We start from the raw sequence: 72,089 nt of genomic DNA on the forward strand, positions 1-72,089 counted from the left end.
TTGTAATATAATTTTATTATAAATATTTTTAAAAGATCAACATAAATACAATATGTTTAAATATAAAATAGACATATAACAGAATTACTCCAAATGTTTGTACAAATATTTATTTTACATATTTTTTTAGAGTATTTTATCTCATAACGTTTCAACTTTTGGTCAAAACAACAATTATTTAATTAACAGTAAATTCATATTGTTGACATGATATTTTTATATGTGTCAAATTGTTAATGTAATATATATCATGTCATTAATTTTGATGATGTAGTACATGTCAAATCATCACTTTAGATGACATGATATATAACACATCATTATTTTAATTGATGTAATACATTATATACCACGTCAACAACATGAATTGACAATTAATCGATTAATAACTTCCATTTAATAAGGTTTGTTTTGATTAAAAATTAAAATATTGAAGGATAAAATACTTTAAAAAAATAAAAAATAAAGTAATTATTTGTACCAACGTCGAATATATTTTTATCATTATATATATATAATATTCAAAATCTTAAAAAGTGTTATTCTAATTTCTCACTAATATTGGCACAATGAAGATGATGCAAGGGGCGTGAAGAATAAAGGTAAAATACGACAACATACAATAGCAATATAAAAACCATACAAAGTGACTCATCTCGTAAAGTTTTATAATCCCCTTTGTCTTTGCCCAAAATAAAAAAGATTTCCTTTTTCTTTCTTTAAAAAAGTGAATGGCTCTCCTCTTTCCTTGAAAATGAAAACATATTGAAGTTATTTTTATTTTTAATTTTTTTTTCAATATTCTTCTATTCATCGCCTTGTTTAGATGGTCATGAGAGAGCTTTGCCCACAGCCACCTAACAAAATGCCCTTTTGTTTATGGTACTCGATTATTATTCGAACAAACTTTAGGTACATGGCCTATAGTTTTAGGGTTGGAATGGACTTAATCCACATGAAAAGTTTTATATTTTATTATTTTGGCTTGGATTAGATGCTTCCATTCATCAAAGCTGGCTCCAATCTATATCTGCAATGCAAGAGTTAGACCTAGTCCTACATAGACAGGTTATAATTTTTATATTTAAAAATTCATATTTTCATATCCATATCCATATATATAATTTAAATTTAAATTTAAATTTAAATGATTAGGATTTGATAGTTATTATAAACCAATTAGGTTGAAGAGTTGATGAAAAAAGTCTGAGATGGAATTCAATAATGTTGGATTCGTATTTTTTAAAATTTTAAATTTTTAAAAATATTTTTTATATTTCTTATTGATAATTTAATTTTTTATCTTTTTAAACGTTGTAATTTTTATCCTCTAATTTTAAATATAACTTTTTTTTGAGGAAAATAATCACGTGTCAGTTTTAATATACGGTTAAAAAAGGCGTTACCGGTTTTGTTATTATTTAAATAACAAAATCGGTAAAAAATATTGTAAACATTATTATTTCTATCGATTTTGTTATTATTGGACGTTTTACCGGATTTGGTAATATAGCTGGTAAAAAATAATGTTTTATGTAGCGCTTTACCGGATATATTATCAAGCTCGGTAAAGCGCCCAATATTAACAAAACTGATAAAAATAATAATTTTTTATGTAAATTTTATCAATTTTTTTATTTAAATAATAACAAACTGATAACATCTTTTTTTAATCATAGTACCACACATTAAAACTCCGCTTTTTATGTCTGTATCCTCTTATATAAAATTATATATATATCCCTAAATGGGGATTGTCTCAGGAAAGACGGGTTAATATACGGCTAATATACGGCGTTACCGGATACATTAAAAGATATTTAACAAATTCGGTTTAGCGCTACCGGAAATGTTGACTAATAATAATTTAGTAGGTCTAAGTCATGAAGAAATATTAAAAAATTGTGCAACCGGCAAACTTAACTTGTCGGTTCGTGTCGATCCAAATTAAAAATGTGTCGATCCAAAACGATATAACATGTAAAACTATAACAAAACCGGTATTGAAATGATAAAACCGGTAAAGCGCTACCGGATACATTTAAAGTGTCGGTACTTTAATATAAGGATCGACACTTCGTGAATTTAAAAGAGAAGCAGTTTTAAATCCTATAAAGTGTCGATACTTTTAAAAATGTATCGATCCAAAACGATATACCAGGTAAAAATATGATAAAACCGGTAAAACATTACCGGATATATTGAAAGTGTCGATACTTTATACAAGGATCGACACTTTGTGAATTTAAAAGAGAAGCAGTTTTAGCGCCTATAATGTGTCGATACTTTAAAAAAAATATCGATCCACAACGATATAACAGGTAAAAATATGATAAAACCGGTATCAAAATGATAAAACCAGTAAAACGATACCGGATATATTGAAAGTGTCGATACTTTCGTAAGTACGTGTAATAAATTATCGACACTTTCAAAGAAATAGGTAATTATCCTTTCGAAAGTATCGACACCTGACATAAAAGTATCGACACTTTTGTATTTGTATCAATTAAATATAAATAACATATCCGATGAAAATATAAAGGTCATATCTAAATATCCTCTGAAAATCGATAGAACGGACGAGTTTTTGAAATCGAAGCGTAATTGTTGCTGCATTTCAGAAGGCGTTTCTAAAGCGATGTTTGTTTGTTTGTTGATGCAGTCGAATCGAAAAGTATGTGTTGAAACCCTAGTTTTTTATTATTACAGTAATCGCGAATAGGGTTTTTATGTGTTGTTTGGGGTTTTGGAGTAAAGAAGCATTTGGGACCGATTGCAGTAGAAAGTGATATTGAAGGTAAAATATAAATGTCGATACTTTTATTAAATATTATAGGTAGAAAATGATATTATAGGTTGTATAAATGTGCCGACACATTTTGTAGTGGCCATTCAAATTCTTTTGAAGAAAACCGTTTTACCACAAGAGTAGTTATCTATATTTGTATATTGAATAAAGTGTATGTAATAAAATAATTTGATTTGCGTAAACTGATATATGAAGAAAAAATGGAGTCAATGGGTTGGAAAATTGTTGGTGGCGCAGATGACTTTGAAATTGAGGCCGAGACTCGAAAGCAACCAAAGGGTAGATATATGTACTTCTAGTAAGTATTAATGTCTTTCTGTTATTATTGTTGAAATGGTAATTGGATTAAAGTATCGATAAACTTTAAATTGATTACAAATTTTAAATGTTGACAGTATGGCCGAATGCAAAAGGATGAAGGAAGATGGCACACAGAGCGGTTTGGTATGTAAAATGAAATTGACATTGAGTAGTATTTAGTGTTAATGTATTGATTAAGAAACGTTTATGTTTAATATTAGGTGACAAAAGATGTGAGGTCCAAATGGAATTCAATGAGTGATGCTGAAAAGGAACCTTACATCACACAGTCAAGGGACGATAGTAAAGAATACAAAGAACGGAGGAAAGCACATGAAAATAAGGTATTCATTAAACTTGTAAATACGTTGATACAAATATATAAGAACTATAACATTATATATTGTTAAAAAAATGTAGGAAGTGTCGACAAGATGCAGCATTAAAAGGGTGAATTCATTAATTAAACACCTTAAGGAGAAGGGTCAGTTGAATGTGCTGGGAGAAATAGGTTTTGGATCGTTGGTAGGAGTAAGGGATCGACCTATTTGGAGGGAATTGTGTCGATCCTTGATGGCGCAATTTGATGTCAGACAATGTATTGCTAAGTATGGTGATTTTTCATTTCCTCTCGGGATCCCATGTGCTGCAGCCGTATTGGGGGTAGAAAATGAAGGCAAAAGTGTTGTAGAAGTCTGTAAGAGTAAGGACTGGAAAGCACTTGCCTCCAAATATAGTTTGAAGCAGAAGGTGACATATGCTGAAATTGAAGAGGAAATAAAAGTGGATCTTACGTTGGGGATGAGCTGAAGGCCAGAGTTCTATTATACCTTGTCGGTATCTTTCTTTGTCCAACGGGTCATACGTCAACGAACAAGGAACATATGAAGCTCATTTACGATGAAGCCTTGAAGGGTGAATTCAATTGAGCTAAATATATCCATTCGAGATTGATTGAATCAATAATCACCTTTAAAAAGGGCAGTCAGAGATACCTCAAAGGGTGCATAGCAATCTTAAAGGTAAATGAGTTGAAGAACTTTTTTGTGTTTTTATATAAAAATATAAATTTTATTATAAATGCAGGTTGCACTGTTCGATTTTTGGTCGGGCTGTGAGGCAATGCCGGCTTATGAAAGAACCGGAGTGGCACTAACCCGTGCATGGGGGAAGGAAGATGTGGTTAGAGTGATGGTGAAGTTGAAGTTGGATAGAGCGAAGAAGCAAGAAAGGGTAATAAATTTAATTAAATAATATTAAGAATATAATCAATGTCTTAATATTGTAATTTAATTTTGAAGGTTATTGGCAAGGATGTAGAGGAGGCAGTGGAGGCAGAGGAGAAGAAAGGAGAGATGGTTGTATTGGGGATGACGGTGAGTGGGACGACGGTGAGGGAAAACATAGTAACTTTGACATTTTGATGTCTGAATTGGTTGATATAAAAAAAATCCAATTTGATATCATGCAAAGACAATCAAGAGTCGAAGAGAAACTTGATAGAGTCGAAGAGAAACTTGAGAGAGTCGAAGATACACTTGATAGGCATAAGGGGGTAGTGGAAGGAAAAATAGATGGAGTGGTGAAAGAAGTAGAGGTGTTGAGGGGTGAAGTGGTGAAAGAAGTTGGGGTGTTAAGGGTGATATTAAGATGGTGACGGGTGAAAAATTTGAGGGAGTGGTGAAGGAGGTTGTGGAATTGAGGAGTGAACTTACGGGGGTGAAGGGGGTGGTTGATAAATACTTGGATGAAGGAGATTAATTGAAGGGTGAAATAAAAGAGATGAAGAGCTATGTAGAAAAAAAATACGATGAACTGAAAAAATATGAAGAAGAAAATAGGGAGGAGGAAGAAGAAGAGATGAAAGAAATGAGGAGGAAGGAAGTCGATGTCATTTATACACCGGAGAGTGTTATAGCAGCAGATTTGGATTCGGAATATCCTGCACCCCAGAAGAAGAAGCAGAAGGTAAGTTGAATAAAAGAAAACTTAACTTGATTTTTATTATGTTGTTGTGACAAAAATTTGTATGCAAAATTGTAGGTTGAAAAAGCGGATATTCCAAGCGGAATTGATGACATCGAAGCTGCAATTTGATTATTTATGGAATAGTGAGTTAGAATCGGAGTAAGTGAAATATATTGCTTTGTGAGTTATATTTAAATATTTCATGACAACATATTAATCCTAATGATTCATACATATTCTGTAATCTCAATGGGAAATCAATTCGCTAGTGTATACGACGTTGCAACGTTGAAGCCTACGGAATGGGTTGGCGGTGTGGTAAGTAGAAAGTAGAAAATGTTAAAACTTATTGAATATGTTCTGATTGTGTAATTAATTTTGTTAGGTTATTGATTTGCTCGCCTGGACGTATGCTACGATTCTCAGAAGTCACTCCGGAGGATTGGCTACCTTCCATACCACTTAGCGGTGAGTTAAATTAATAAATGGAGATAAGTAGTTTATAGACGGTAAATTAATAATGTTTGTTGCGTAATTGCAGCAGCAGGCGTTAGATGCCAACAACAAAGAAAGTGTTGAGAGTATTGCTACCTTCTGGGTCCCATATTGAATAACTATGTGAAATTCACCGACTGTGAGAAGGTAAGACACCATACCAATTGCAAATGATGTTTTCGGATATAGAATGTAATTTTGTCAAATTGGGTGTGAAATTTGTTGCAGATCATGATCACAATAAACTACCATAATTCACATTGGTATCTGTTGGTGTTGGATATGGTAGATCGTGTTGCAACAATATATGATAGTATGTTTACAACTGAAGCAGCTAAACAGAGAGTGAAGGATGCTAAAGATTAGTATGTATGTATGTATGAAAGGACATTATGTAAATTATAATGCATAATTTTTTTGGATCATAACTTATTCTATTTTAATGCAGATTAAAATATTAGATTTTTATAATAAGAAACGCATTTGGGTTGAATCCTGTGGATCTCTAGGAAAGTATCCCTTGAAAAATTTCAAATTTGTGGAGCATAAGAAGAATAAGCAATTGAATGGGTATGAGATGTTATCACAAATAGAAAGCTTAATTTATGCAGTATTCATCATAATTGACATGTGTGGTTTTCAAATTTTGTAACAGACATGATTGCGGCATGTATGTGATGATGTGGATGGAATCGATCGGTTCTACAGGGGCAACTGGTGATTTTGTAAGTGGAAAGAAAAATTTGTTTGTGGTAAAATTGTTAAAAGTCGTAGATTGAATGCTGTAGTTTACAATACTTAATGTTCTGACAATTTGAATATAGGTTGTTGGAGAGTGGGATCGATCGCGAATATTAAACGATCTCGTAAGCCACAATCAAAATCAACGAAGACAGAAGATAACAAAAGCTGCCATGATACATAAGAATAACAAAATGATGCAATGATGTAAATGTAGGGTTAATTTTGTATAAGATTTATAATTTTGTATACGATTTATAATTTTGTATGTGAATATAATTATGAATGAGATGAGAAAAGTTAGCAGTATGTTGTTGTACATGTTTCTTATACACATTAAGGGTCATGTTGATACTTACGATATATGGAGATTGTTGTCTGTATTATACCAAATGTCATCATAATTGTCATCATGTGCGAGAATGAATGGCCATTCCATATATATTGAGGGTATGTACAATAACTACAAAATTCACTTTAAAGTAAAAGGCAAATTTACAATATGGCAAATAGTGTGCAACCATAAAGTGTCGATCCATATATAAAAGTGTCGATCCCATAAACATCGAAACCCAAAAGTATAATGTAATAGGTAATTTTTCAATCTAATCGAAACAAGTATATCGGTTTTATGAGAGAATAGGTCTAAATAATGTATCGACAATTTTGTAGTTTGTGTCGATATTTTTGGTCCAGAATGAATGGAAAACAGGGTGCAACCATAAAGTGTTGATCCATATATAAAAAGTGTCGATCTCATAAACATCGAAACCCATAAGTATAATGTAATAGGTAATTTTTCAATCTAACCGGTACAAGTATACCAGTTTTATGAGAGAATAGGTCTAAATAATGTATCGACACTTTTGTAGTTTGTGTCGATATTTTTGGTCCAGAATGAATGGCAAACAGGGTGCAACAATAAAGTGTCGATCCATATATAAAAAGTGTCGATCCCATAAACATCGAAACCCATAAGTATAATGTAATAGGTAATTTTTCAATCTAACCGGTACAAGTATACCGGTTTTATGAGAGAATAGGTCTAAATAATGTGTCGACACTTTTGTAGTTTGTGTCGATATTTTTGGTCCAGAATGAATGGCAAACAGGGTGCAACAATAAAGTGTCGATCTATATATAAAAAGTGTCGATCCCATAAACATCAAACCCATAAGTATAATGTAATAGGTAATTTTTCAATCTAACCGGTACAAGTATACCGGTTTTATGAGAGAATAGGTCTAAATAATGTATCGACACTTTTGTAGTTTGTGTCGATATTTTTGGTCCAGAATGAATGGCAAACAGGGTGCAACAGTAAAGTGTCGATCCATATATAAAAAGTGTCGATCCCATAAACATCGAAACCCATAAGTATAATGTAATAGGTAATTTTTCAATCTAACCGGTACAAGTATACCGGTTTTATGAGAGAATAGGTCTAAATAATGTATCGACACTTTTGTAGTTTGTGTCGATATTTTTGGTCCAGAATGAATGGCAAACAGGGTGCAACAATAAAGTGTCGATCCATATATAAAAGTGTCGATCCGATAAACATCGAAACCCATAAGTATAATGTAATAGGTAATTTTTCAATCTAACCGGTACAAGTATACCGGTTTTATGAGATATAGGTCTAAATAATGTGTCGACACTTTTGTAGTTTGTGTCGATATTTTTGGTCTAGAATGAATGGCAAACAGGGTGCAACAATAAAGTGTCTATCCATATATAAAAAGTGTCGATCCGATAAACATCGAAACCCATAAGTATAATGTAATAGGTAATTTTTCAATCTAACCGGTACAATTATACCGGTTTTATAAGAGAATAGGTCTAAATAATGTATCGACACTTTTGTAGTTTGTGTCGATATTTTTGGTCAAGAATGAATGGCAAACAGGGTGCAACAATAAAGTGTCGATCCATATATAAAAAGTGTCGATCCCATAAACATCGAAACCCATAAGTATAATGTAATAGGTAATTTTTCAATCTAACCTGTACAAGTATATCGGTTTTATGAGAGAATAGGTCTAAATAATGTGTCGACACTTTTGTAGTTTGTGTCGATATTTTTGGTCCATAATGAATGGCAAACAGGGTGCAACAATAAAGTGTCGATCCATATATAAAAAGTGTCGATCCCATAAACATCGAAACCCAAAAGTATAATGTATTAGGTAATTTTTCAATCTAACCGGTATAAGTATACCGGTTTTATGGGAGAATTGGTATATATGTATCGACACTGTTTAATGTTTTGTCGATACTAATTTAAATATCAAGTGTTTTTCCACCGTTCATTATATAGTACTCTAAATCGAAAAACCCTAAACATAAAGGCAAGCAGGCAGAAGATAACTCTTCAGGTAAATTTATCGATATTTTATGGGTTTGATTGATTTCTATATTGGAGTTTTTTTCCTGAATGTGTTTGTGTTCCATTGTAATAGCATCCAACCAAAATGGCTCCAAAACGTCAGCGTCAGAAGCGCGGTCTTTCTCAAAGCTCTTCTCAACCCAGTTCTTCTCAACCACAACCTCCTTCTGAAACAAACAATTATTCTGAGGAAATCAGGTCCTTCGAAACTCTTAACTTTAGATCCGATATGGAGAAACAATTATGGCAGACGAGTTTTAATATTGTAGGTGGAAAACATGAAACACTATTAAAAAAATTGAAACATAAATTACATAACTTTAAAAAAAGTATCGATCCTTTTTATAAAAAGTATGGACACTTTCAATATAATAAGTAAAAATATGATGTAATAGGTAGCGTTTATATAATGTAATAGGTAGCGTTTATATAATGTAATAAGTAGTGCTTATATTGTAAAGTATATATCCTTTTTATAAAAGTGTCCATACTTTTTTCACTGTGGAAAACATTAATTTAAGGTTATCTTTTGAGTGAGTTTTAAGATATTAATTTAGTAATTATAGGCGTCTAATGATTTATTTTTTACGTTACGGTATATATTATTATTAAATTAAAAAAATAAACATATATATTACATATTTTTTATTATCTTTGGTTAATATTGTTAAATTTAAATTCTAAATAATATTTTATAAAATATCAAAACAATCAAATAATTTTTTGTGTAAATGAAATTATTAAATTAATATTATAGGTGGAAAACATGAAACACTGTTAAAAAAATTGAAACATAAATTACATAACTTTAAAAAAAGTATCGATCATTTTTTATAAAAAGTATGGACACTTTCAATATAATAGGTAAAAATATGATGTAATAGGTAGCGTTTATATAATGTAATAGGTAGTTTTATATAATGTAATAGGTAGTGCTTATATTGTAAAGTATCTATCCTTTTTATAAAAGTGTCCATACTTTTTTCACTGTGGAAAACATTAATTTAAGGTTATCTTTTAAGTGAGTTTTAAGATATTAATTTAGTAATTATAGGCGTCTAATGATTTATTTTTTACGTTACGGTATATATTATTATTAAATTAAAAAAATAAACATATATATTACATATTTTTTTATTATCTTTGGTTAATATTGTTAAATTTAAATTCTAAATAATTTTTATAAAATATCAAAACAATCAATAATTTTTTGTGTAAATGAAATTATTAAATTAATATTATAGGTGGAAAACATGAAACACTGTTAAAAAAAATTGAAACATAAATTACATAACTTTAAAAAAAGTATCGATCATTTTTTATAAAAAGTATGGACACTTTCAATATAATAGGTAAAAATATGATGTAATAGGTAGCGTTTATATAATGTAATAGGTAGCGTTTATATAATGTAATAGGTAGTGTTTATATTGTAAATTATCTATCCTTTTTATAAAAGTGTCCATACTTTTTTCATTGTGAAAAACATTAATTTAAGGTTATCTTTTGAGTGAGTTTTAATATATTAATTTAGTAATTATAGGCGTCTAATGATTTATTTTTTACGTTACGATATATTATTATTAAATTAAAAACAAAAACATATATATTACATATTTATTATTATCTTTGGTTAATATTGTTAAATTTAAATTCTAAATATTATTTTATAAAATATCAAAACAATCAAATAATTGTTTGTGCAAATGAAATTATTAAATTAATATTGTAGGTGGAAAATATGAAACACTATTAAAAAATTGAAACATAAATTACATAACTTTAAAAAAGTATCGATTCTTTTTATAAAAAAGTATGGACACTTTCAACATATTATAATGTAATAGGTAAATTTGTAATGTTATCGGTATAATATACCGATTTACTTATAAAATAGGTCAATATAAGCGCTACCTATTACATTATATAAGTTACCTAATATGTTATTGTACTTTATAATATTTTCGGTTAAATAATATAACATAACCGGTCTAAATTTTAACCGGTCACTTATTTAACCGGTCACACCGTATATTAACCGTTTTTTAGACGCCGCACCGCAGAACTACTCCTAAATGATGATAAAATAAAGGATAAAGTACAGTGGACCACTTTCCCTAAAAAAGTAATGAATTTGTTCGGTTAGTATCAATTATTTTATCTTTATAACAGTGTTGACGTTAGTTATTTTGTCCTTTTATACAAAAATTTTAAAAATTAAAAAAAATAATTAAAATACTGTAACATATATATATATATATTATTAAAAGTATTTACATTACAAAACTATAAAAAAATAGATGAAATTTTTTAAAAGTTCGTTATAATTTCTGTCACAGAAAAATAAAAACTAAAGATTTAAAAGATAGAAAAAATTTTAGGGCTAGAATGACCTTTTAAAAATTATGAGGGCCAAAAGTAAATGTAACCCCCTCAGACCGATGTGGGTAGCCCGACCCGATCTGGAATTTCACATTAGGATCACCGGAGCGACCCACTGTAAAAATAGCAAAAATTTTAAAACTTTTATTAAAACATGTAACTCATAATAGTTTTATCAACATTCAGAAATAAAACATATTTTCAGACTCGTATATAAAACAAAATACAATTACATGCCCCATAATCACATGTATCATACTCTGCAACCACGCCGGAAGAACTCCCTTACTGATGTTGATAATGGTAATGGTATAATTCTTTTAACCTACAATTGTGAGTAATAGGGTGAGCTTCTGAAAGCTCAGTAATACAGAACTACCAAATGATGCTACAAGACATGCAGATAAATGAGAAGCCATAATTTCCTTATTGAATCAAACGTATACCAATTGCGGAATAATTTGGGGTTCCATTAGTAGTTCATCGAGTAGAAGCCATGAATCTCAGTTCATAAGAAACCTTTCATAGTATCACGTTTTCATGAGGTCGATTAGGATATCTAGTGTGTTCCATCAATACTATAAAATCATAATAGGTACACTAATCAAATGATAGTTCAATAAAATCCCATAAATCATACTGTAGTGGAGCTTTTTAAACTCGTATTTTAAAACCATCTTACAAAGAGTTAACCTAAGGGAACATCTTGGGGCCTGAGAGCCTACCAAGAAAGTTAGGGGCCACGGGGCCTACTTAAGAACACATTTTAGGGTCACGGGGCCTACCCGAGAATGATCTCAGGGCCGCAGAGCCTACCTAAGAGTCATATTAGGTCAATAAAAATTTTTCAGCTTGATCAGAGATGTACTTTACAAATCTATATCTCCAAGATACAATTTATATCGTGATACAAATCCATAAGCCATCACCATTCAGTCGGTGCATCCATAAAACAGTAACCATAAATTTCAGTGTACCTCATGTTAAAATAATAAAACAATTTATTAAAATATAAGGAACACACTAGAGAAATCTCAATATTTATCAGAGGCATTTTGTAGTCATCAGTATGGATAACAGAAAACGTATGCAATTTGATCATATTCCAGGAACGAGATCCTATTGAAGAGAAACGATTTCTAACAGATCTAATTAGACATTTTAGATTTATACTTTATAATTCCACTACGTTTCCATGTGCATCAGGAAAACATTCAGGAACCTTTATACATAATAATTCTAAATTCAGATTTACTACGAGTGATTCCATTACCCAAACAATCAGGGGTATTCAGGAATATACTTTGAATTCATAGGATTTTAGCCTAATTGAACCAAATGAGGTATTCAGAATCTTTTAATTCTGCGTTACTTGCGTTTTCAAACATGACCGAAGTGATTTTAGATGAAAATATAGAATCGAAGATTCAAGTCATTTACAATCTATGACTATCAATCGTATTATCAAACAACTCGAGTTACACAACTCCCAAACTGATGCATGTCAACAAGTCAATTCATTATCCTTCAATGTATTCACTCTTTAATACCATAATGCAGATCCATAGATCATCCCCATAATCATCACTGAATAGATCTTCCAACGGTCTTTATTTCATTTCCATGTTTCAACAATATCAAGAAATATAGACGTACTTGATTCATGGTTCATAACCCATAAGGACAATTTATCATGTAAGTTCAACAATGTTTCCAAACTCATCCAATCACCTATTTAATCCTCAGTCATTGAGGTTACTTAGTTCGTTTAGTAAGCAAATCTATCCCAATTACTTTAGAGTTTTCTAGAATAATTCAAACGTTTCTGAATTTCAAATACATGTTGTACTTCCTTTCAGTTCAATTTATTCATATAATAAAGTCATTCTGGTATTCGTGGTTGATTTGACTCACGAATACCCACTTATTAGTACTGTATGCGCTCTAGAGTTTAGCTGAGCCAAGTACTTCCAGAATTATCATCGATCCAAATTTGAGAAGATGAACAAACATTCAAGTGGAACTTATATCATTCAGGTAATTATATAGCACTAGTGTTGGTTGATCACTTAAGTTGCGTTCCATAACTTTTACTAGTAGCACAACATCCATGTTTATTTGGATTTCTTTATTAACCCAAGACATTTACTTATTCTAGGTTATAAAGGCATTTTGGTCATTTTGGTGCTCAACGTTTTTTCTATTCATTTCAAAGATTGAGTATATCCATTTATTCCTGAGCTTGGTGACATTATTGAGTCATTTCCATTCCAGGGGTATTTGGTCATTTTATAGATCCAATGTAATTCCATCATTTCCTTATGTCCGATCTTATTATTTAATTTAATCTTATCACTTACTTCAGTCATTTCAAATAATTCTGACTAAAGAGCACCTTCGATAACTCATTCTTCAGATATTTACTCAATTCAGTAATTTCCAGGTTAAATGTCTTTTCAAATGTTACTAACGAATTTTCAGAAATTTTCCATACAAATGTAGGATCCCAACAATCAAATCAGTAATTTATCGATTTAAAAACAAATTCTCAGGTTACTCTCTCATTCAGAGTCAACTTGGACTATTTTCAACTCTTAAGGGTATTTTCATAATTTTGCACCCATATACTTTTGGTATTAACTCTTAACGAAAATAAATATAGTTCATAGATTCTATGCTTAATTGCTTACCAGAACATTCTCGGATCTTGAAATGATTGATTAACAGACTTCTAGTATCTTGCATAAACCCTATTGGGTTAAAAACCAGTTATCCAACTTTTCTAAGCAAACTAGCATTTCTTATGCACATATATAGTTTTATCATATCAATATATCCTTTCAGAGTTATTAATCAACTTCCAGGGACAATTCTTGTCATCTTACAATATAAGGGTATTTCCGTAATTTTACCCTACCATAATATTCTCATAATTTCTCATCCAAGTACCTTTGATGAAATAAATTATATGTTACAGATCCAAGTTGATTCCTTTATCACTATACACAGAACTTGTAATTTTAATTCTAACAATCATCAATTTCTTATAAAAGTCATCTGAACCATAATCAGTTACCGAATTTTTATTGTATTCAGATCGAGTGTAGAAATTAATTAACTACACATATGAGACCAATATTATCTTATTCATGCATTTACCAATATTCACATATTTCATAAAGCATAAAGAGGTAGTAAAGTATTACCTCGATTTTCGTGACATACCGATCGACCATAAAAATTCCATTTGAACGCGCTTGATCTTGAAATCTTCTTCCAATATTTCCTCATATGCATATCAATAGAAATTACATCAAAAACTAAGCTTAATTTCGAAAAACGGATCGAATCGGATGATAAATCAGTCAAAAACATCTTACCGGGTTCGAATTTGGCGAAACGGACTTCGGATTTAGGACGTCGAAAGAATAAAATATGACTTTTCAAAAATTTGGAATTTTCGGTCAAAATCAGAGTCAACGGGTTTGACTGGAAATTTCGAGGTCTTCGGGTTCGAATTTCGAAAAACGGAATACGAAATCATATTTGAAACGTCGAAAAACGTCAGGATAGGTATACTCGGTCAAAGTCAAAGGTCGTTTAAAGACCGGTCAAAGTTGTGGTCAACTATGGTCAACGGTCAACGATCGATCATTTTACACAAATATCACCCTAACATAAATTAATTACCAAATTAGTCACATTCTGCAAATATTTATCAAACTAACACCTGAGTTTTACACAAATAGCACCCAAACAGAAATTAATTACAAAAATATTACCCAGACGATGCTCACTCTCGAGGGTGGCGCGTGCGGCGCGTGAACAGTAATCTGGTGTCGATAAATTCCCAGAAAAATTCCTAAAAATTATTTTAAGATATTTTGAGGCACTTACAAAGCTTGGTTCACAATTTTGAACGGTGGAGAGCTCGATTCCGAAACGTCGGAAACTTTGACGGTCTCACCCCTCCACGCGCCGGTGACGACGGAGAAACGGAGAACACCGGTGGACTCGGAACGATGCAAGGAGCACGATGGTGCGGGAGGTGTCGTAAACAAATGATCGTATCGTCTTGAATCGACGAAAAACCAACTGAAATCGAGTTATTACCGACGATACTTCCGATTGAAATTAACGACGAACGACGAAGATTCACGATGAAAGGTTTCAGGGGTTTTGTTCCTCGGTCGACAACGAACACGATAGTGGTTTCGATTTGTCGATTGGAGGTCGGACGACGAGTAGATCGGAGTTGAAAGTTATTGACCGGGAGAGGAAAAATAAGAGTTTTTTTTCTGCATAATACACGGGAAATGGGTGTTGTATTTCATTCCAAAAGAAAAATGGTCAAATCATGAGTTTAGTCACTGAATTTCTTACACTTTATAAAACGGCCTGCTAACTTTGAAATTTTTCAATTTAATCCTCAATTTTCCTCCCAAAATCCAATTAAATCCAATACTTTATAATTCCTAAAATTTAACCCCCAAATTGGGGTGTTACAGAAATTATTCCTATAAAATTTGACAATGTATAACAGTTTGTTAAATGTGTTATTCTTGTGCTATGCATATATCGATCTAAAATTATCGAAATTGTAAATCAAAGAAGAGGAAGAAGCTGGTATACATCTCAAATTGTCTAAATACTTGAATGGCCTTGCCGTAGTTGTGTCTAGAACCACACGAATGGTTTATTTAATGTTTCCAATCGGCTTCATCGTTCAAGGCTCGAGCTAAAAACACAAACTTAACCAATATAAAATCTTACGTCCATCCAAACTAAGAAAAAAAAACTCAAAAAGGGAAAAATTCGAAGAAATGCCTAATCAAATCACTGTCCTAACTGGTTATAGTTCTCACGGGAAAATTCTTTACAAGAACTGCACGCATATAATCAAAGGCCTATACCATTTGCTGCCCGGAAAATCCCGGGAATCGTTGGAAAACCGATCCTCAAAAACGCGGTTGAGAACTCATCGAATCAGTTCAAGCATATGTTGATAGGATGTTCTTCTTGAGAGTGAATTCATCAGCTTTTGCTGGGCTTATTGACTGCCACCAAAGATCGAAAACACATGGTTAGAGTGAATATGTGCGCAAGCCACGGATTTCTAACATGGATACTTCAAGAAAAATGAAGATTCGTAACAACATTACGTAAAATATCGTATCCATGGAAGACTATGATGTCAAGTTGTGACGGCCAAACCACCAAGACTAAAATTTATTCGGATTTCAAGCATAAGCCTTACCTTGCCAAGCATGCGTTGCAGCCGTTCAATTTCCTTCTTTGGATAATCAGCATCTTTCTCCATACAGTTTTTAGCAGCTTTCAAGTATATCTTTCCATACCTGATAATCGCCAAAACAGAATAGTTAGAATTGGCAAGAAGTTTTCCTTTAGAGCTGAATATTGAGAAACCAGTCGAATACCTCGGCGCGGAACCATTAAGCTTCTCACTTCCCCTTCGATCTTCGAAAAGACTGATTTCTTCTCATCACCACTAGCAGCCACAAACTCTTTAACCAATGGATCCAAACTTGGCAAAATACCAGCCTGTGCAAAGATAAGGGGAGAATAACCAATCTCATACAGAAGAATTGGTGATGACAAACATGATGCAACTATGAATACTACGAGATACCAACCTTTGAAGTTAGCTGCCCTTTTGCATCACGATTGGTGCCACATTTTTCATTGATGAAGGCAACGAAAGCATCCAAATCTGTGTCACCGGTGTATTCCTCACCTGCTTTGTTGCCCTTTGGAAAGAATTTCAATGTTGGAAATCCGCTTACACCATACCTGTACTCGTAATGCATAGGTCTTAACATGCATCAACAGAATCCCACCCTTCATAAAGGAAACCCAAACTTATTGGCTAAATTTACGCTTACTTTTCGGCTAAATCCCCGTATTTATCAGCATCTAGATTAGCTATTATTACATCTTCTTCCCTTTTAAATGCCGTTGCTACCTTTTCGTAGGTCTACATAGACAAAAAAAAAGCAGAGGGTTAGGATGGAGATCACTACTTGTACCCGAGTAATCACGCCTACTTTATTAAGCGAAGATATAGATGCTTACAGGAGCAAGTTTTTTACAATGGCCACACCTAGAGAAAAAGGGAAAACACATTTAAGTAGAAAAAATCGAAGCAAAAGAACACCAACAGAAAATTTGTTACATACATGAGGTTCTTAAACATGTAAGATGCAGAAAAAGGCCATAAACTCGGTTATGTTGCAAAAGATTACTATTACCAACAGAAAATAAACCAAATGCTTACCAAGGGGCATAAAACTCAATCAACACGTCTTTGGTCTCATCAAGGACAACCTCATCAAAATTATCAGTATTTAGCACTACAACACTGGATGGAGCGGCGGTTATTTTCACATTGGTCCCTGTAAAATGATACACGAGCTTAGCAGAATCCTTCCGGGTTTTTGCCTTTGTGCATTAATGTACATACAGCTAGTCACCACGGAAACACACAGAAGAAAGAAATCAAGACAGAATTCCATAGACTAAGCAACCACATAACAATTTTTTTGTACCTCCTTCAGTATTCACAAACTCAGTAAGGGACTCAGCAGTGCGTTGTCCTTCATACCTAGAGAAAATAATTTTGATGTGCTGAGAGCAATGTTTTAAACAAAATTTAGACAACAATTACAGAACACAAAATAAGATCAAAACATTCCAATTTCTGCTTCCACGAGTTAAAGTTGACTCACTTTTTAGGTTTCAAAGAACCTTTGGGAAACCATTGAATAGTTGGGTAGCCTTGCACACCATATTTGCTGCAAATACTCTTATGCTCATCACAGTCCACCTATACCACATCAACAAAAAAAAGAAAAGGAACTCAATAAGACCAATAGAAATACCAAGACAATGTTTCAGAACAGTATAATTTTGACAGTTCATATTCGAAACAGAATACACTGATCAATAATAATTCATATGCAAACAAGAAAACCTGTTTAATTATTAATTGGCAATTGCTAACCTTTCCAATCAATAAAATAGCAAGAAAAACATCATCATAGTAAAATCCTCAGAATTCATAAAGAACCGGCATACAAATAACAACCACAGTCGTATAAGTGTAATCGTTAACCTTTCCGATCAAGACGGATTTAGCCTTCTTGAAACTCTCCGCAAGCTTCTCGTACTCGGGAGCTACCTTCTGACAGTGTCCACACCTGTGATTTGAGGGTAAAAAACGATTACGTCTTTCAAAATCCATATAGCCTGAAGTGAGATCACATACATTTATGACTAAAAATGACTTATGGAAGATTCAAATTCAGAAAACAAACATTTCATTTCAATTACTGGAAATAAGATCTAACGATCGATTAAAGGGGATCTAGCAGAAAAAAACAACGAGATGGAAAAATCAATACCAAGGAGCATAGAACTCGACGAGAGCTCCTCTGTCTTGACCAACTTCCTCGTTGAAGTTTTCTTCGGTTAGTACGACGACGTCGGCCGCTGTTGATGATGCCGATAACAGGAACAACAATGCTCCAAAGGCTAACCATATCTGAGATTTCTCCATTTTTCCTCCTCTCTTTTTGTATCTATGAGGCTTCCTCTTCGATATTTATTCCTAGTTCATGGCTTGCCTAACGAGAATTACTATTTATAACCCGTGGATTTTGAAGGGATTTCTTATATTTAAATAAAGGTTTTATTTACGATTTAACCACTGAACTTCACATTCTTTTATTATGGTATCTAACTTTATTTTTTAATCTAATTTGATACTTAAAGGATCATTTTATTTCGATTTTCCCATAAATTATATTGAAAACAAATCCACCACGTGTCTGTCTGTTCATGTATATAATATTTATCACATTTCACATTATCATACGTGGATATTATTTTGAATAAAATTTATTCATGCATATAATATTAATCACATGTCATGTTATTATTTATGGATATTATTTTATATAAAATAAAAGATTGGAGTGTACAAATTAGTTCCTCAATTATAGGACGTTGATTTGTTAAGTCATTTGATTATTAAAAGTTATAAAATGATCCTTGAACTATAGGACGCTCCTTTGTTGAGTCTTTCGACTATTAAAAGTTACAAAATGGTCACTCAACTATTCATATAGTCCAAACACATCATTTTCTGTTAAAAATTAGCGATCGTCCGAGCTGTATATTAACCTGTGGACTAAGATATGATAAAATATGATCCCTGAATTATTTGAGCTATATTTTATGTATCTACTGTCCGTTTATATTATGTTGTCGAGCTAGTGCTTAAAACATTATGTTGTCAAGCTAATCCTTAAAAGGAATGGCGGTGCCAATAAATATCATTAAAAATATGATTTTATCATATCTCAATCAGCATGTTAACGTCCAACTTAGACGACCGTTAATTTTTTAACGCAGAAAGACAAGTTTGCAACATATGAATAGTCAGATGATTATTTTATAACTTTTAACAGTCGAAGGACTAAAAAACCAACATCCTATAGTGAGGATTATTTTATAACTTCTAATAGTATAGGGACTCAACAAAGCAACGCTCTATAGTTTAAGACTATTTGTGTACTTTACCCTAAATAAAATTAAGATATTATGATAGTTTAAGACTTTAAGTATTAAAATAGATAAAAATAAATAAATATCGAAATCAAAATTAGATATATTTAACGGTGAATAGTTAAATTATTTTTTTTGTTAGATGGTTAAATTTAATATCTAAACCCTTATATAATTTTTTTTTCATTTTATACTCTATAATATAAAGATAATCTTTTATGAACTAAGACGGTCGAAGTTCTCACCGGAGAATTTTAACGGTGAGAGGCTTTATTTCTGTAGACATAGTCTAAAATGACAACGATCAGAGAAAAATGAATTAAAAAATATATATTGAATCGATCAATTGAAATGAATATCAATAATTTATTCAATAAAATAATTAAAATTTAAACAATGAAAACTTTTTTGAGCCATTAAAATATAAAAAATCGGGTACATAAAACCAATAATCTAACGGGTTGAACCAGTTTTTTTTTTTAATTGCTTCTTTATTTTTTATTTTTTTAAACAATTATTATCAAATGAATAGATTCACCAGTTAAATAAAAAATAGTTGATTTATTGACAATTATTATTCTGATTTATTGTTGAACTCGTCTCATTTACACTAAGACGACGAGCAAAGGAGACTGACTGGTTTAAGATATGGATTATGCAAAGCTAATTGACAAAAGTTCAGTATCATATATTTGCACCCACAAGTAGAATTTACAGATCCAAAACCAAAATACATCAAACCTAAAAAAAGAAACCCACCGAGGGACTGGTTCAAACAGTTCGAATAGTCGAGAAAGATGGGATGGAATCGGAGTTTTGGAGTCTGTAACCTCATCCTACCACGATTCTCCGATCTGTTACCTTACTTAATATACTGAGACATCCATTTGAAGCCTTCGCCATACCCCATTTTGCGGACAATGCTGCACATGAATACCTCTAGTGGACGGACATTTGAGTCCTCTAGGTTTACTTTGCCCTTTCCAGTGGTAAAGTTTGTGAGCCCGAGATGGTAACGTAACTCATCCTCTGAGGCAGCGTACGGTATATCAATCTTGTTTCCTAGGATAAGAAACGGGACATTGGCGAGGGAGCCGTCTGAAAGAAGTGAATCGAGTTCCTTCTTTGATTCTGCAAACCTCTCTTTATCAAAGGCATCTACTAGGTACACAACAGCATCCACCTGGAACCCGGAAAATACACAATTCAAAGTATTCAATCAAAAGACCAGACACCCCATTGCATTATCGCATATAACAAGAAGCGATAACGACAAACACGCACATCAGATAACAAATCAAAAGGGAGATAAAGGCAACATCCGCAGCATGTAGTAAGATCGTCATGTGAACTCAGTTGTATACGGAAAATGTTGCTTGAAAGACTCGACTTTATGATACAACCTTCGCATTGCAACCGGCAATTATAGACCACATCATTCAAAAACCAGGCAGGCCTTCCCCAAAGCAGTTTTGGAAATAAGGAATGAAAACCACCCGTTGTGACACTGTGCTTTTCATATTATTATCTGCTTTCGAAAAATCTTCACAAAATCAACTGACAGCACGCAACAAAGTCGAAGAATGCTACAGCGGCACAAAGAACACTTGGGCATCTTTCCAAAATGAAACATACTTGAATATTTAATTTAAAGGGGAACAAAAAAAGAGCAACTATGTGCAACAGATTGGTACAATAGTTTAAACTTTTGGCAAGTATTCAATAAGATGATCATCAAGACAAACATCACTGAAAATTCATGACCATAAAAACACAAGCGAAACATATGAACACGAAGAAATTCACATATGTGGTCAAAACATCCATTTGGATGGCATGAAAACAAAACGATGCTAAAAAGATCGATCCGAAAGAAAACCACATATCTGTAATGATTGTTCGAGAAAACAAAATTCCAACCATAACCGATCCGTTGCAACTTATCTAATCATCAAATGCCAAGTATCGTGAAGTATTCAAGTCCGACATCCATCCTCACAAAATGTAACAAAATCAAAAGTGAACAAGTAGTGTCAATAAACCTTTAAAACCAACATAACACAGAATTGGTCAATTAAGATTGCAGCGCCTTACAAAATGAATGAAACTAATGAAAGCTAAAATGACAAACAAGTAGATCATTGAAACCAAAAACCAAGCAAATGCTAAAGGGGGGGGGGGGGAACAAGGCATTTCGGTTACCTTGGCATAGTAATCCTTCCAGACTCTGCGAGCAATCTGATGACCTCCCAAGTCGAAAGCTTTGAACTTAATTTTTCCAATACTAAGCTCTTCCGATGTGGGATACTGAGTTGGCTGATGCTGAACCAATCTCTGTAAACAGTTCACTATTTAATCAACATCGCTAATTACCCATCTTTCCAAAAGTTCCTCATTTTCCATTACAAATTTAAATAAAAAACGAAGCATTTAAAGGGTTTGACTTTAATTTCCAGCATTGAAAAAGAAAAGAACAAACCCAATTTTTTCTCAAGTTAAAACAATCATAAATACACAAGATTTTAGACAATAAAGAGAATGACAGAATCCAAAACCATGACTTTGAAATGAAATTTTCGTGAAAAAGCATAATTGGATGACGGGACAGAAAGGGGAAATTTTTTAAAAGGAAAAGGAAACGAACCTCGTCTTTCAACAAGTGAAGCAAGGTGGTTTTACCGGCATTATCGAGGCCGAGAAACAGGATCTTAGCCTCTTTCTGCCAGAGGCCGAGGGAGGCAAGGACGCCGTAAAACCAATCGATAATAAACATATTTTTAGCTTTGGGTTTTGGATTTCATGAAGTAATTTGTGACAATCTGAGAGTGGAAGAGGGTAAGATTTGTTAGTAATCAAGGCCTATATGCTTCGCATCATCATATCACGAAGAAGATATAAAAAGGAGGAAAAAGAAGCAAGAGCTAGGATATAGATTTGGAAATCCCAACTTGTTACTAACATTTTTACACTCATTTTTTAAGGTTAATATATGCTCCAACTCCCTGTACTATTCTTGTATTTGGAATTTAGTCCTCGTAATTTTATTTGCAAGAATTTAATGTTTTAATATTCATTTTTTAAAATTAAATTTAATGAATAATATTAATAAAATTATTCTATTAAATTCATTAAAGAATTATTAAATTTATTGATATATCATGATATGTTAAAATAAAAAAATACCTACTGATATTTTTAGTACTGTTTTTTTCAAAAAAAAACATTTTAGTAATTTTAGTTATTAAATTTTTTAGGTCATCAAACTTTTAATTTTTTTCTTTAAATTAAATCAATTAATTAAAAATTAATATTGACGTCATGTTTTTATTTTCTTTTTATATTTTTTATAAATTTAAGAATCTTTAATCTTTTTTTATTTTTAATATTTTATTATATTTAATTTTTTTCACAAAAATATAAAAATATCTACGTCAACATTACCAAAATTAAATTAATAACTGGGTTCAGCCGAACAAATATGTTACATTTTTTTCATAAATTTATTCAAATTGATAAAATAAATAAAATTTTAAAGTAAAAAAAGTTAAAAAAAAAACTTAAAACTTAAATGATTTTTCTATAAAGTTTGAGGGTTAAAAATGATATTAAGCTATAAAAATACTAACTTCGTATTTAAGTTGGTATTATTCTCTAATTTGGGACTAGGGTTACAGTAGTTTATTAGGGTATATAAGAAAATATTAGCTCGAATAAAACGATTTTATTGATTAAAGAGATTGTTATTATCTTTTGAGATTTCAAGTTCGAGCACGTAGTTTACAATGATGTTTGAACATTTATTGTTAAATTGTTAAAAGTATTTCAAACAAATATTATTTTGTAATCATCATAAACTAATAAAAATATGTAAACTACGTAAATAATCACTAATGTTTGAGTAAGTTTCTTTTTCACCACTAATATTTCAAAAATCACAAATCGCTCACTAACATTATCGTTTATTATAAATTGATCACTCGACGTTAACAGCCGTTATATGGGTGACGAAAAGCTGAGTTGGACCGTTAAATGCTTACTTGGACAGAGATGTTATTACTAAAGCTTGGAATCTGCTCGGTGAGTTTAAACATGTTTCAAATCCATTCTCCAGTCTTAGTGAGAGGAATCCCCCCCCCCCACGATCTCGCAAGTGGAGTAAGCCTTCGTAGGGAATGATTAATATCAATGTAGATGGTGCATTCTGTTCCGACTCTCAGAAGGTTGTCGTAGGCATTGTGGCGCGAGATTCGTATGGAATGGTCCTAGGAGGAATGACTAGACAAGTTGAACTACCCAATATGGCAGAATCTACTGAAGTTTATGCTTTTACACAGGGTATCAGACTTGCGGTAGAGAATGGATGGAGTAATGTCATCATCGAAGGAGATGCCATCTCTGTTGTGAACAGACTGGCCAACAGATATAAGACAATACCCAGGACCACTCTATAATCAGATTGTTGCTCAATGAGGCTAGCTCCCTCCTCGATGCTAATTCTTCTTTCAAAGTTCACTATGTTTGTAGGGATGCAAATAGAGCGGTTCACTCGTAGGCTCAATGGGCTTTATCGAACCCCAATCCAGTTTAGTTTTTCCTGGACGAACCTGAATGTATTAAGCAAATTGTCATCGTTGATGCTATAGGAATATAATCTCTTTCTTTCCTAAAAAAAGAATGCTTTGTTTAACTTTGCCAATTTACATGTCTCTAGCGGATTCAAAGACTCAATAATTGTAGCCACTCAAACCTCCGACAAATCCCCCAAACTAAGTGATGAAGATGAAGAATCAGATGATAAACAGTCGATGATGAACAAAGCAGAGAAATTGACACCCAATGATAGAATAAAAGGGGGGAACTATAGAGTTCTAAAGCAGAGTATTAATTCTATAAAAGAGTGGGAGCAAGAAACAAAGAGGTGGAAAACATGAACACGTGCTTGGTATTTTAAGAATCTTTGTTTCTTGTTTCTTTGGTTTTTGTCTATTATTTATGTTTGATGATGAAAAAGAGCGATAGTAAGATAGGGAAAACTTGTGTTTTCTTTTTTGACGGTCTATAGAGGAAAACTGTTGGATTATATATTAATGGTGATAGCATCATTGAAAGAAATGAGATTATAGACAGACATGAGACTCGATTAGAGGCGACAACAAGATTAGGGGACGAAAGCTGAGGTTGAAGAGGTAGGAAGATATGGCGGAGCGAGTGTGAAGGAGAGAATAGAAAGCAAGCAGGGGAAGGGAGAATAACTGAATAAGGAACACAACGATAGTAGTGGGGTAACCAGTCATCGGCTAGATAAGCAGTCAATGGTTCATATAAGTATTTAACAGTTCAATTAAGTTTTCTGATAATGTTAGTCATCGATTTGTGACTTTCGAAACATAAGTGATGAAAATGAAAACTTACTCAAACATTAGTGATCATTTATGTAATTTACCTTAAAAAAATACTAACCCAATAAATGCAGAAGGAATTTATAAATTGATCCATTAATTATATTAATTTCCTTATTTTGATACCTAATTTTTATCTACTTTGATGCATGAATTATTTTTTATAACTATTGGTATTTGATTTATTAGTCGATTAATCCATATCGGATACTATAGAGGTGAGGGCGACCCTCCCAAGATAGTTTGTTACCTTCGTAAACATCAACGTTTGAATACATGACTTTGTTTAAGAGATCTAGTGCTCATCCCACTAGATCAATTGATATTTATTTGATGCATGAATTATGATTTACATCCGATATTACTTTAAAAGAAAATGCTACTATCAACAAGAACATACCGTGTGGCATTCTTTTATATAGTAAGTGTTAGATAAATTGAAATCGATATAATTTAAGTACAATATTAAACGAAAAAAAAATTAAAGTGCCAAAAAAACATATATATTAGTTAAGGGGCGAAATTGTAAACAAGGCCATTAAAGCATAGTCAATTCTACTGAAACAAACGCAGCTTTAAGTGAAATGTTATAGTTTAATTTCAACAGGGGATGTAGATTAGACGGTAGAGCGTTCACTTTGCACGCGAGAGGCATGGGTTTCAACTCTCGCATCTCCAATTCTCCTTAAGTAGAAACTTAAATATTTTTTTATACAAAGAATTTCTTTAAACCATTATATATTCAAAAAAATCAATTTATAATTATTTTTAATGCAAATTAATTTCAAATTAGTTTTTCTACACTAATTGGTCGTTTTTTAAAAAAAAATTAAGAAAAAAACTTAAAAATAATGCAGAACTATTTCTAATTATATATATTTTAAAAAAACATTTTTTTCTTAAACAAAATTATCTCCAACTTTTCTAACAACGAAGTAGTAAGTTATTGTTAGGGTAAATTACATCCTAGTCATTCTATTGTTAGTAAGTTTGTAATTGAGTTAATGTATTTTATAAATTATAATTATGTCACACAATCGATTGTAATGATCAAATTATTGTGTCGTTCAATCTCAGACGATCATTAATATTTTATTTATATTTGGATCACTTAATTATGAGTAAGTTTATATGTCGATCGTTTGACTTTCGACAGGGAATCAACTTTTGGAGATTTTCTTTTCTAATTTCTTAGATGATGCAAGATCAATTGGCCTTTGTTTTTTTTTCTAGAACACTTTGGTCCCAACATTTTAGTTTAGGGTAAAAGACTCTTATTTGAAGTGTTAACCATTTGTTAAGTAACGGTTTTCATATATCAATGTACCTTATTATATCAAAATGAAATGTTAGGGATCACAATATTTCACAAAATAGAAACTAAAATGATTATTTAATCAAACATTAATGATATATTTTTTACATTATACCTAGAAACAAGTCTACAAATTGCAATTAGCAATTACAAGATTTGTCATCTTTCTTTTTCATAAAGATATCCTAGTGGACCTAAATTTAATAAAATAAATAAATTTAATTTCTTTAATGATTTGGATGATTACATGATAATATTTATTTAGATTTTTTTATAGATTTTTGACAATGCACACACACCTTACAAACACGCATGGATGGACCGAGAGTGACGGATGAGGGCAACCGCATCTCTTAAAAATTTAAAATTATCATATATTTTATATTTTTCTGTATTTTCTATAGAAGATTTGTTTTCACTCCTTTGGAATTTTATAAATTAATATATTTCTAAAATTTTAGAAGTTCATCCCTAGTATAAAATATTGTGTTTATCCCTATAGACACATTTACTCGAACTCGTACTGTTAAGGAGAACAACATTTTCTTTTACTATTAAGGTTACTCAATAGGTTGAATAAATTTAAACTTTAAATTTTAATTAGAATATAAATTTATTTGAATCTTGTTATTTATGACTCGTCTTATACCTGATCTTATCTTCTTCCTCGTTGGTTTCATCAATATTGTCCCTTCTTACCCTTCTACAAAGCAAGTCAAACCCAAGCCACAGGAGAGCTTTAACGACCCTAACCATGCCAATTATGACGGTCAAGTAATATATAGCCCCACCAACCGAGAAAATCAGCCATTTCAATGTCCATCGACAGTTCCTTCTTAGCTTCAGCAACAACCACTAACGACTCAACTTCATCCCTCAGTTTCCATCACCATAGGGTGCCGATCTCTGACCGCCAACACGATGGCGGCCCTATGAACCCCCACCTCTCTTCATTAACTCCAGCTAAAATCAACTCGTCCGCCACCGACTTTATTACCGTTCTGAACAATGGTGAATCTAAAAATATTTTTTAAACTGGACACACGTATCCACCTTAAATAAATTATAGAGTCGCCGCTGGTTCTGAACCAAACAAGGACAATCTCATGCAAACTCAAGAAGAACATTATCATTTACGCTTAAACTTGTGTCATCGAATCCTACATCCATGCTTTCCTTCAATCTCCAATCAAACGAAGACTTGTACTATGTGTTAGATTTGTCTAGAAATTAAGTTGACAAGTTGGAAATTTCATCTTGGTTGGTGGCCAACTTATTGGAAATTTCATCTTGGTTGGTGGCCAAACTTTGAACATGTGAATTTCATATTTGGTGGCTAACTTGTACACATTGGAAAATTCTTTGGTAGGTGGCCAAACTTTGAACATATTGTTCTTGAAACTCAACTATAAATAGGCCTAAGTATTTCCATTAGAAATCATCCCAAAAACAAGTTCTCTCTTCCTCTTGTATTCTTCATTCTCCCACTTTGGGAATTCCAAAGAATTCCATTTGTTGTAATATTGGCGATATAGTGAAGTTATCATCCGGTGTGGTGCCCGAGGAGTAGACGATATTCTCGTCGAACCTCGTAAATTTAGTGTGTTCTCTCCTTTATTGTTTTTATTCGGTTCTTTTCCATTGTGTTTCAATATTCAATAGTTTGACAGATTTATCTGCTGTGCAACCTTTGGTGGTTTTAATCTTGACATTTTAGGTCAATTTTAAAACTACGTTCGTGTGGGAAATAACCCGTTTTCCCCAATAATTGGCATCAGAGCTTCGGTTGAGGTTATCCTGGTGGTTTCGTTGCTGAAAAGATACAGTTCGTGATATTGAATATTGTTCGTTAGAATTAAAATGCCAAAATACGGATCAGTTGAGACATCAAGCTCTTCATCTGGACCGGTGAGGAGGGTGATGTCAAATGCAAATTTCTCGGTGGAGTTGTTCGATGGATCCGGTCATTTTGGCATGTGGCAAGGCGAGGTGTTAGACGCTTTATTCCAACAAGGTCTAGACATCGCCATTGAGGAAGAAAAGCCCGAATATATGGAGGAGAAAGAATGAGGAACAATCAATCGTTTGGCGTGCAACACGATTCGATCTTGTCTTTCCAGGGAGCAGAAGTATGGCTACAAGAACGAGACTTCTGCAAGTAAGATGTGGAAAGCTTTGGAGGAAAAATTCCTGAAGAAAAGCTCTCAGAATCGTCTCCACATGAAGAAAAGATTGTTCAGATTTGATTATCAACCAGGCACCAGTATGAATGAACACATCACTGCGTTCAATGAGCTAGTGGAAGACTTATTGGGCATGGATGAAACCTTCAAAGATGAAGATTTGGCTTTGATGTTGTTGTCATCTCTTCTAGATGAATTTGAGCACCTTGAGACAACGTTACTTCATGGTAATGATAATGTTACCCTTAAAGATGTAACTGCTGCTTTGTATAGTTATGAACTCAGGAAGAAAACCAAGAAGGAGAGCAAGTACGAAGCAGCAGAGGCCATGGTGACAAGAGGTCGCTCGAAAAGTCAAAAGCCAAAGTGGAGAGGGAGATCAAAGTCGAAGTCCAGACTGGGAAAAGATGAATGCGCCTTTTGTCATGAGAAAGGCCATTGGAAGACAGATTGTCCGAAGCTGAAGAAGAAAGGAAAAGCTGCTCCAGATGCATGTGTTGCAGAGCATGATGAACATGACTCTGACATATCATTGGTTGCTTCATCAACAACATTCCATTCCGATGAGTGGATATTAGATTCGGGTTGCACCTATCATATGTCCCCTAATCAGGAGTGATTTTCTGATTTAGTGGAACTAAATGCAGGAGTTATTTATATGGGCAATGACAATGCTTGTAAAACTGTTGGGATAGGTTCAATTCGATTGAAGAATCAAGATGGATCAACCAGAGTTCTGACGGATGTCCGATACGTGCCCAGTTTGAAGAAAAATCTTATATCGTTGGGAGCCTTAGAATCTAAAGGCTCAATAGTCACTATGAGAGATGGAGTTTTAAAAGTCACATATGGCGCACTTGTGATGATGAAGGGCATCAGGAAAAATAATTTGTATTACTACCAAGGTAGTACAATTATTGAAGCAGTTGCAGCAGCTTCCGGAGGTGATGATTTGGACGCAACCCAGTTGTGGCATATGCGGTTGGGACATGCTGGAGAGAAATCCTTGCAAATTTTGGCAAAGAAAGGATTGTTGAAAGGTGCAAAGGCTTGCAAATTGAACTTTTACGAGCATTGTGTTCTGGGAAAGCAGAAGAGAGTGAAGTTTGGCACCACTATACATAATACAAAAGGTATTGTAGATTATATTCACTCAGATGTATGGGGTCCTTCAAAGACATCGTCTTTGGGAGGAAACCATTATTTTGTAACTTTTGTAGATGACTTTTCCAGAAGAGTTTGGGTGTATCCGATGAAGTCTAAAGATGAAGTGCTTCAAATTTTCCTGAAATGGAAAAATATGATCGAGAACTAGACTGGTAGAAAGATCAAACGTCTTAAGACGGACAATGGAGGGGAATATAAAAGTGACCCATTCTTTGACGTTTGCCATGAGTATGGTATTATTTGACACTTCACTGTTAGACATAGGCCACAACAGAATGGGGTGGCAGAGCGTATGAATCGAACACTATTGGAGAAAGTTCGATGTATGTTGTCTAATGCTGGGTTAGGCAAGGCATTTTAGGCTGAGGCTGTGACATATGCTGGTCATCTCATTAATCGTCTGCCGTTATCAGCATAGGAGGAAAAACACCATTGGAGGTATGGTCTGGAAAACCTGCTACTGATTATGATTCCTTACATGTATTTGGATCCACTGCTTATTATCATGTGAAGGAATCCAAGCTTGATCCGAGAGCAAAGAAGGCACTCTTTATGGGAATCACCCATGGAGTGAAGGGATTCCGCCTTTGGTGTTTAGATACCAAGAAGATAATTTGTAGCAAAGATGTTACCTTTGATGAATCTGCCCTAGTAAAGAAGGTAACAAGTGAAGCTGTCCAGACAAGTAGTACTCCGCAGCAGGTGGAGCATACTCCAAAACAGGTGGAGTTTCAGCAGATGATGATCCCAGAAGTTGATGCAGTTGATTCTTCAACTCCAATAGAAGAATCAGAAAATGAAGAGGTTCAAACCCAAGAACCATTAGAGACACCAGAAACACTTGCAATTACAAGGCCAAGGAGAGAAATTCGTAGACCTGCTCGATTTGTTGATATGGTGACCTATGCTCTTCCAGTTGTTGATGATGATATCCCTATCACTTACCAAGAAGCAATACAAAGCTTGGAAAGTGATAAGTGGAAAAGTGTCATGGATGAAGAAATGCAATCTCTCCAAAAGAACGACACTTGGAAACTGGCACAATTACCGAAAGGTAAAAGAGCCATTGGATGCAAGTGGGTATTTGTAAAGAAAGATGGATCTCATAACAAGAAAGATGTTCGCTACAAGGCACGGTTGGTAGCTAAAGGCTACGCTCAAAAGGAGGGAATCGACTACAATGAAGTATTTTCCCCTGTTGTGAAGCATTCCTCCATTAGAATATTGTTGGCCTTGGTAGTACAGTTGAATTTGGAGCTAGCTCAACTTGATATAAAGACGACTTTCTTGCACGGTGATTTAGAAGAGGAGATCTATATGACACAGCCAGAAGGATACAAAGATGGTGGTTGTGAGAAATGGGTTTGTAAGCTGAACAAATCGCTATATGGATTGAAGCAATCTCCGAGGCAGTGGTACAAGCGATTTGATAGCTTTATGAGGAGGCAAAAGTATACTAGAAGCAAATATGATTATTGTGTGTATTTACAAAAGCTCAAAGATGGATCTTTCATTTATCTTCTCTTGTACGTTGACGATATGTTGATCGCTTCGAAGAGTCAAAAGGAGATAGACAAATTAAAGGCTCAGTTGAATCAAGAGTTTGAGATGAAAGATCTAGGTGAGGCCAGGAAGATTCTTGGTATGGAGATAAGCAGAGATAGACAGAGAGGGAAGCTTTATTTAACACAGAAGCAGTATCTGAGAAAGGTATTACAATGTTTTGGCATGAATGAAAATACCAAACATGTAAGTATCCCATTGGCTTCTCATTTGAAACTTAGTTCTCAATTATCTCCTAAAACTAACGAAGAACGAGTGTATATGGCAAAAGTTTCATATGCTAATGCAGTTGGGAGCTTGATGTATGCAATGGTGTGTACGCGTCCTGACATTTCACAAGCAGTTGAAGTTGTGAGCAGGTACATGCATGATCCTGGAGAAGGACATTGGAGAAGTACATTAGAATTTGAAATTTTTAGAGGTGTGATTGCACCCAATATCCTTTCAGTCCATGATATCTATTGACTCGCTTATGAAGTTGATTTTCTCTATCAAACCATGCGGTAGAACGACGATGCTAATGGATTGAAAAAAATATAGATAGGAGCTAAATTGATGTGGAAGTAAAAAAGGTTAGAAGGAAGACGAATACGACAATATTGTAGGATATGAAACAGTGACATTTAAAAATAGTTGACGCATGAGAGCCTGATGAGGATGAGGATGAGGATGAGGAAGAGGAAGAGGAAGGCATGTGGAAACCAATGGTCGAGGAGGAGGATTGCGAGCAAGTAAAAGAGACATTACGAGCAAATAAACGATATATGACCTAAAAAAATATCATTTCTCTAAATAATTTCTTTTGAGGTGCTATTTCTATAATTTATTTTAAAATAAATATTATTTTATATAATATTTAGTTATAAACTCATTAATGATAGAGTGATATAATTTATTCCTAAATAAATATTTTTTGTATTAATTTGAGATAAGTATAAAATAATATATGTTAAAAGATAACTTTAAACGTCCACTCTCTTAATATTTTTGGTATTTGAATATAAAATCTTAAAAAATAATGACATTCTTTTATCATCGAAGTTGTACTCAAATAAATCCTAGAATTATCCTAATGGCTCGTGTACTACTATCTGAATTACAAAATTTGTATCTTTTGAAACCCTAAAAGAGAAAAATCCCAAAACCCTTTCGAAATTTGGGTGGTTTTTTTAGTAGTCTTCACTCTTTCATTGCATTCCAAACCCTAAAAGAGAAAATTCCCAAAACCCTTTCTGTTTTTTTTAATTTGGGTTTTCTTTTGTTAAAGAAAGAGAGATTAACCATGTCGAAACGCAAGTTCGGATTCCAAGGGTTCGGGATAAATCGTCAAGCTACCTACAACTTCGAGTGATCCCAAGCCCCTCAACGCCTCTATGTCCCTTCTTCCTCTCGTCATGCCCACGACAATTGCGAAGATAACGACCTTGATGACATCGATTACGCCGATAACAATGATACCTCCAACGACCCCGCCAACAATGGAAACAGTGGGGAAAAGGACGAAATCGACCCTCTCGATGAGTTCATGCAGGGTATAGAGGAGGATTTGAAAGCGAAGCCGCCTTCCAAGCCCAAAAAGAAGCCGGAGAGGTATAGAGACGATGAAGATGAGGATGATCCGGTGGAGAGTTTTTTGAGGTCGAAGAAGGATGTTGGGCTGACATTGGCGGCGGATGCTTTGCGTGCTGGGTATGATTCTGATGAACGCGGCTGCTAAGGCAGTTGACGCAGGTTTGTTGGAGTATGATTCGGATGATAATCCGGTGATTGTCGATAAGAAGAAGATAGAGCCAATTCCGGCCCTTGATCACAGTTCCATTGAATATGATCCGTTTAATAAAGATTTTTATGAGGAGAATGCTTCAATTTCAGGTAACTGAAATTGCAAATTATCTGGTATTATTAGTGTAAGATGTTAATAACAGAACCATTTCTAGAAGGAAAAACATGTATATTGGATAGTTTTATCTCTGAAATGTTTTTTTTTTTGGTTTTTAATGATATATGATTAGTTGGATAATTAAAATTTCTTAGAGTTGGAATATGGCTTTATTACTTGACTATCTTCTAAGTGGTACTGGCATAGTTTCTAAAGATAGAATGAAGTATAAAGTTTGCATATGATTTAGACCTTACGATGCGTAATTGATTTTCAGTTTTTCTTTTAGGTTAGCTAAGTATCCTCCGAGATTGTTGGCATTGTGTTGAAATCATATGCATCATTGCCACGTTGCTCTGTTAGTCGTTATTGCTTATGAATTTATAACGTGCCACTTTTTTCTTAATTTAAGGGATCATATTCTTGATTGGGGTCACTCTTTGTCTAAAACACTTTTTGCTTCAAAAAAACTTTCCCATTTCTAGGAACGAGTGAGCAGGAAGTTGCTGAATACCGGAAGAGTTTAGCTATTTGCGTTTCTGGTTTTGATGTCCCAAGACCTGTTAAGACATTTGAAGACTGATTTTGCACCAGAATTAATGCGGGCTATTGCAAAACAAGGGTATGAAAAGCCAACCACTATTCAGTGCCAAGCCTTACCTATTGTCCTATCAGGGAGGGATGTTATTGGTATAGCAAAAACTGGTTCTGGTAAAGCTGCTTCTTTTGTGCTTCCTATGATTTTCCACATTATGGATCAGCCTGAGCTTCAGGAGGGTCCAATTGGAATGATATGTGCACCTACCCGAGAACTAGCACACCAAATATTCTTGGAAGCGAAGAATTTGCAAAAGCCTATGGTATTCGTACCTCTGCTGTGTATGATGGAATGTCCAAACTTGACCAGTTCATGGAACTCAAGGCAGGATGTGAGATTGTTGTTGCTACACCTGGTCGATTGATAGACATGCTAAAAATGAAGGCACTAACAATGACGAGAGCAACTTATTTGGTGCTTGATGAGGCTGATCGAATGTTTGACCTTGGGTTTGAGCCACAAATAAGATTCATTGTTGACCAAATCATACCTGACCGCCAGACCTTACTATTTTCGGCAACAATGCCCCACAAAGTAGAGAAGTTAGCTAGGGGAATTCTCAGTGATCCAATCAGAGTTACAGTTGGAGAGGTGGGAACAGCTAATGAGGATATTACTCGGCATGTTCATGTAATTCTTTCAGACTCTGAGAAGTTACCCTGGCTTCTTGAGAAGCTGCCTGGAATGATTGATGAGGGTGATGTTTTGGTGTTTGCTTCCAAGAAAGCTACTGTTGATGAGATTGAGTCTCAGCTTTCTAGTAAGGGTTTTAAGGTTGGTGCCCTTCATGGTGACAAAGATCAGGCTTCTCGAAAGGAAATTCTACAAAAGTTTAATCTGGCATCTACCATGTTCTCATCGCTACTGATGTTGCTGTCCGTGGTCTTGACATCTAGTCAATTAAATCGGTTGTGAACCAGAGAGGCCATGGCACCCAATTTTTTTAGGGTAAATTACACATTTAATATCTAAACTATCAATTTTGATTTATTTTAGTATCTAAATTTTTAATTTTTTTTTCAAAATCATACATAAAGTTTGGTTTTTATTTCATTTTTAGTGTATATATATTGAGTAATCATTGGTATCTAATTTATTAATCGATTAATACGGATCAAGTATTACAGAGGTGAAAGCGACTCTTACAACCCAATTTGATTCATTCGTAAACTTTAAGATTTGAACCCCTGATCTTGTTAAGGGATCTAATATCTCATCCCATTAGATCAATTTAGTTTATATATATATATATATATATATATATATATATATATATATATAATATATATATATATATATATCATTTATTAAAAAGAGTTAACATTCATTTATTTTTATTTTTTATTTTTAAATGAATGAAAATATATTATCCTTTATTATTTCTAATTTCAAGATACAAAATTTTTATCTTTTTTTTTATTTGGTTGTTCATCTTTTTGAGTTGAGGAGTTCAATTAAATTATTAAATATTCAACTTTTAATTTCATTTCAGTTGAAGATAGTAAAATATTTTAACTAATATATACGTTTTTTAAAATGATCCTCCAACAAATAATGTCGAGTTCTGTTATTGATGACTAATAAAGATTATAAACATATACTATATTTTAATCACCCAACCTATTAATAAAAATAAATTCTTTCCATCAAGGAAATTTCCTACCGTTAAGCTTGGTCCTCCAACAAAATCAGGTCTCGAGTAATATTAAGTTGGCCCAAATTCCATATTATAAACATGCTTAATTAAATCAATCATTTACTTGTATGAACCCAAATTGTCATTCGGATGGTCCTCCTTGGAAGGCTACTAGCAATTGGAGACTTAGGCCTATGGATCCTAAGTAGACTACGTGCAATCCTCATAGGCTTACTTTTAGGAGCCTTTGGTTTACACGAGTACAAGACTATTTATGAGAATAAATTTTTTAAAATGTAACTATATCTAACATATTATTGAAAATATTATATTATCTTAGTTTATTTTGATATAAATGTAAAATTATAGTATTTAATTGAATAAAAACATGATTATCTCGAATCAAAGTTTATCAAATTGTTCTTGTGATATATTTAATTGGGAGAATATAAGATTAACATCGACAAAGATGCGATCAGAAGGTAACCAATATAACAAAATTTAGGATGTTGATAATAAGAAATGAAAACGACCTCTCCTAAGATAGGTCAAAGCGAACATTGATGATGTTTGAATTGAAGATGAGGCATCAACATGCAATGGCATAATGAAAATAAACATTGATAATGGATTTATAGATTTACATGCAGTCTAGAAAGATGCTCGATACTCATGGCAGAGGTGTGGGTTTTACATGATGTGTTAAACATACGTGGAGCTTCTCGAATGGAAATTCTACAAAAGTTTAAATCTGGCATCTACCATGTTCTCATCGCTACTGATGTTGCTGCTCGTGGTCTTGACATCAAGTCAATTAAATCGGTTGTGAACTATGATATGCATGTGCATCGTATTGGTAGAACAAGTCGTGCTGGTGACAAAGATGGCATTGCTTGTACTCTTATAACTCAGAAGGAGGTTCAGTTTGCTGGTGAATTGGTAAATAGTTTAATTGCTGCTGGGCAGAATGTCTCAACGGAACTGATGGATCTTGCTATGAAGGTCACCTCATCCCTTGAACTAATGTTTATTTTGTAGCCAATGGCTTTCACTGAAGTTAATAGAAAGTGATGGGCAACACCCCTTTTTTGCTTCAATTTTGGTCGTCTTCTATGTTGCATTCCAGTTTCAAGCAACAATGCTATAACTGATGGCACTATCTTAAACACTTAACAAGTTCTCCATTCTTGAAATCTGTAGATTTGATCTATGTGTATGATAATTGTGTATTGTTACTTGCTTTGTCTATAAATAGGATGGGAGATTTAGGTCCAAGCGTGATGCAAGAAAAGGAGGTACGATTCTCTTTGACATACAATGTAGTTATGTATGTGATATGATTGCATGTAACTTTGTATGCAAGTAAAACTTTGTTTAAGCTTTTGTGAAGTAACAAAATCTAAGGCAGCTGACAAAAAGTTAATCACCATTTCTTTATATGTTTTTCCAAGATAATTCCTGTTTGCTGCATTTATGAAAGCCCCTTGAACTCTGAAGTGATTTATGCTATATAACATGCAGGAGGGAAGAAAGGCAGAGGAAAGGGTGGCCGATGTGTGTGTGGAGTTGATTACGGTCTGGGCATTAGATATAATCCACAATCAAGTAATGCTTCTTCCCAGGCTGTTCAAAGTCAGAATGCTGATGTAAATTCTCTGAAAACTGGTATGATGGCACAAATGAAGAGTAACTTTGTTGCTGCTTCATCAAACCCTCATAATGGTCAAGGTTTCAATAGCAGTTCAAGTATCAGAAGACCAACTTTGTCCTGATTTGTATCCGGCGGTACCATTGGTGGGGATATAAATAGGTCTCAGACGACCAGTTCATTCGGCACTGCAGCTACATCAGGATTGAACACTTCACAAAGTGCTGGACAAAACACTAAACAAAGGAGCTCAGAGAGGTCCCCTTTTCTCAACTGAAATTTTATGACACCATTCTGTGATGCTTTATTGTTTTTTACTACAACTTCTATGCTGATTACGCTCATACTTGGCCCTTTTCTTGCAGTTCTAGAGATAGACCAAGAGAAAAAGACGGAAGACCCTCTGGGTGGGATCGCTAGTCTTCATAAGCAGGAAATGTTCTGTTCAAATGTTGAATTAACCTTGTCTGTATCATTGTCGTGTTTGTAAGTTCTCTTTGCTTTTTGTTCAAATATGCTTAGTTTTCATATTTACATTTCTCCAACTCTCCCCCATCTGTTCTTATTTGAGGAGTACCTTTAGTTGAGAGAGGTGACAATAATTTCTTATAATTGCAGTGGAATCTTTTGGACGAATCGATCATCTTTCAATGAAACAAAGCAAATAGCAATTTAAGCTTCATTGAAGGGGTAAAAAAGATGAAACAATACCAATAATACTGATTGATGGATCTAACATATGTTTGATTGTATTGTCAACCGAAACCTAATCATCATTTAAAAAAAATAGCAATGTAAGCTCGATTGATTTTGGATTTATGTCATTTCAGGATTGGGATCTTAATCATTTGGATTTCGGTTGGATTTTCAGGTCGTATCACGTTGAGTCCATACCATTTTAGGTTGTTTAAATCAATTCATTTCAAGTTCAAAATGAGCAATTTACATTCGGGTCATTTCAGGTTCAAAATGAGCAGATATCAAAACAGATGTCAAAAGAAGTGAAAATTACACTGTATGATAGTGAAAAAGGATAACCAAAAGTGGAACCAGACACATTCCGGGGAGCTTGACCGATAGGCGTTGTGTAATCTTTGTTTCGAATGACAACATGCAGTGCAGAAAACTTCTTTGTGTTCGGTTTTAGACGCTTTGTTTCGAATGACACTATGCAGTGCAGGGAACTTATGTGTTCAGTTTTAGGTGCTTTGTTTCAGGGTCACGCGGTTGATGGCAATCGAAGATTTAGGCCGAGCAAAATATTGCAGAACACAATCGATATAATTTAAGTGCAAGTTGTTAGGTAGGATGGGAAAACATGTTGAATGTGCCCAACCACGAGCACCGATTAACTATGCACTTGATAACCAAAGAAGAAAATAAGGTCAATACAAACACTTGAAAGGAAAGAAATTGAAGTTTGCTATACCTGAACAGTATCCTCTCCCTTAACGACCTTCCCGATACGGTAAATTTCTCATTTAAATCTGGGATCGGTGCAGTTGTGATGAAAATCTCGAATGCTCCATTATCTTGCTTTGTCTTGGAAGTTTCAAGCATGAATGCTCCATGCTTCAAACTGGTTGAACATTCGAGAGAATTTAAGTTATAATAATAGCAAAAGCATGCATTGCTTGACTATTGACAGGATGGTAAATCAATGGAGGAGGATAAGGAAGGGGGGAAAACTAATTTAATCACCAATGTACGAACCTCGTATCGAGTTGGTTATAATGTTTTCCTTTCAAAGTCCAGTCCTCTGCAACTCCGAGCTTATCGCTATCTCCAGCTTGAATGACATAGTGCTTTATAACATGGCGAAAAAGCATTCCATTGAAGTGCCCTCTCTGACTGCAGATCAAATAAACTCGTGATATGAGAGGATGACTTTCGAATTCCTTTGCACAGGTTAAAAGCATTTGGTTGCACACTATGGGTTATGAGCTTGCAATCTCGTATTTCGGATTAATGATTCAGCTCATCAGAGAGAGACTGAAACCTCTCAGCTCATCAAAGGGAGACTGAAATCAAAGGAAAGAAATAAAGAAAATCCAGCACTACACTCTGATTCAACAAACCATGCATTTCACACAACCATTACAGAGGACACCAACTACTCAAAAGTACAAACAAATGGAGAAACCATTTTATGCCCAAAGATGCTGGATAAAACAATTCACTTAAATGAATTCGTGGCTTAAACCAAACACTCAGCATGCGGCTTTAGAATTAAAATGACATTACTGTGTTTGCATGTCGCCTTAATAAGTACGACACAGGATGCTCAACCAGCAAAACCAAAATCATGAAGCCTAAACAGACAGCAGTTCTGGAAAAATGAAATGTGATTTTCAGAAAATGATTCAATGTATTCTTGACTCTCCCACAGTAGGATCTGGTAATCTCTATCTATATCCTTATTTCAATGTATTCTTGACTCTCCCACAGTAGGATCTGGTAATCTCTATCTATATCCTTATTTCAGTTAAATTATTCACATCGTCGAATTTTTCGATAGTTCTATATGAAGAAAATCTATCATTTTAAGTAAAATGAATGTCGTGTCCAACACTTACCATAAATCAAGGAATTGATCTACAACTTCAGGAGAACTATCCTTGAAAAGTTCCACAGTTATAGAACCCTTTGCAGTTTCTAAAACCTAGTAATGAGAAGGGGAAAAAAGATGAGTCAAAGGATAAAACTCATTTTAATTGGGAATTAAATGTACAATCCTAAAAGCTTAGATCGAGTAATCACTGAACATGTTGGTCAAACTCGATTTATTAAGAAAAGCTAACATGTTAAGATCGTAAGATAAAGTTGATAAACTATAAGGCCTAAACAAGAATCGGTTTCTCCTTTTCCTAAGAGACATGCTATGAAATTATGTTCTCTTAATAGGTGCTGCGATCAAGAGCATTAACAATTTTTATCTTTTTGTTCGAAGCAGGTGTCTGCAAGTTAAAAAAAGAATTACTTGAAGAAAGCTATTCAGTTAAAGAAAGAATTACTTGAAGAAAGCTAGTTGAATAGGTAGATCATATACGGCACATTAGCAAAGTTCTACAATATTGTTTCTCAAAACTAAGCACAGCACATCCCAGGCTAGTACAACAAAGAGTAGACATTATTCAATCGAACAGAAAGTATTAATCAGTGGAGAGCTTGGCAAGTAAAGAAACCTACAGCATATCCAGGGAGATCGGATTTCTTCAAATCCAAGAAAGAGCTATCAGCCTATAAGACCACAAGCAGCCACAGTCAATATAGAAGATATGAAGTTGAGAAACAAAAAGAGAACTTCCTCTATATGCAAAACATCACATACTATGGATACATGTGCAAACAAGAAAGGCGAAAACATTTCCCTAAAACGTCTTTAAATGATGATACATTCTTACCTGGCAACGAGTTAAGAGTTTCTATTACTGTTTAGAAACCAAAGATTATTAAGAAACCCATTAGAGAATATATAAACCAGATTCTTAAAGAGTGTTACCTTAAAAACTGATTGCCTGTCCTCGATTAGAATTCTCGACCTAAAGACAAGAAAACTCAGTCAAATTTCACCAATCAAGAAAAATTAACCAAAATTCATTCTCCACAAGCAGTTTCATCTCTAAATTTCCTGCTCTGAAATTAGAACCAAATCCCATTCCTTAATCCATGAAACTGCCATGGAATTAACACTATATAGCAGGGATTTAAATTGTGGTTGTAGCCACGTTTTCGGTTGCATTTATCGCGATTGTGGACATATCTGATGTTATTGCGGGTATCGCGATCATGCAACAACGGTTTCAGACCTACTGTTACCGCTGTATAACGGCCGCTATTCCAGACCACTATTTAAATCCCTGCTATATAGTTTACAAACATTGCAGCACGGAACCCCATTCCTGAAATTAATTTAACTTAATCTCTAATAGCGAATACCTAAATTGTAGCAAACCTTTGAGACCAGTGTCTGTATGTTGAATAGAGAAAAAACACAGCCAAAACAATAATTAAACTAAAGAGTATAATTGTTGAAATACTAATTCGAGCTGGCCCCTTCTTTTTTTTGCTTTGTTGTAGCAGAGCTTGTGGTTTGATTCTCGCCATGAACTCCAAACTTCAGTGCCAACAATCAAACCTGAGCAAGTAAACAGAACTCATGTCAAATACTAGAGTCAATAAATTGATTACCATAGGATGAGATTTGTAAGTTAAAAAATGTAGGGGAAAATCAAATACTAAAGTTATGGCTTTATTCACCAGATTTGGAACAACACATATAATGACCAAAACTACAAGAATTTTTCAAAGCTAAAGTTGAACATCCTAAGTTCAAATGACACGAAAAGAACCAAACCGAAACGGAAGAAGATGATTTCTGACTTCGGTTTTTCATCCAGTTGAAAGAATAAGAGATAATTTTCTCGAGAAAGAAAGGTTGGGAAAACAATCATGAAGCATCAAAATTTCAAATCGGTTAACATCGATCGAGAGAGAGAGAGCAAATACATGGTACTTTCTTAGGGCTGTTGTTTCGTAATGATTAATGTTGAATGATTCAAATGAATAATTTAGAAGTTATGTATGAATTAATTCTAAATGTGACAGTATAAAATGTATTTATGTACTGAATCATTTAGTATTGTTTAATTGAATTAGTCAACACTGTTTTACTAAATCAATAAGTACTGAATCATTCAGAGGTACGAATAAACGGTTGAACGATTCAGAATTTAACGTTAAATAATTCTATTAAGAAACAAACAAACAACCTTTAGTTTCTTTTGGCGTGATTATTTCTAATTTCTTGTAATTTGAAACTTACCCAGCTCAGTTTTGATTCTTTTGAACTTTTCATGATTAACGACGAAGGAAGGAAAAAGGATAAATTGATGTATAAACTACAAATAGTGTCACTTGTGTTTCATTTTCTTCTGATTTCGTCTGCTTCATTTTACATTGTTATGATTTGGTCACTTATGCTATCAATTAATAACATGTCGTTAATTCCTGTTATAGTGAAGTTGTGGCACATTATTAAAAAGTTTAGTGTCCATTTTAGTACCTATATTATAATCAAAACTCTAATTGAATCCTTTTTACTATTATTTTCATCGTCAACTAGTTACGATGACACTATTGATCTCTACCGTCTTCGTTTAAATACTACAATATATCGAAATATTTAATTTTAATTAATATAAATATACTCTATACTTTAATAATAAATTTTAAGATTTAATCATAGAATATAACGTAAATTAACATGATATAATGTAAATAAAAAAAAAATAAAGATCATATTAAAAATTAGAAGAACACTTTTTAACTCTTGAATCTCACATTTATAAGAAATAAAACCGAACACTTTAATAATATCTATATAAGCTAACATCATGAGCCTTTTAAAATTATGAAACCAAATTACAATTTTGGTCCTTATAATTTTGCTTTTTAAGATTTTAGGAAGGTGTAACTAACCAAATACGCTTTTCATTGTGATTTGTTGATTGAATTGTCATGTAGGATAAAGATTTTCTCAGTTAAACATGCCATTTAAAGATACGGTTTACCTTATTTGTAAAAAAGTGTTATTTCACAAACAACTAGTTATTCTAGTAGGATGCGGTATTAAATCTAGTAAGTAAGATTAGGAGTTTGAATCTTAACGTTTGTGAATGAATTCTGTTAAAGGTTAATCAAAGAGTAATCTATTATAATTTTTTTTTCAAGCACAACACTACGTGAAAGTTTCATAATATATATATATTTGTAGAAATATTATTTATTTATAGATGCATTTTATTTTTATAGAAATATATATAATAGAAGGTATATTCGTTTTTTTGCAGCTTAAAACCTTAAGTGCATATTTATATTCTGTAGTTTAGAATCATGTATTTATTCCATATATATTCGACTTAATGTACTTATAAGATAAACATGATAAATAAAAAATAGAGGGGAATCGTTTTGATTTTATTTTTAATTCTATTATTTTAAATATAATTAATTAATTAATTATATTTTATTAATAGTTAACTGATGGTTAACTATTTATCAAAATTTATAACCGTTATCGTAATCATTAACGGACACTTTTAACAGTTTAATTAACCGGAAATCGTTTAACCTTAATAACTCGATTAATTAACCTGTAAAATATAATCATTACAGTTTAATTTAAACACCCCACTTGAAATGCTTTAGCCACCAAAACTACCATTTCTTTATTACAAAATAAATTGATCCCAATACCCTTTTAATAATAGATTTCTTTGTAATTTTACAACAAAATTATATAATATTTATTTTTCAGTCTTTCAATCATAAAGAAGAGTGCCTATTCAAAACATGCCTTTTTAACCACATGAATATTAGGGATGTGAGTTTTCAATGTCAAATGATTAAAAATTATCTTTAAACAGGTAGAGGTGACTATAATAAAAAAACATACCTTTTAACCACCGACCCTATTCAAGCCGTTTACTAGAGGTGACTACAAGAAAGCTGCCCACTGCTTACGCTTTGGGGGATTGCCGTCTTCACCATTTCAAGCCTTCAGCCAGTGATACATTTTTTCTCAAGGAAATTGCATCTTTCTTCTTGATAGTAATCTAATTTTTCTCATTAATACTATAAATTATGCATAAATGAAGGTGGCTTCGGCATAAACACATTAAAAACATGGTTTGAATGAAGTTTTTCTCAACTTTAAAACAAATGCAATCCAAAAGGAACAAATATACTTTCTTCCAACTATCAAGATAATAAACACAAGAAAAACCAATATATATATATATATCAATTATTCTTAAACTACGATGTAACAAATGAAGACGTTTGCGAGAAACAAGGAACACAAAAAGAAAAAAAAACAGAACATTTTAACGGAGGTAGAAACATCGATAATTCCGAAAGGGGTGGGCATTAGTGAGATAGACAAGTCATCTATGCCTGCAATTCGCATATGAATATCAGCACGAGTGAATAGAAATTATGACGAGCAGCCAAAAGGCTACAATCAGAGTCATCTGCATGAGTTTACCTTGTTTGCAATGTTGTTTGAGAGCCAGTCCAGTCCTTCGTACAGTCCTTCACCGGATGTGGCGCAAGTGCTCTGGATATACCTGTAAAGATCCACAAAAGAATGGGTCAGATAGACGAACAAAACAAACCCGTACGCACAGAGAGAGAGAAAGTGGAGAGAATTGTTCATCTCACCAGTGGCGCTGGCGGAGAGAATGAAGTCCAAGCTTGTCAGTGATCTCAGCAGCATTCATAGCATTTGGAAGATCTTGCTTGTTAGCAAATACTAACAGCACAGCGTCCCTCAACTCATCCTGCCAAATAATAAGTTAGATTTGCGATCATTGGAATCATAACACCAGAAACAAGAACTTTAAGCTCATGTACCTCATTCAACATCCTGTGCAACTCATCTCTAGCTTCAACCACACGATCACGATCATTGCTATCCACCACAAAGATGAGTCCTTGTGTGTTTTGGAAATAATGTCTCCACAATGGTCGGATCTATGTAGAAAATTAAAACAAATAGATCAATGAAGACAAACAAAAAATACACAAAAAATTCACTCTTCTAACAGATCTAACAAGATTCAAGTTTCACTAAAAACATAAGGTTCAATTATGACCACTAATTATCCGTATTTCATATACCAATAGACATCGAGCACATATTCTCTTCTTTCACAGAACTGCACTCGCATTTTATCGAGATACTTTATTGGTTATGGAATATTCGTGACAATCACAATATCACGCATACTCATTCCCTATCATAAACAAAACATATCCAAAGACACGCTAAATCCCTTTCATTGATGCAAACTTAGAAGTTAATATCTACATGTTTGAATAAACAAAACCTTGTTACCTTGTCCTGGCCACCAACATCCCAAACAGTGAAGCTAATGTTCTTGTATTCAACGGTCTCAACGTTGAAACCTACACAATTATAATATATAATAGTTAGCCGTATCCTTCTCCGAATCAACATTAGCTAGATTAAAAATAAACAAAATAAAATTTAGAAGGCCGGAAAACGACCTACCGATGGTGGGAATGGTAGTGACAATTTCTCCCAACTTCAGCTTGTAAAGAATGGTGGTTTTACCAGCAGCATCAAGACCAACCATCAGTATACGCATTTCCTTTTTGGCAAAAAGCCGGCTGAATAGCTTTGTGAAAGACAGCCCCATATTTTTAACGTCTGCCACAAAAACACCAAAATCCACATATCAATTTCCAAAGATCAGTTGGATTCAAGATCAGAGCAGATCCGAAGGCCAAAATTGAGGACCAACATAAGATCGATTTGAAAAACAATTGCAAATCAAACAGGCCTGAATTGGACGAAATCAACACATTACAAGTTTAAATCCGATCTACTGCGACATGAAATCAATTCGAAAAAAATGCAGATCGAAGAAATTTAATGAACTCACGACGCTTCCAATACTCAGATCAGACGAAACTACGCAACGGATTTGAAGATTCAAATGATTTGAACACACTTTCGATTCAAAATTGAAGTAAAAAATTCAAATAAAAAAGCTGATCGAGAGAGAGAAAAAATTAAAATAAAATTAGAGAAAATTAATTGAGAAATTAAATCTTGTTTGGCTGAGAAAACTTGCCTGGGAGAAATCCGCAACGGTTAATACGCGTGGTTGAAACGAAGATCTAATCTTAAACAGATTTGGAGTTTGGGGTATTTATAGAACCAAACAGGAGCTTAGCTTGACGGAACGTCATCATTTTATTCCTTGATTTTTGGGAGAATTTTGCCGTTTTTGCTGATAATTTAGCTTGCTCCCATTATGACGCCGTTATGACGGTGCTTGACATGCGTTGTACATCGTAGCCTGTTTGGCAAAAGCAGATTGGTTTTCCCAGCGGGGTAGAGAATTTAAACAATAAAAAAGGATTTTTAGAATTATGATAAATTACATCATACACTATCGAATTTGAGGTACAATATCATTTATATCATTAAATTTTTAATTTTATCAAACATAATATTAAATGACCATCCAGCTCAGTTGGTAGAGCACAAGGTTTTCAATCTTGAGGTTGTGGGATTGAGTCACACGGAGGGCATTTCATAATTCGGAGGTCTCTTACGGAAGCTGCTCTCAACCTGGTGTTGGGGGTAGCCTATTATCTTACCTCTCCTTACCCCATACATATGGGAAAAAGGGACAACTATTTTTTTATTATTTATGTTTCAATTATACTTGATTTAGCGACACGATTACATGACAACCACTCCAAAATAATGTTATTTTGGTATAACTATTTCGATGATTAAAAGGTCTAAAACGATTTAATAATTTAATATTTTGATATAATTATTAACGATTTAACGACTTAATGATATAATTAAAATAAAATCAAAATTCGATATTATAACTAACAAAATTAATAATTCACTAGTATAAAGGATATAACATCTAAAACTCAACGATATTTAGTGTAGCTTAATCTAATTGTTATTATAGTTATAATCATACATAGTATTCTCACCCCTTCCCCATGCACGAGGTTCAATTCCTTACGAATTTTTGTAATTAATTTTTTTTACTTTACTTTTAACTAACCAAACAAGTCTTATATGTAAATCCATATAATCAATCTAATCCCACACTATAACATTTTCAACTCAGTCATGTCACGTTTTATAATTAAATGAAAATAATCAGTCCTAAAAGTTTTTAAATTCATTTATGCTATTTAAAATGTGTTTTGAATTAAGTGGGAGTCGAGACTCATCTAATTCCCGCTATACTTATTTCGCAATCACTTTATAATATATATTTACAAATCAATTTATATGAGTACTTATCCTTTGGACACCTATCACACAGGGGCGGATACACTAAACTTCCTAGGGGTCAAGTGCATCCCTATTATTTAGGAAAAAAATAAAAAATTAGTATAATATATTATAGAAAAATGGAATAAATAAAATTTTTTACACCCTCATTATTTTTAAGAAAATAAAATTAAAATTTTGAACCCCCAATTATAAATTTCTAAATCTGTCACTGCTATCACATATGTGGCATTATTTTAATCGTCGTTATTAAAAAATAATAATAAATTATCACGACTCTTTAATTGATAAATTAAAATATAATTTAAACACACTAATTCAATAAAAGAAAGAGAAAATAAAGGTCTTATATAATATCCAAATACAAACAATAATATGTGACGGATGAGGATAGGATAAATATAAGGTTATACTCACGTCTACTCATCACATATAACAAGTCTAATTTTTGTCTTTATCCCCACTCCAACACCAATGAAACATGTACGCATCTCCATCCAACTAGAAGTAAAATAGAGAACTCATCGAGCATTCTACCTAAAAGTCATAGATTTTAATAGTTGTATTTTGAATATTATTAATCGTTAAAAAAATTCTAAACATATATTATCTTAAATTATTAAACAAACATATATAAATGAGACAGGTTCTCATGAAATTCACCCTATTAACTTTCCTGAATACGAGTCTCTTTTCAAAATAAAAGAGACAGCTTATTATCATTTTAAAAATAAATTTTTAACTTTAATTTAATTGTATAATATAAAAATGATAAATTGAATAATTTGATTTATATAATCACTATTTTTAATTAATTATTAATATTTATTTTATTGAGTGATTAATGCATATCTCATTTACTTCATTTACGATAGTTAAATTTAAACTTCTAATCTTATTTAAAAAAATCTAATACCTCATCCCACATTACATGTTTACTAATTTAAATTCAAACCTCGATCTTCGATTTTACTAATTTAAATGGTTTGATAATTGAAATCAACAAGGTCAATTATCATTTAAAAAATGCATCACTTAGGGTTTGTTTGTTCACTAAAAACATTTTCCGGAAAATATTTTACGTAAAATGAATTATATTTTTTAGAAAATGTTTTATGATGTTGTTTAAACCTTTTTTTCCATTAGTTGATGAAATTTTTAAAAATTATTTATTACAAATATTAAATACAACAAATAATATTATTTATCATAAAACTTAATATTATTATTTTTAAATATTAAAATAATTTATTTATTATTAAAATATTATTTTTATAATTTTATTAATAAAAATATTTAATATTGGTATATTTTATTGAAATAAAAGTATTATAAATTATATTAATTATTTATTAAAGTAATAGTGTTATATTATATTATATTTTAAAAATAGTATATCTTATATTATTATAATATAATTGATTATTTTATTATAATATTAAAAATATAATATTATATTATTAGAAATATTAATTAATATAATTTTAAATATTTTGATTAAAATTATATTAAAATATTTTATTAATATTAAATTCATAAAATAAAATTATTTTGCGTGTTTATTTTCTGAAGTGAAAAGTTCGGAAAATGATTTACGGAAAATCAGGTCGTAAGTTATTTTCCAGAAAACACAAAGGAAGTTTTGTTGACCAGAAAAATATTTTACGATCAATCAATTTTCTTCAAACCAAACACTGAAAAATGAAAAAAAAAATATTTTCCGAAAAACGTTTTACGCGAAACTAACGGATCTTAATGTGTAAATAAGGTTAAAAAACACATATTCCCCTTACCATCTGATTGTCTGAATTCTGAAGCAACAAACCAAATCTTTCATTCCTTTGTCTTAACAGCAACGTAAATCAATCAAGATATAGTCTTTGTCAATGAAATGGAATACCATATTCACCTGGAAAACGCTGACAGCAATGAGATTGAACGTCAGTAATCATGACCAACAAAACAACAGATGATCAATTCAACGACAATAAGTTTCTATTAAGTAGTAATATTGATTTGAACCAGAGACAAGCCGATGGTAACTAAAGGGTGAGCTTAAGATCTAATCCATCATCTTCCTCTTGTTGTTGTTTTTTCTTGGCACCATCGGTGAAATCAGCCGATTCAAAAGTTGGAACCCAACTTGACTGCTTCCTTAACTTGATTTGTCTCAGCTCATCTTTTCTTCTATTAGGGGATTAATGGAAATTCCTTATTAGGGCAAAGAACTGCTCCATCTTCTCCTCTTCTTCTTCTTCCTTATATTCACCATTAATGCACTCATGAACTCTCTTCTTGCTGGTTGCCATATCTGCAACGGGAACGAAAAGGGGTTGTTTCGGTAGGGCGAAACAGCGTGTACAAAAATGCAATATGAAGTTTGGAACTTGGGGGATTTATGGGAAGAAAACCTAGGGAACGGCGGTTTCCATAAACGTGTGGACTGTATGAGTGAGTGGCATCGCAAACGTAAAGCTTTGAAAGAATGTTGACGTAACTGGGATGACGAATACATTAAACAAAGGGTTGGGGCTTCACTTTGAAGCTATGCACAAAACTTGCATGACTGAGTCGCAATTTGCATTGATTTGATCATTGACCTCATATATTCCCTTCGTCCCCATTATCATTATGCTTCCTTGACTTTTTCTGCGGCTGCTAAGGGAATAAAACGTGCTGCAATTATATAAAAGATTTAGTGTTTCGTCTCACTAGATTAACCGATAATTGATAAACAAAACTGAGTTAAGATTAGAAAATGTTACATTAACTGGAAATGCTAATGGTAACGATATTGAAACAAAAAAAAACATATGATCAGAGATGGATCGAAGGAATCTTGGATGTAATCATAACCCTTAGAAATTTTAAATTTTTACATAGTTTAAATATTTTTCTATATTTTCTATTAGTGATCTAATTTTGTACTTTTAAAATTTTAAGTTAGTGTCCTGATATAAATTCTGCTACCTTATCTGCGTATGATGAATGAAACCACAAAAAGTAATCAGTTTTCTACTAAGTAGTATAAAACCTTGAGCGGAACAAGATATAAGCCGAAGGTAACTAAAGGGTGAGCCTAAGATATAATCCATCATCTTTTGCTTCTTGTTTTTCATTTTCATCTTTGTTATTAGATAGGGTTGGAAAGATAATAGTTGGGCTCAGAGACTCAATCTCCCCATTCAAAAGATGGAACCCAAGTCGATTGCTTCCTCAAATTGTTCTGTCTGAGCTCATATTTTCTCCTATTAAGGGCTTCATGGAAATTCCTTATAGGGCAAAGAACTTCTCCATCTTCTCGTCTTCTTCTTCCTCATCTTCACCATTAATGCACACATGAACTCTCTTCTTGGTTGGCACTTGCCATATCTGCAACCGAAAACCAAAAAGATCGAAAAAGGGTTCTTTCAGTTTGGTGAAACAACGTGTAAAAGTTTCTTTTTCTCACGTGTTCCTTTAGGGACTTATGAGGGGAGACTGGGTCCCGGCATGCAGAAATTCCAGCTAACGGCGCATTCCAACGTGTAAAAGGACGACCGTCTCACCCGCCCCCCTTTCGATCCGCTCGATTCATCTCTGAGCCTAATATTTAGGTCATTTATTGATTTTAACCAGATAAGTTCTAATATAATATTGGTTAAATCGTAGTATTCTGTCTTTGTGGTGGAGTGAGAAACAATTTGCTTTTATTTTTTCTAGCTCTATGAGATGATGTTTGCCCAAGAAAAATGTGCAATAACCAGAAATTGAAGGTCTATCATCTTGACCACTATCTCAATCAACATCAGAAAAGGAAACAAGAGCTATAGGGTGATTCAGAATAAATAGTACACCAAAATCTAATGTACCCTTAAGGTATCGTAGAATACGTTTGTAACTTTGATATGTTGGTTAGGCAGTGTAGTCATGGTTGCTGCAATTGTTAGTAACTTGTCTCCGGTTTAGTTTCGTTCGTATTATTGGAATTTAAGATTGTACTCTATTGTAGGTTCTTATTTGAATAGATTTTGTTCCATTTTTAATAAAATCATTTTGTCGAGAAAAAAAATATTGACACACATGATAAAAACAAGGTTTTGTCTATGTTTCTTCTAATGCTCAAACTGTTTCTATGCTATTTTTCTTTCATGTCTTGATGCAATGGGAGTACGTATCCTTTTAAGCTAGAAATAACATTGTGTTGATATCATGTTTTGTTTTTGTTGATAATAACATTTGGATTGTGGTAGTTAAAAATGGTTACCCCTTTTGATATACATAGTGAGTCATAATCAATTGTTCGCGTGATATTATAGACGGTTCATATCATTTGATTTAAGAAGTTTAAAGAAAAAAAATAACTAATGAAGAAGAAGATAAAGATTTATAAGAAATCCTCATTCTACTCATCATAAGAGTTTATATATATTGACCTTTAGTGTTGATATCAAGTGTAGGATTATGATGATTACTCGTAAGTTGACAACCTAAATAGATCCATTATTAGATAATGGATTACAAATCACATCGGCATATCATTGGTCATATTAAAGTACTATAATAAAATGATGATATAGAACTCCAAAGGAGATCCAAAATTACTTTTTAAGATAAGTACACATATGTTAATAATATAATTTTTTTATACATGATGGGCACAAATAAAATTTTAAGGTGGACATAATTGTTAGTAGTGCTCAAAGGGAGTAAGAATATATATCCCTCGTTGAGAAAGGAAATATCTCTGGAAAGGTATGTAAAGGGCTACCTTTTTCCTTCCTAATTGAATTTGAAAAGATAACTTCCTCACACATGTGTACTTTTGTTGTCCAGTTGGTGAAATAAAATTAAGAAAAGGAGGGCTGTGAGGAAATGAGATTGGGAATCGAAGAGCAGAAGGGGTTAGAGATTTCAAAAACTAATTTGGGAATTGTTGGGGGTGATACAATTAAGAGAGCACGTGATAGGCACAGGGAACAGAAGAAAGAACAAGGGAGCTACTTACCTGAACCCAAGGAACACGGGCATGATGAATGAATCCCAGGCTGAGAAGGACACTTGCACATACCATTCAAAAATGTTAGAAGGACGACCAACTATAAGGAATATAGTACAATTGTAATCAAATAAAACCATGTACTCAAGCATAGTCGTTTATGAAAATATTGAATGAGAATTCCCTTTTTTATGAAATCTATCTCTCGTATTAGCTCACTAGAGTCGAGGATGACCACAAACCAGGGCTATGTCGAAGAACTCTTGAAGATTCTTAAGGGATGAAATAGAGATCAGGAAACATATGATAGTGAACATGTACAAACTCCTAATACCTCTATAGCTGTGGGAAAAAATGTTTTATTGACTGTGATTAATGATAAATCTCATTTTTCATACAAAATGGATGAACCTGGGATTTTAAAATCCAAACCAGATAATTTTCAAACAAACAAGTCCATTGTTAAGTTTGATAATCATATGGGTGAGAACAAGAGGTTTAAAAATAATCTGGTGGGTAAGATGAAAAAAGAAAAGGCCCATGTGAATCTTTGTAAACTTCAAGATCTATGTGGCACAGACCTAAGGTTGAACTACCTTGTTTTGATGGGGTTAATCCTAGAGGGTGACTACAAAAATTTTTCAAATGCTTTTACCTTTGTGGAGTTTCAGATGAACAAAGAGTAGAAGTAGCTAAAATGTACTTGACAAGTCGAGCAGAAACGTGGTTCGATGGCTATATTATGCAGAAGCACCATGTTTAGTGGCATGAGTTTGAAGCAGACCTTTTTCATCGATTCAATGATAGGTCATTTCCTGACATCATTGAAGAATTTAGTAAGTTGTTGCAAAAAGGTTCTGTAGATGAATATCAAGACATATTCAAGGAATTAAAATCGTACATGTTATTACATAATCCTACCTTGTTAGAGAAATTTTTTGTTTCTATGTTTATAAATAGCTTGAAAGAGGAATTAAAGCATAGAGTTAAGGCATTAGACCCTAGGAGCATGGCAGAAGCTACTAGGCAATCTAAACTATATGAGCTCTTTTTGGAGTATGAGAATAGAAAACAGAAGTTACATTTTAAAAATCCGCCATACAATCATTCACCAAATCTTCCTAAACCACCAACTAACCCAAACCCTTAAAAGTTCACTATTATACCACAAAACAAAAATACACTGCTAAAATATAGAAGACATAACAACTTGTGCTTTAAGTGTGGAGACAAGTTCCTTCCAGGTCATCAATACAAAAACAGACAACAGAATTTGATGGAAGAAGGTGATAACAGTGCCACATTAGATTTTCCAATGGAAGTTACTGATGACACTGGAATTCAAGAAGATGAGCTTTTGGAGATTTCTGTGAATGTCATCACTGACTGTGTTTGTCTTAACACCCTTAGAATTCAAGGCCTACTCAATGGTAAAAATCTTAGCATTTTGTTGGACAGTGAAAGCACACATAGTTTCCAAACTCCTAAATGGGAAAATGAAGGACTTAATCTAGTCACCAATCATCCTTTGACCATTACTGTAGCTAATGGGGAAAATGTTTAGTTCAACCAAGTGTACTCGAGTCACTTGGATAATGCAGGGACACTTATTCAGACATAATTTCATAGTGTTGCACCTAGGTTGGAGTGATATGGTGCTAGGGGTAGATTGAATGAAACTTTTTAGTCCAATATCTATGGATTTTAACCACATGACCATGATTTCACTAAAGATAGTGAACATATCACAATTTGAGGTTAACAAACTTCCAGGTTATTACAAGTTATGTTTGGAGCTACCTTATGTAAACTCACTACTGAGGACCTTAATTAGTTGGCCATGTATTTATGATCAACATGAAAGCTATTCCACAAGAAATTCTAGTAGCATTACAGCCCCTGCTAGACTGATTCAAAGCTATTTTTGAAGAACCTAACAATATGCCCCTACCAGAACTCATGATCATTCTATCACACTTAAACTAGGTTCTACACCAGTTAGCCTAAGGCCCTACAGATTTACTCATCACCAAAAAGCTGAGGTAGAAAAGCAAATTGTCGCTATGTTATCCTCATTCATCATTCAATCAAGCAAGAGTCCCTTTGTCTCTCCCTACTTGCTTGTCAAGAAAAAAAGATGGCACCTGGAGATTTTGTGTTGATCATAGACAGTTCAACAATCAAACTGTTAAGAATAAATTTATTATTCCAGTGGTGGAATATCTATTGGATGAACTACAAGGAGCAATCTATTTTTCTAAAATTAACCTACGTTCTGGATACTGGCAGATCAAAATCAAGGTTGAGAATATTTACAAGACTGCATTCAGAACTCACCATGGCAATTTTAAGTTCAAGGTAATACCATTTGGCCTTACCAATGCACTTGCAACATTTCAGTCCCTTATGAATTCTTTATTTAACCCTTATTTGAGAAAAATGTTTTATTTTTTATGACATCTTGGTCTATAGCAACACTATGGAAGACCATATACAACATTTGTAAACGGTTTTGCAAACACTTCAAGAGAACATATTGTTTGCCAAGAAATCTAAATGTTTCTTTGGCTAATCTAAAGTTGAGTACCTAGGACACATTATATCATCACAGGGGTTTCAACTGATCCTGCAAAGGTTGCAACAATAAAGCAATGGCCATTACCTAAAAGTCTCAAATATTTAAGGGGATTTTTAGGCCTAACTGGTTACTACAAGAGATTTATCAGAAATTATGGTGCCATTAGCAGACTTTTGACTCAAATGCTAAAGAAGGAAAGTTTATGTTGATCACCAGCAACCGTGACAAATTTTGAAGATCTTAAACATTCTATGAGCTCTGTTCCAGTTTTGACCATTCCTAATTTTTCAAAATGTTTTTATTTGGAGACTGATGCTAGCTCTACAGGAATTGGAGTTGTCATATCACAGGAATGTGGACCAATTTCTTACTTAAGCAAAACACTAAGTCCTAGACATGCAGACTTGTCTATATATGAAAGGGAGTATCTGGCAATCTTAATGGTTATTTCTAAATGGAGGCATCACTTAGAAAGGGGTCTTTTTGTAATTAAGACATACCATGAGCCACTAAAATATTTGTTGGAGTATAAACTAACCACTACAATACAAAAAAAAGGGTTAACTAAATTACTAGGGTTAGATTATACTATACAATACATGAAAGGAAAGAGCAATGTGATTGTTGATGCTTTTTCAAGACAGTTTGAAAACAATGCAGAATTCTTGCAATTAAAAGTTACAACTTTTGTTCTTAATTGGGTACAAGAAGTGTAAGCAACTTATAAGGAGAATGACCTTGCAGCAGACTGGATTACTCAATTGACAATACAACCTTCTTCCAACGCTAATTGAAAATTTACCAATGATATTTTAAAATATAAAAACAGGGTGTATATTGGAAAGTTAGGAAGTTTGAGACTCTACATTCTACAGACATTATATGACTCCCTTTAGGGAGGTCACTCAAGCATCCAAGCTACTTTTTAAAGAATTCATAGTTACTTTTACTGGCCTAGTTTAAAAAAGATGGTTATTGTCTATATTTAGAAGTGTAATGTTTGTCAGTGCACTAAGGTGGAACATGTAAGGATTTAAAATTTGGTGGTTTAATTTGAATAAATTAAAAAGTTCAAGGACTGATTTTGTAAATTATGTCTAGGACTTATTATCAAAGATAGAAGAATAGAAGGGAAAAAAGGTCTTTAAGCATGAATGAATTTAAAATTCATTTGTTAAAGATATTTAACATGTGGGAAATGAGGAAAAAGGAAAGGATAATTTTGGATACTCTCCATATTCTCATCTCTTCTTTCTTCCACCGTATACACAATGGTTAAGGTAAGTAAATTGAAGTTGGTTAATTCTTTTATTTTTGATTTGGTTTTGGTTCTTTTGGTGATATAGAAGCTTAATAAAGCTTAAAGATGAGTTGAAACTAAGAGATTAAGGATTTGATGGTGATTTAATAAAATGAGTTTTTAAGGGAATTGTTGAAAAATGATTAATATTTGTATTCTAAAGGAATATTTGACTTGTTAAGGGTTTGAATAAGATGTTATAAGTGTTAGAAAGGATTAAGAACATGTTTGAAAAATTGGTATGATTTTTAGTTTCAAGAGTTATATGGAAGATTTTAGATGATAAAGGGGTTTTAATGGATATAAGTTAGTGGGAATAAGTGTAAATGAGTTTGAAGGCATGAATAGAATTAAAGGTAAGAGATTTAAGTAAAATTCAGGTAAAGTTCGAAGTGAAATGGGTGAATTATTGACAAGGGTATCGGTACTAGAATAACACTACCGATACTATAAGGTTAATTGAAGGAAAAATGTATAAATCTGATGAACAATATCGATATTGATTAGAGTAGTATCGATACGAATGTGGAGGTATCGATACCAAGAGTAAGATATTGTTACTGTAATTGAAAATGAATTCCAGAATGCCAAAATGGTATCGGTACTTAAGTAGGTATCGGTACCATAGAAGAGAAGTATCGATAGAGATGCACAGAAGCCGGATTTCAATCCGATCCGGATCGGATAAAAACCGATCCGGTTTTTTCTCCCAACCCAAAAACCGGATTTTAAAAAAAACCGGTTCGGATCCTAACCGGTTTGGAGGGTCGGATGGTGTAACCGGTGTAACCGGTTTCGGTTTGCAAAAAACCGGTTTAAAAAAAAAACCGGATTTTTTCGGTTAAAAAACCGGTTTTTTATCCGGTTTGAAAAAATCCGGTTTTTAATCCGGTAAAAAAAACCGGTCATTCAATTTTTTCTCAAACCGGTTATACTATCCGGTTTTTAAATATCCGATCCGGTTTAAAAAAAACCGGTTTTTTCAAAATCTGGTTTCGGATATTTTTTACCCAAAATCGGATATTCGGATTTTTTGTGCACCTCTAAGTATCGGTACTGTGGGTAGAGTACCAATACTATTCAATTTGAAATGTTAAATTTAGGTGTTTTATTTCATTTAAGCAAAGGTAAATTGGTTAGATGTTAATTGAGCTTCGATATTCATATTGGTCATATTAATGTGTAGATTGAAAGCAAGTGCTGAACGAAGTGACGTATAAAGTTGGTGAGTTAAAGTGAAAAAGAATGTCTGCTTAGGACTTAAGTGAGACAAAGGTGAGTGCATTTTTCTTATGCTTTCAAAGTATGGAATGAGGAATGGCTTGAGATGAGCCAACCTCGAAAGTTTTTGAATAAATGATTTGTATATGGTTATAAAATGTATTTTATATTGATTTATTGAACGATTTTGTTATGATTTTGGGTATGAATTACACAACTATTTTATATGATTTTCAAATTACACCATTATATGAGTATCTGTTTTATATGAATAAATGTTAAGTTGAGTGAATGTTGTATATCTGAAAATTGTTCTATGTGAAAACGTTCTATGTGAAAATGTTCTACACAAATGTGATATATGTGGATAAAACACACTTTGAATAATGAAATAAAAATAATTATATGGTTAAAGCCCAAAGTATATGTATGAGAATTAGAGGTATAGTTGGCATGCCAAGAGTTGAGGGTTTTATGCGGTTCTTTGGGACATTTCTACGTGGTCCTCCGGGACAAATTCTATGCAGTCCTTCGAGACATATCTATGTGGCACTTTGGTGAAAATTCTACGTGACACTTCGGTACAAATTATATGAGCATTGGTGACTGCATTTAGTGCACAACCTCAATGTACTCACATATCTTGAGTTCTCAATAATATGCGTTGGGCTAATAAAACAAATTGATATAATTTGAACAATGTGTAACAGATACGATTGGTCTCTATATGAAATGTTTTCAAAGAAATGTATAAGCAAGTGTCAAATAGATATAAATTAATCAATGTTTAATAGTATATGTTATAAGTTATGAAGAGTATGGCGTTTTTGTACTTAAGGTTTCTTTTGAAAAATTTACATAAATGTTTTATTGTTTTATTATACTCATTATGTCTCACTAAGTCATAGACTTAGCGTGTGATTGTTTTCACACATAGGTTCAGAGGAGTAAGTAGAGTAAGTAAGGACAAGACAACATATCTTTAAAGAGTATCAGATCAGAGAAAATATAATCGTATATGATGTTGTTATTGGAATTTTGTTGGCATGTTTCATTAGTGTTTAAAGTGTAGATGCTCTGTGTATTTTAACTATGTTTTATTTTCCTTATAAAGTTTTAGTCGCATTTTAAATAAGTCAAAGCGTTTGAAAAGTCAATGTGACACCTCATATTCGGGTCGGGTATGGGTCGGAGTGTTACAGAACATGTGGCTAAACTTGGTCTTTTTTAACCTTTCCCTATCCCTACACAAACCTGTAAAGTGATCACCATGGCTTTTATTGATGGTCTCCCTATGTCTATGAAAAAGGATTGCATTTTAGTGATGGTTGATAAATTTACTAAGTATGCATATTTCTTGGCTTTAGCAAATCCCTATACTGCTCTAGATGTTGCTAAGTTATATCTAGATCAGGTCTACAAGTTGCATGGCCAGCCTAAAATGACCATATCAGATATGGATAAAACTTTCACTAGTAATTTTTGGAGAGAACTATGAAACAACTTGAAACTATATCCCTCTTCAGCACAACCTATCACCATAAGGCAGATGGCTAGACTAAAAGGGTCAACCAATGCCTATAGTAATACTTAAGGGGGTTTTGTTTTTTAAAACCTACCCTATGGGCTAAATGTCTATCTTATGCAGAGTGGTTGTACAACACCACTTACCACACTGCCCTGCAATTGACATATTTTCAAGCCTTCTATGGCTACAAATCCCCTCTGATGGTTTGGCAGACAGAATCACATGTGAACAATGTCAATGATCTGCATATAGAAAGAGAGTAGTTGAGACAAATTATTAAAGGTTAGCTCCAAAAAGAACATAATCAAATGAAACAAATAAGAATAGACCAGAGAGAGAATTTGAGATTGGGGAAGAAGTTTACCTCAAGCTGTAGCCATATCGTCAAACCTTCCTGACACTTAGAAAGAACCTCAAGTTAGAAGCAAAATTTTATGGTCCTTAAAAAATTTTAGACAGGATTGGTAAAATAGCCTATCAATTGGACTTACCAACAGAGTCATGCATCCATCTCGTCTTCCACGTTAGCCTTATGAAGAAAATAATTGGGGATTCTATTGTACCTTCGACTACTCACGATGGAAACGTATGGTTAGTTAAGGATTTTTTCTGAATCGATTTTGGGAAATGAATCATTAAAAGGAAAGACAAACCAGTTAATCAGTTGCTCGTTCGATGGATGAATCTAGACGCCCTGCACGATACTTAGGAGGATTACACTACCCTTCGCATGTAATTTCTTGATTTTGATAATTAGGGACAAGGATCATTTCGAGGGGTAGGTATTGTCAATGTTGGGAGAGAAGATGAGGCTGCGAGAAAATGAGATTGGGAATCGAAGAACAGGTGTTAGAGATTTCAAAAACTAATTTGGGAATTGTTGGGGGTGATACAATTAAGAGAACACGTGACAAGCATGGGAACAAAAGAAAGAATAAGGGAGCTACATAACTGAACCCAAGGAACACGGGCCTGATGAATGAAGCCCAGGCTGAGAAGGACACCTACACAAACTGTTGAAGAACGTTAGAAGGACGACCGGCTGGAAGGAATATAGTACAATTGTAATCAAATAAAACCATGTACTCAAGCATAATCTTTCATGAAAATATTGAATGAGAATTCCCTTTTTCTGAAATCTATCTCTCGTTTCTCTTCTTTTTAACCTAAATCCATAACATATTATTGTTGATTTCATGCCTAAAGTCTCATTTTTGTTAGATGAGATAACTTATAATTAGAGATTGTTTTCAGAATATTTCATTCATACCAAGTAATATAGCCTGCTTACAACAATTCCTTTGTCCTCCAAATCTTTAAAAAAAATTCAGTTTTTTTCTTTTTCAGTACTAAGAGAAGAGCATTATCACCATTTGTCCACTTCGGTTTTCGGTTGTATGAATTTTCGAAGATATCGTGCTAACCTCAGAAGCGACTGTCTATTGCAGCGATTACACACATCAAGACTAATTCGTTTCTAAGGTTGTGATTCTATCATGACACAATTGTTGCTTTATTACTTATTCGATTATTATTATCCAGACAGTGCTAAATATTTCATTTTGTAGTTTCTATTTTATCAACAATAAATAACTAATCGAAGAAAATTTAAATTTTAAAGTGAGTACGTGTCTACTCTAAATTTGTTGTAGATCCACCACTGTTGTGTAGTAGAAACTCGTGTTATTTGGGTGATGGCAATGATGACCTCCTGATTATTAGGGTCGCCTGTTCTCACATTTAAAATTGTCAATTGAGCATCAGATGGGATCAATTAAATGAGACATTCTTCCAGCTTCGAGCTGTTGTAATTAATGGTGGATCCAAAATTTTATTTGAAAACGGGTACATATACATTAACAACATAAAATATTTGAATAAAATAGACACAATAAAATTTTAAGGTAAATATTATTAATAAAATATATAATTACTTGAAATTTTTTTAAATTTTAAAGTGTGCTAGTACTCACATTTAAATAGTCGTGGATCCGCCATTGATTCTAACTGTGGAATCTGTGGATCAATCCAAGTTTAGAACTTGTGATAAAAAAGGTTGTAACAGTATCGAGATTAGAATGGTAACAATCGTTTGATTGGATACCGTAATCCAAGTGATATCTAATTTCTGGTAACCATGATTTTGGGTTCGCCATCTGTTCGATGAAATTCCACACGTCTTTCCATCTTTCCAAATTTGTTTGTTGGTATTCTCACTATTTAAAACAGTTAATAACATTATTAACCACTAATTAATCTAGTGAGAAAATATTAAAACTTTAAAATAAAATCAAAATCTTCAGTAGTATAATATTATTAAAATATAATATATGTTTAGAATATTTCTTAATAATTAACAACACACATCCTACATATATAATTTCCCAAATCTAAGACCTCTATAGATAACAACACTCGTTCTAACTACTGATGCCATTTGATAAGTTCAAATAAAATAAAAAATTTAAATCTTTATATTATGAATGAAATAAATTAAATTAGGAGAATCATTTTATTATAAGTTTTTCTAATATAGGATCCTCTTTTTTTAATAGTCTGATCTGATTACAAGATAGTATACGTTCATAATTTTTCTTAATTATTGACAACAAACACCCTACTGACGCAGCTATTCGAACTTAAGATTTCAAGAGAAAACAACACTCATTTTAACTAATGAGACCAATCAATTAATTCAATATATGATCTAATTAATTAGTCAATAAATCAAATATCTATAGTTAATAAAAATCTACCAACAACGTTAATGAGAAAAACATTGTTGATTTGCTGTCGCATCTCTATGGATCTTTAAATACTTTTAAGCAAACCGGATCTTTTACCATTCCAATAGGTCACCCTATTACATGCACAAAGATTTGGACACATGCCATTCACAAAGATTGGTTAATTTGCACCGACCAAATGAAATTAATTGTTAAGAGATTATTGTTATCCTCTCTCTCGTTTAAAAGTGGGCAGTTCCATTCATGCTTGGCTTACCCTATTACATGCACAAAGATTTGGACACATGCTATGCACAAAGATTGGTTAATTTGCACAGACCAAATGAAATTAGTTGTTAAGAGATTATTGTTATCGTTTGAGGTTTCTGGTTTGAGTACTACGTATGCAAGTGCATGTGCGTTTATTGTCAAATAATTGAAAATCTTTAAACATATATAATATTGTATTCACCCCGAATTATAAACAAAAGATTGGTTAATTTATAATCTTAGGCACTGTGATTGACCATAATAGATCATCCAAATTGTTAGCGTAAAGCTTGCAATTTTCAAATAATAATAAGGGTGAAAGTTGAGGTTTGGTAGAAATTCCACCTTACTTTATTTTTTTCTAAAATATGTTCCAAATCTTTATACTTTTTTATATTTAAAATTTATTCTTCTTAAATTTATTTTCAGGAATTTTGGTCCTATGATTTCTAGATTGGAAAACAAAAATTTAATTGTTATCGTTATTCAAATTCTTCTGCTAAATTTATTGAAGTGATTTACTAGAACTGAAAAAGAAATTCAAAAGTTGAATATATATATTTAAATAAATTATATTTATATAAAAATTACAATTACAATTAATCATTATGGGCATAAAACACTAAATAGCTAAAGGAACATAAAGCACTAAAAACCATTGAATACATCTAATATAAAAAATCCATCTATGATGGATAATTTGAACAAAACCTTAAAGTTCTCGACACCTTTCTTTGCAATTAAACCAATTTGATAATAATGTTAAGCATCTATGATATTTTGCAATAAGATAATGTTAACTTTCTTTGTTCAAATTGAAGATAATGTTTAGATATATTGTAAGTTACAAATGATTGTAGCTATCATACTTAGGGTTATATTCTAATCAAAATCTCAAAATTCTCTTACTTTTTAAGTAAAATATTAGCAAAATGCTTGAGTTAGTCACCTAATACTATGTACGTCGGACCAATATCCGCTCAATATTAATAGAAAACATAAGGGTTTAAATTTTTAGGATAGTTGAATAAACGTATCATGTTATTAATCTTTTTCAAGTTAATCTTATATTCTTCTAAGTAAATATTGTAATATTATATTTCTATTAAATGAACTAAATAACGTGATACTACATGTTTAATAACGTGTTAGATAATGTTATATTATAAAAATTTTATTTTCAAAAATAATCTTATTGATCTATTCCTAAAATATTAGACCAATTATTATCCGGTCCCATAAAAATATACTTGTTTTTAGAGGGATTCATTAGGTTAGAGAAATAAAATATAGGGTTAGGTCCATTTTCCCAAAAGGGTTAGTGCTTGGGGTGGTTGGACCACCAAACCCACCTTAGCCTGTTGCTTGTTTGACATTTGTTTTTCGCCCTTTAAATGATTGTGGGCTTTAACGGTGTTCCATGACATGATCATACCATCCCTTATCTTGTACTTTTACCTTTTCTATTGTTAAATAAATATTTTAAAGGCATAATGTCTTTTTTTTTAATATTTTCACCTTAACATTTCATTTTAGGATAAATGATTTAAGGGTGTTTATTTTTTGATTTTAATCAAATTAGCCGATCGAATCGAATTAGTTCGATTAATTCGGTCAGTCATCGAATTATTTCGATTAGAGAACAATTAATAATATTTTAAAATTCGGTTAATGGTTAATTCGGTTCGAAATCGATTAATTAACTGAAATTAAATTTTAAATATATTATATAAGCTCAACCCAAAACTATTTAAAACTCAATTGATAATTTAAGATCTAATAACTTTTAAATCTAAATCAATATTAATTAATTAAAGAAAACCCAAAACTAAATGGTTGTTATTTAATTTTATAATTAGATGTTATTTAATTTTATAATTATATATTATTTAAATTAATTATAAAATGTTTTTAATTAAAAATATTCAATTGTTATATAAATTAAAAAAAATTTAAAAAAATTCGGTTAATTCAAAAACTGACTGAATTAACCGAAATTTGTTCGGTTCGATTAATAATTTTTAAATAAGTTTTGGTTCGCTTAATGGTTAAAGAAAAAAAGTTAAGATAATTCGGTTATGGTTAATTCGGTTCGGTTAATAATTTTCAAAAAAATTTGGTTCGGCTAACAAAAAAAATTCAGTTAATTCGGTTCGGTCGATAACCGAATTAACCGTTTGAACACTCCTAACAAGATTTCTCTATAGATGAAAACTGTTAGCTAATAAATGGTTAACGCTTTAAGATAAGAGACATTTTACTCTAAAATGAAATTTTAAGGGTCAAAATGCTACTTAAAAAGGGAAAAAGGGCTAAAGTGACTATTAAATCAAATGTTAGAGACTTTTTATTCTAAAATGAAATATTACTACCGAAATACTCTAAAATAAGAACAAAAACTAAAATAATTATTTTAATAAACGTTCGAGGTTAATTTTAATATTATGTCTACTTTAATTATGTATGGCAATTTATAAGAACAAATTCATTATCTTCCTTGGTAAATAAAAAAACAATTAAGCAAACAAAATGTTGTCTATGGTCCCTTAATTTTTTGGGTTTAAATACATTCTAGATCCTTATAAGTTTTGAATCCAACAACATTAAGTTTTTATCCTCCAATTTATTGAGTTTAAGTACATTTTAGATTTCCATAAGTTTTGAAAGTAATTTTGACTTTTTTAGTTTAAATGTTTATTTGATTTCTATTTATTTGATTGTGACCACTATTGACGATTTACCATTTATGATTTATTGGAGAATCACAGTCGATGATAGATGTATCATCCCAAATAACGGGCTAGTGACCAAAGTATAAGATTTTAAAACTTCATGATCAATTTTGATAAATTGAAAAGTTTAGGGATTTATTTGGAATTTCTTTGTGTAGGATTGTTTATCAAAAATTGAAAATGGAAGGACATATTGATCTTTAGACAATAAATTAATGGGTAAAGTATAGTAATGGTCACTGAACATTTCTGAAGCTTGCATTTAAGTCCCCCAACTTTTAAAACTTGCAATACAGTCCCCCAACATTTATTCCGTTTGCAATATGGTCCCCCAACTTAAACCACCGTTAGAAATTAGGGTAAATTATATAAAAGGTTATTGAACTTTTCAGACACTTGAATTTAGGTCCCCCGACTTTTAAAACTTGCAAAACAATCCTCAATTTCATTCTAAACCCCAATTTCCAAAGTAATTCAATTTCATTCTAAACCCTAAATTCCAAAATAATTCAATTAAATTCAATTATATCAGATTTATTATTATTTAATTTCATCTTATTTCATGTGATACGTATTTTTTATATAAATATAATAGTATAATTCTTATCTGTTGAAGAAATTTTTTAATTAAAAAAAGTAGTTAGGATATAGAAGAGGTTGAAAATAATTCGAATTTTAAATTTATAAAATGTTATATTGACGTATAAATAAAAGTGTAAACTACTAGGTTGACAACTTAACTATATAGCCCTTTTTACTTTTGTCATTGATCTTTTAAATTTATCAATCATACAACATAATTATTTAACTGTTTCAACTAAGCCACTAGTCGTTACCAATTGATACAAATGATGAAGTGGCAGTTAAAAGGGATTGACATTATTATACATTCAGTCTTTATTATTTATATAATCAATTTGGTCCTAAATTAAATAGAATTTAATAAATTAATCATTTAATTAGGATCTGACATGTGTTAGCACATGATCATGACACGTGTCATTGGTGACACATGTCACCACCTAATTATTTATACATCATATCAATTTGGTCCTAAATTAAATAAAATTTAATAAATTAATCATTTAACCAGGATCTGACATGTGTTAACACATGATCATGATATATGTTATTGGCGACACATGTCACCACCTAATTACAAGAAAATTAAGTTACAAAGAAGTAAAATTTGGGTCTTGGGCAAACTCAAACCTGAGTCACGCAAATGAAAGATACAGGGTGGAGCCACTAAGCTAACACCATCGTTTGTGTTAAGAGATATACAATAATACATATACTATTAGTATGACCAATGCCAAAAAATGAATATAATGGAAAATGGAAATAATGAGATTTGAACTTCGGCAAAAAATTTGAAAGCAATAAATGATGGGAAAATATTATATTTTTTTACAATAAAAAATATTATATTTGATAACTTGTTTGATAGATTTAATATATTTTTTAAATATTAGTTGATACAATATTTTAAAAGAATAAATTTAAGATTTATATATTTTTAAACTAAATTTAATAATTATATTTTTCATATTTATAATTCATGATTATATATATAAATCTTAAGTTGAGTATTTCTAATATAATTAATAATTTTAATTTCTTATTAAAAATAAAATATTCAAAAAATATAAATGATTCATACATTAATATATGAATATATTTTTTTTATTTATACATCTAAATATAAATATAAATTTATATAAATATATTTTTATTCGTATATTGAAATATTTTGATTAAAATATAAACATATTTTAAATACTAGTTTATACAAGAAAAATAAAATATATCAAAAATATAAATGATTCATACATTTAAATATAAATTGAATCATTTATATTTTCTATACATCTATATTTAATAAGAAAATAAAATTATTGGGGGACTGTTTTGCAAGTTTTAAAAGTTGGGGACCTAAATTCAAGTGCCTGAAAAGTTCAATGACCGTTTATATAATTTACCCTAATTTTCTAACAGTGATTTAAGTTGGGGGACCATATTGCAAACGGAATAAATGTTGGGGGACTGTATTGCAAGTTTTAAAAGTTGGGGGACTTAAATGCAAGCTTCAGAAATGTTCAGTGACCATTACTATACTTTACCCTAAATTAATTTAAAATTCAATATTAAGGTATTATATACACGTGGAGAAGAAAAAAGTGAAATATAGAATTCTATTTCTTCATCATTTCTTCCTCCTCTTCACCGTGTTTTCATAGCTAAGGTAAGAAATCTTTAACTCAGTTTTTTCTTGTAATTTTTTATTGGTTTTGATTATTGAGGTATTAGGGAAGCTTGAGAAAGCTTAAAGAAGAGAAGAAACTAAAAGATGGATAAGTTATGGGTGAACTTGTAAAGAAGGTTTTTGAGTGAATTGATGAGAAATGATTAGAAAATGGATTGTGAAGTTATATTTGACTTTTCATAAGCTAGAATAAGAAGATTAAAATGTTGGAAAAGGATTTAGGATATGTTGATAAATTGGTATGATTTCTAGTTTCAAGTGTTCAAATGGGATTTTTGATGTTTAGGAGTGCTAAAGTGATATAAGTTCGTTTTAATAAGTGTAGTTGAGTTTAAAGGCCTAAAAAGAGTTAAAAGAGGGACATTTAAGTAAGTTTTGGTAAATTTTTGAGTTGAAATAAATAATTTATGGGCAAGGGTATCGGTACTAGATGAGCAGTACCGATACTTCAAAGCAAAAATAGGAGAAATGTGGGTTTGGGTATCGATACTGGAAGAACAATATCGTTATCATAAGATGAAATTGTATGAATCCGTATAACAGTATCGATACCGAAGGAGTAACATCGATACTAAGGGTATCAATACTAATGGACAAGTATCGATACCATTTTTAGAGATGAAATTCCACAATGTAGATTGGGTATTGATAATGAAGTATAATATTGATACCATAGTGAGGAAGTATCGATACTGGGCCTAGGGTACCGATACTATTCTGATGGAAATTGTGAATTAAGTGTTTTGTTTAGCATAAGTTATTGATAATTGATTAATAGTAATATGGACTCCGATATTCATTTCGATTGTATTATTATGTAGTTATTGATCGAAGGCAAGTTTCGGACGATTAGACGTTATAAGATATTGGTCACGAGTGATAAAGGTTGCTTTGAGTAAGTGAGGCAAAGGTGAGTGCATACTACTATAATATATAATTATATGGAAAGAAGACTTGCGAGGAGTCTATTTCCATCGTTTTGACTAAAATGATATTTCTAAAGTTTATTAAATGATATTATTATATGTTTACGTGAATACAAGCATAGTTTTGATTTTGTTGCTACGAGTACATGCACTGTTTATATTTTATTCTATGGGTTATCGATCTATGTGTTTATATGAATATGTGATATAAGCTATATGAAATATATAAATGGTAAAGCTCCAAAGTACATGATATGAGAGCTAAAGGTATAATTGACATGCCAATAGTCGAAGGTTCTACGCGGTCCTTCGGGACAATTCTACGTGGTCCTTCGGGACAATACTATGTGGTCCTTCGAGACATTTCTATGTGGCACTTCGATGTATATTCTACGCAACACTTCGATGCAAATCTATGTGACAGTTTCGACTACAACCCAGTGCACAACCTCAATGTACTCACATACCTTAAGTTCTCAGTAATGTACCATGGGCTATTAAAAGAACTTATATGAATAAATAGTGCATGATAATATGTGTTTTTGTTTTATGAAATGTATTTTGATTCCGTTATTCTATGATTTTTATAACAGGTTCAGAAATAACTTAAATGTTTTATTATTTTATTATGCATTTTATGTCTCACTAAGTCTGATACACGCACCAGGGTCCATAATACATGCTTTTTTGGACTAATGTTTATACTCAAACCTATTAGAAGAACAAAGTCTCGAAGATTCAAAGCATATCTATTCGGTAAGTATAATGTGAATGAATCATTTAACGATTCTAATATTGTTCCCTTTAATGTTTTAGATTCGAGGTCAAATCTTTTTGAATAAAGGGAGGATGATACATGCATCACAAGGATCACATCAAAGGAAGAAGTAATAACTCTTCCAAATGATTCACTCGCCCAAGCATTGGAAAAGAAGATCAGAACAGAAGAAGACTTGCGACGACTTTTTGAATGGGATCCTAATCTTATTTGGTCAAGATATCTTCTGGATATACGACCATCTATCTCTTATCTTTCTAACGGTTCTTTAATCGTGTCAATCCGATATCGGGAACTCAATATATGTCCATTTTACTGAAGATGATGCATGCAGGAAATCCTTTAAGGGATTAATACGTAATTTTGTAAATATTACGAATTTTCAATATTTATATTGATTATTTGTAATATAATTTAATATAGGATGAATAATTATCTTTTAGGATCAGATTTATTATTTTATTAGGAATTAAGGTTGGGTTAAAACAATATTTTTTGTTATTATTATTTTATTAGGAATTAGAGTTAAGACATGTTTAGTTTATTGTTATTTTATTCTTTAGTTTTTAGGACCTTTAAAACTCAGCCCCTATATAAAGGAGGCTTCATTCAACTTTGTAAATAAGATTTTTTTGATTAATAATACAACGAGAGTTCGTTTTTGCAAGTGTTGATTGCCTTGTGCCTTCGAAGCATCTTCTCCTGGAGTTCTTTCAAGTTCTTGTGAGGGAGATTAATCTTCACACTCCAATTTGTCTTTTCAATGTGACTAGGAGGGTTGGTTAGAGCCATATTATCGTGTTTGTATTTTCATTGCGACTAGGAGGGCTCGATAGGACATTATCCATCGGTTTTTCACATATTCATCCATGTCATCAATCATCTTTATCGTTCACTTTCATAAGGGAGAACTTTTGATTTCTTTGTTATTTTTCTTTATTTTAAATTCCTTTATCTTTTATTTATCTTGTTTTAATCTTGTTTCCAACACCAAAAAGAAAACCTAAAGAACCCTAGCTATTGCTTCCACCTTCCCCATTCATCCCTTATTGTTCTTCATCGAGTCTAGAGCTTTTCTAGGTTTGATTCTTCAACAAGAGCAACGTTCATTAATCTGTCACCGCTTCCTTATCAATTGGTATCAGATTTGGGCCGATTCTTAGAAAAAAGCAAACAATCTTGCTTGTTCTTGCACACAAAACCGTCAAGGTACCCCAACAAAGCTAGTTCGTAAAAGATTCATCGTTTCAAGTTCTTTTTATTTAATTTTAATTTAGATTCAAATATTTCTTGTTAGTTTGCTATTTTTTTAAAAAAAAAAGAAGAAGAAAAAGGCCAAAAAAAGAAAAAGAAAAAGCAAAAAAAAAGTCAAAAAAATGGAAAACTTGCAAAAGAAGGAATTTAGGGATTATTTTCTCCAGATATCATATTAATTCTAAGAGTAATCTTCTGTCCAAATTTCACCCCAATTGGAGTTCATTAGAGCCTTCAAATACATCATTCAAGTTTCATCGGTAGATTCGGTCCATAATTTTGTCGAATTTCTTGAAAATTATACAAGAGGAATTTTGTGGTGAAAATTTTCAGATTGAAACTTAATATATTTAAGATAATTTACACAAAATATCAGAATTTTTGGAGATCAATAACACCTTCGAACAAAGCGATCAAGAAAAATAGATTGTTTGGGGACTCACCATTCAACAGAGTCTACTGAAGGTATTTGGTTCTAAAATTTCACAGGCGGTTTCTTGACACATAGAAAGACATTCAAGAATTTTTCCAAAATTTTTTGACACCGGTAACTCTCTAAAAAACATTGCTCAAGTTGATCTAGCTTTTTCTAGGTTTTTGGGTTGGTTCTTTTTTTTTTCCCCTTTGACTCTTAGTGCTTTAGGTTCTTTTGTTTTCCCTTTTATTGTTCTTTTTCATTATCTAACACATTATCTTTCTTGTGATAGTAGGACTAAAGAGTTTGCATATTTCTTCCTTCTTTGCATTCTCGTTCTCTTGGAGTCTAACCCTTGTTTGGCCTCTTAGAGCTTTTAGGTTTTCTTATCGTCTTTGCTAGTAATCAAACTCCGATACGAACTGTGGAAGACTACTTGGTAAAGTGAGTTTTAAAGAGTAAAAGATCGGCTTACTTGCCTCTCGCTGTGTTACTTTCTTGGAGTGACTTGTGAGGTTTCTTGCTTTGTTGAATTTTCTTTCTTTCTTTTATTTTTATTTTACTTTAAAAATTTCTTTTGAGTGTTATGATTTCAGGATGGGCGGCAATAACAACAAGACACTTACGACTATCTTAGCCACACTTGCACGACTTACGACTCAAGTTGAAAGATTTGATGAACTTACCAATACTGTGAGAGAATGACAAGAACCATAACTAGATCTATCAAACCAGAATCCAAGAATAAATAATGCTGAACTTTTGGTACCTAGGCGAGAACAACCACGTTTCCAAGCACCCAAACTCTTTGCAAAACCAAAGTTCATGATCCCGTCTTTCAAAAGAGACAACGATCTGGATAGGTACATCGACTGGGAAGGAAAAGTTGATCTCATGTTTGCATACCATGACTACCCCCAACCTAAACAAGTTCCCCTTATCACCATGAAATTCGAAGGATATGCTCGAACTTGGTGGATGCAAACAAGGAAAAAGATCCAGAACTTCCAAATTCCAACGACCACTTCTTGGACCGACCTCAAACAAACCATGAGGAAGCGATTCCTACCAACACATTATACACGAAAAGTTAAACTACAACTACACTGACGTCGACAAGGTAGAAGTTCAGTTGAAGACTATTACAAGGATATGCATTTCTTACTTAATAGGGCTAACATAACCGAAAAAGAAGAGGTCACCGTGTCAAGATTCATCTTCGGCTTGAACTCAAACATCACTAATCTTCTTGACCTCCATGGGTACGAAAACCTTGAAGATACACTAAAGAAAGCAATGACAATCGAAGCACAAATCCAAAGGAGATTCCGATTTAGAGAACATTACGAAGGTATTTCATCCTCTTATGAAGGTAATCATTCCTCATCTTCTACTCCATCTTCTCAAAAAAAGCCAAGAGATGACAAGCCTGACAAGGAGAAAGAACGACCAGCAAAGAATGACACACTTCCAACCCCTAAAGATCAAATGATAATTTGTTAGGAGATAAGGAAAGCAAAAAATAAAAAGATGAGAAAGAGGCAAAATCAAAAGAGGTCACTAGTTACAAAAGCCAAAAGAATAATGACCCATGGGTGGTGAGTGAACCTAAATGTGAGAAGAAAAGAGTGACTCAAAATCAATGTGTGAGCATAAAATAATTGAGAGAGAACCTTCTTTACAAACAGCCTTCCATCCTTGTTCACTTTAGAGAATCAATTGTTTCGATTTCTAACATTAACAAGGATTTTCCTAGTGTGTTTTCATCTTTGTTACAAGATTTTCAAGAAGTGTTAGGTGATCCACCTAACGAATTACCACCGAAAAGAAGAAAACAACACCAAACCAATCTAATTCAAGGTTCCATTATACCTCGTCAAACATACAATATCGAAGAAACCAAAGAGTTAGATTTTTTACGAAAAGGCTACATCCAAGAAAGACTTAGCCCGGAAGCCATCTTAATGACAAAACATGATTTGAACAACTCCACAGGCTTTATAGTCGTGCACAGGAAATCCATGTAAATGATGAAAAAGTAAAAGCAACACGAGACTGGCCCACACCATCTTCCATCGTTAAGAGTTGTCGAATAATGTTAGGTGACCCTCCTGACAGGTTACCACCTGAAAGCCCTAATCACTATGCCATATCAATGAAGAGTCACGATTTACGGGAGTCCAAAGATTCGAGG

The 72,089-nt window shown here is 32.5% G+C and overlaps 3 protein-coding genes and 3 pseudogenes across 5 annotated transcripts in view; 2 read left to right on the plus strand and 4 right to left on the minus strand.

The window, feature by feature from the left end:
* Positions 1–15,882: 15,882 nt before the first annotated feature.
* Positions 15,883–18,703, minus strand: LOC120157940 (annotated as a pseudogene).
* Positions 18,704–20,297: 1,594 nt separating this feature from the next.
* Positions 20,298–22,583, minus strand: LOC120157941 (GTP-binding protein SAR1A-like). Its single transcript, XM_039168905.1, has 3 exons — positions 22,318–22,583; positions 21,876–22,007; positions 20,298–20,856 (listed from the first exon to the last, which is right to left on the minus strand). Exons 1-3 carry the CDS (start codon positions 22,444–22,446, stop codon positions 20,536–20,538), a joined length of 582 nt encoding a protein of 193 aa, XP_039024836.1. The 5' UTR covers positions 22,447–22,583; the 3' UTR covers positions 20,298–20,535.
* A 9,929-nt stretch (positions 22,584–32,512) lies between these two features.
* LOC120157939 lies at positions 32,513–37,481 on the plus strand (annotated as a pseudogene).
* An 897-nt stretch (positions 37,482–38,378) lies between these two features.
* On the minus strand, positions 38,379–40,961 carry LOC120157964 (annotated as a pseudogene).
* A 2,782-nt stretch (positions 40,962–43,743) lies between these two features.
* On the minus strand, positions 43,744–45,814 carry LOC120157978 (ADP-ribosylation factor). Of its 2 annotated transcripts, none has more exons than XM_039168932.1 (7): positions 45,725–45,814; positions 45,139–45,297; positions 44,962–45,032; positions 44,478–44,597; positions 44,286–44,404; positions 44,110–44,191; positions 43,744–44,018 (listed from the first exon to the last, which is right to left on the minus strand). In XM_039168932.1, the coding sequence occupies exons 2-7, from the start codon at positions 45,284–45,286 to the stop codon at positions 44,013–44,015; spliced, it is 546 nt and encodes a 181-aa protein (XP_039024863.1). In that variant the 5' UTR covers positions 45,287–45,297; positions 45,725–45,814; the 3' UTR covers positions 43,744–44,012. The 2 variants fall into 2 exon arrangements, with proteins under 2 accessions (XP_039024863.1, XP_039024864.1); XM_039168933.1 differs by lacking the exon at positions 45,725–45,814 and adding an exon at positions 45,533–45,679.
* Positions 45,815–66,167: 20,353 nt separating this feature from the next.
* The window catches only part of LOC120157972 (probable protein phosphatase 2C 2), an 11,614-nt gene continuing 5,692 nt past the window's right edge, over positions 66,168–72,089 (plus strand). For both annotated transcript variants that reach the window (XM_039168925.1, XM_039168927.1), the window contains exon 1: positions 66,168–66,173. The gene's annotated coding sequence lies outside the window, so the exon portion shown is untranslated. The remainder of the gene's footprint in view (positions 66,174–72,089) is intronic.

This window comes from Hibiscus syriacus, unplaced genomic scaffold, assembly GCF_006381635.1.
Source record: "Hibiscus syriacus cultivar Baekdansim isolate YM2019G1 unplaced genomic scaffold, ASM638163v2 tig00111280_pilon, whole genome shotgun sequence".
Lineage (NCBI taxonomy): Eukaryota > Viridiplantae > Streptophyta > Magnoliopsida > Malvales > Malvaceae > Hibiscus > Hibiscus syriacus.

What these genes read in the sequence shown, in the direction of transcription:
- LOC120157941 (XM_039168905.1), bottom strand. Translation starts at nt 22,446, where the DNA reads ATGTTTATTATCGATTGGTTTTACGGCGTCCTTGCCTCCCTCGGCCTC. An exon ending in TTCACTTGTTGAAAGACGAG is followed by an intron (nt 22,008 to 22,317) that starts GTTCGTTTCCTT and finishes AACTGTTTACAG; the next exon opens with AGATTGGTTCAGCATCAGCC. An exon ending in GGAAGGATTACTATGCCAAG is followed by an intron (nt 20,857 to 21,875) that starts GTAACCGAAATG and finishes TCCGGGTTCCAG; the next exon opens with GTGGATGCTGTTGTGTACCT.
- LOC120157978 (XM_039168932.1), bottom strand. Translation starts at nt 45,286, where the DNA reads ATGGGGCTGTCTTTCACAAAGCTATTCAGCCGGCTTTTTGCCAAAAAG. An exon ending in CACTACCATTCCCACCATCG is followed by an intron (nt 45,033 to 45,138) that starts GTAGGTCGTTTT and finishes ATAATTGTGTAG; the next exon opens with GTTTCAACGTTGAGACCGTT. An exon ending in TCTCTCCGCCAGCGCCACTG is followed by an intron (nt 44,192 to 44,285) that starts GTGAGATGAACA and finishes GGATCTTTACAG; the next exon opens with GTATATCCAGAGCACTTGCG.